The 72089-nt window shown below is 36.1% G+C and overlaps 2 protein-coding genes, 2 long non-coding RNA genes and 1 pseudogene across 5 annotated transcripts; 1 reads left to right on the top strand and 4 right to left on the bottom strand.

Annotated features, from left to right (window-relative positions):
• Positions 1–32637: 32637 nt before the first annotated feature.
• Positions 32638–35119, top strand: LOC143630536 (uncharacterized). Its single transcript, XM_077099522.1, has 3 exons — positions 32638–32707; positions 32974–33861; positions 33943–35119. Exons 1-3 carry the CDS (start codon positions 32692–32694, stop codon positions 35070–35072), a joined length of 2034 nt encoding a protein of 677 aa, XP_076955637.1. The 5' UTR covers positions 32638–32691; the 3' UTR covers positions 35073–35119.
• Positions 35120–36528: 1409 nt separating this feature from the next.
• LOC143630533 (putative isoprenylcysteine alpha-carbonyl methylesterase ICMEL2) lies at positions 36529–37649 on the bottom strand (annotated as a pseudogene). The gene is made up of 3 exons (XR_013153184.1): positions 37498–37649; positions 36778–36868; positions 36529–36690 (listed from the first exon to the last, which is right to left on the bottom strand). The product of XR_013153184.1 is annotated as a putative isoprenylcysteine alpha-carbonyl methylesterase ICMEL2 (transcript).
• A 537-nt stretch (positions 37650–38186) lies between these two features.
• LOC143630534 (uncharacterized) lies at positions 38187–38836 on the bottom strand. The gene is made up of 4 exons (XR_013153185.1): positions 38728–38836; positions 38514–38583; positions 38333–38413; positions 38187–38262 (listed from the first exon to the last, which is right to left on the bottom strand). It is a non-coding gene; the product is annotated as an uncharacterized LOC143630534 (long non-coding RNA).
• Positions 38837–40940: 2104 nt separating this feature from the next.
• Positions 40941–41668, bottom strand: LOC143630520 (uncharacterized). Its single transcript, XM_077099512.1, has 3 exons — positions 41498–41668; positions 41378–41449; positions 40941–41294 (listed from the first exon to the last, which is right to left on the bottom strand). Exons 1-3 carry the CDS (start codon positions 41666–41668, stop codon positions 40941–40943), a joined length of 597 nt encoding a protein of 198 aa, XP_076955627.1.
• Positions 41669–50185: 8517 nt separating this feature from the next.
• LOC143630532 (uncharacterized) lies at positions 50186–57912 on the bottom strand. The gene is made up of 3 exons (XR_013153183.1): positions 57873–57912; positions 50958–51252; positions 50186–50734 (listed from the first exon to the last, which is right to left on the bottom strand). It is a non-coding gene; the product is annotated as an uncharacterized LOC143630532 (long non-coding RNA).
• Between the last annotated feature and the right edge of the window lie 14177 nt (positions 57913–72089).

Raw genomic sequence — 72089 nt, 5'->3', positions numbered from 1 at the left:
CTTTATTACCTTCATACTATATAATTATTGTCCTTTCTATCTCAGTTATTATTAGGGTCTGATCCCTTTCTTTTCTATCACATATATTATTATGGTATGATCCCCCCCCCTTTTTTTGTCTATCTCAGATATTATTAGGGTCTGATCCCTTTCTTGTCTATCTCAGATATTATTAGGGTCTGATCCTTACTTTTTCATCTTCTCTCATTATGTCTTTACATACCCGTAACATACATATACATTCTTTACTCATTCATATATATTCATATGTTGTACATATATCTACCATACACATTCATCTATTACTTACATACCTCCCTTGACAACACATGCAATATCCGAAGATCGTTCACATACCGGCAAGCTTTCATTCATATTCAAGATATACATAATTAACATATAAATCATACATGGCATACACTTATCATTTAAGGTAAGTGTATTAACTATCACATCGAGTATGCACACAACCCCGAAAACATAACAAGGGAATGAGGCTAGAAACTCACCTGAATGCGGTTACGCTCACCGTTTATGGTTATTCCTTTCTTGAGCTGTGCACGACTAACTGAATAACAATTACACGTATCAATTTAACTATCACTACCCATATCGCGTTTGTAGATTAATTATTACCCTTAACGAACGGGGTCCGGGGGCAGCGCCCCTGGTAGCGAGGTTCTAGAGGCGACATCCCCTAGAAGGGTCCAAGGGGAAGAGCCCTTGGCTGGGGTCGAGCTTTCTTGACCAATCGAATTAGATGATCCAGAGGTTTTAGTAGTCGACTGGATATGGGCTTCAAATTCAAACTATTGCAAAATGTTATCATTATCTTGATCTTGAGTATGTTGGGCTTCCACAAATGGGCCTTATCCATGTTGAGTCTCAACAATGGGCTCAGTTGGTGTCGGTTGAACGGTTGACATAAGATCACTTGCCAGCACACCCGGTCTTGGATATTTCATTCGACACTTTCATGGGATAAGATCGGTGGCTGGCTCATCTTCAATAGCTTCATCATCTTTCACAGTAACCGATCGAGGAGGTTTCAATGTAGTTGACTGAAGCTTTTCTTTAAATGTCTTAAAAGCTTCAAGTTGTTCAGTAGTAGGTACAGATTGTTGCACTTGGTGTTTTGTCTCCAATGGTTGAGATGGAGAACTGTCAGACTCATCATCAGATACAGATTCAAAGGCAATTGAAGGCCTTTGAACAGGAACAACGTGTTCCTCAGCAACAATAGCAGTAGCAACAGCTTCAGTCTTAGTAAATTAACCAAATTTTACCAGAGGATGAAGTCCCTGATAAACCACAATAGCAGCAGCAACAGCTTCATTAACTGTCTTAACACATTTTTCATTAGAATTTTAAATTATTAACCAATTCGCTAATTCCTTCGCTATAAAGAATCAGGCCTAATTCGTTATCTGATTCGCTAATGGGTTCATTATCTTATCACAACTTGATTCGTTATCCTGTTCGTTATCTTATTATAACGAATTGGTGAATAACTAATGGCTTAATTCGTTGTCTCAATATAACGAATGGGTGAGTTACTTCGTTATCTTAACATAACAAACTGGTGAACTGATTCGTTATCTGGACATAACGAATGGGTGAACTAATTCGTTAACTTGACATAACGAATTGGTGAACTGATTCGTTATCTCAACACGGGTGAACTAATTCGTTATCTGGCATAACGAATGGCATCAATCTTATCCAACTTTGACTCAGAGGTCAAAGTCAAAATCGCCAAGAACACCCAACAGTCAACCTACCTCAGATCTGCGATTAAACCCCCGATTCTTAACGAAATAATACGATTTTGGTATCATTGAACTCGCAATCACATCGCCTACAAACCCCAATCACCCAAACATCTAAATATTACGTTCTAATGGGTGCGATTGATGCATCTATATTACGGGTCCTTTAGGTTAACAATTAACCTATCAAACGGTAACGGATTTCAATAGGATTTGTTGTTTTGGATTCATTTTTAACATACTAAAACAGATCTATGATTTCTAGACGTAATCCGGACAACAGGTTCTTGATATAAACGTACCTTAAACGAGTCGATCTATGGACACGATCTAGTATTGATGTAGGTTTAGCTCGTTACGACATTCCTGCACCAAAAAGCTTGGGTTTTCACCTTCGGATCTTGGCTCGGGTTATAGGATAGTGTTTGTGTGTGTTTTTGATGGTGTAGGCTATGGTGTAGAGATGGATAAAAATGGGAAGGATTAGGGTTTAAGGGGTATTTATACTTACTTAAGCCCATGAACCTAAGGCCCATTCCATCTCTTAATCTATCTTCTAAAATCCAAGCCCGCCATCTATTAGTTATTTATGTAAACCGATAAACAACACACTATAAAAGAAACGAAATTTATTTTATTAATTCTTATCGAAAGCAGGATGTTACATGTCGCGCACTAAACTTTCTCGCCTTTTTTCTGTCGATGTCGCAAATGGTAGTTCCATCACCATCGATTCGGTCATTCGCGATTGTATACTCACTCTTTTCAAGCACGAATTCTCGATCGACCTCATCCCGATGCAAACGGGAAGTTTCGACATCATAGTAGGTATGGATTGGTTAGCTTTACACCGTGCCGAAGTCGTTTGTTATAACAAATTTATTTGAATCCCGCTCGTCAATGGCAAAACCCTCAAAGTCTTTGGCAATACAATTCCCAAGAAACTCAACCACATGTCATGCTCTCAATATCGTAAGTACTTGCGCCAAAAGTATGTTCCTTTCCTAGCCCAAGAGGTGGTAAAAGACCTCGAAAAAAAGAAAATTCAAGACATTCCGGTTGTTTCTGAATTTCCCGTCATTTTTCCCCGAAGACGTCTCTGGTCTCCCGCCCATTCATCCTGTTGAATTTCGAATCGACCTTGTGCCCGGTGCGACTCCCTTAGCCAAGGCTCCTTATCGTTTAGCTCCATCGGAAATGCAAGAGTTATTGAACCAACTTCAAGAACTCTCCGATAAGGGCTTTATTCATCCAAGCTCTTCCCCTTGGGGCGCTCCCGTCCTCTACGTGAAAAAGAAAGATGGATCGTTTCGCATGTGTATCGATTACCTTGAACTCAATAAACTCACCATAAAAAATCGTAACCCTTTGCCTGGAATCGACGACCTCTTCGATCAACTCCAAGGCACAACTTGTTTTTCCAAAATCTACCTTCGATCGGGTTATCATCAATTTCGAGTTCATGAAGATGACATTCCAAAAACCTCTTTTCATACTCGATATGGACATAACGGGTTCTTGGTTATTCCTTTCGGATTAACCAATGCACCCGCGGTATTCATGGACCTCATGAACCGCATTTGCAAACCATTCTTGGATAAATTCGTAATTGTTATTATCGATGACATCCTCATCTTCTCCAACACTCAAGCCGAACATGAGCATCATTTGCGTTTCATTCTCGATCTCCTAAGAAAAGAACAAATTTATGCCAATTCTCAAAATGTGAATTTTGGTTAAAAGAAGTTAAATTTTTGGGGCACATCTTCAACGATAAAGGTATTCATGTTGATCCTGCCCAAATCGAGGCCGTAAAAGATTGGAAAACTCCATCCACACCAACGAAAATCCGATCTTTCCTTGTTTTGGCCTGGTACTATCGAAATTATCTTTGGATCTACATCTGATAAGTTGTGTAGAGAGTTTTCCAAGATCATGCGAATCGGTTTCATATGAGTTCGTTTGGGGAGATGAGTTTCTTCTTGGGTCTTCAAGTTGAACAAAAGGAGGATGGGATTCTGATTCATCAAGAGAAATGTTCGAGACATCATCCAGAAGTTCTGGTTCAAAGACTGTACTCCCTTTCTCACTCTGATCGCTACCCGTCCTGTGCTTGCTCCAGATCCATCAGACTCCCAGTAGAGCAACATCTTTATAGATCTATGATCTGTTTCCTGATGTATCTCACTGCCAGCAGACCGAACATCATGTTCCCTGTCTGTCAATGTGCCAGATATCAGTGTAATCCGAATGAGTCCCACTTAACTTTTGTCAAGCGTATCTTTCGGTATCTTAAAAGAAAGCCTAGCGTAGGTCTTTGGTATCCCAAAGACCCCCCTATGCTACTACACGCTTACACCGATAGTGATTATGGGGGATGTAATCTTAATAGAAAGTCAACTTCGGGTGGATGTCAGTTCCTAGGTAATAGGTTAATCTCCTGGCAATGCAAGAAACAAGTCACCGTGTCCACCTCCACTACTGAAGCAGAATACATTTCCGCATCCGCTTGTTGTTCCCAAATGATCTTGATCCAGCATCAGCTGCTGGATTACAGTTTGAATTTCTTTGCAACCCCCATTAACTTTGACAATGAGGCAGTTGTGTGTATTGTTAAAAACCCGGTCCAGCACTCTAAAACAAAGCACATTGACATCCGAATGCATTTCATTCGTGATTGTTATGACCGGAAACTTGTCACAATTGAACGGGTCGATTCAGATTACAACTTTGCAGACATGTTTACTAAAGCCTTTGATCGTGCTCAATTTTTGTATCTTGTCGGGTCATTGGGCATGATCTCTTTTACTCAAGATTAAAAGTTTTGTTTATTTTATGTTAAATTTTTTAATTTTAAATCCTTTTATTTAAAAATTTATTTTATTTTAATTTTTTTAAATTAATTTTATTATTTTTAGTTTATTATTTTTTTTATTTTAATCTTAATTTAAAATTTTATTCAAGATTTATTTTATTTTATCCTTTATTTAATTTTATTTTACTTTTATTATTTTTAATTTAACTTTGAAATTTTACTTTAAGACTACTTATTTTAATTTTGTTATTTTATATGTTTGTAATTAAAATTGTAAATATTTTTCAAATTTGTCACAATTTTAGAGGAAGAAAATGAATTAAGTATTATTCACCAAAAAGATTTTCATTTTAATTAAGAAAAACAAAATTGAGTCACTTGATTTACCAAAAACATTTTATATTTATTATTTTATATATCTTATCAAGAAAATATGAAAAAGGTTAAAAATATATTCGCTTGTTTAGAGGAGCTCCTTCTAAGAGGGATTCGGATAATATAAAAATTCTAAATTTTGAGAAATTGATCCGACCTTTGGAAAATAATAAGAAATTGTCTTTAGTGATCCTAGCACATGAAAAGAATATATTAAAAGCCAACAAGATTATTGTTTGATGTGTAGATAGGCTTGACAAATGAGTAAGTATCACAGTGATATGAACTTAAATACTCGCCTATGCTAGTGGTTACACTCTTATGATGTGGTTGCTAACTCTGAATAAGTCATATCGATGAAGGCAAAAATGTTATTAGTCAGTCATACATGAGCCCGTTAGTGATTGGTCACAATAAAAAATATTTCCCGGTTTAAATTCAAATATTGAGAATCAAAATTATTAAAGCAAAAAAACTGCAAAATGATCAAAAAGTATTTAAATCAACAAGAAAAATGTGGATATAAGTTATCAAACAATAGGGGTATATTAGAACTACGTAATGTGGGGCAAATAAGTAAGTCCTAAACACATTATATGAAGGCCTGTAAGTTCGGATGGCGTGTAAGTCCATGGTTCAACCTTTACATATGTTTGAAAGATAATTTGCAAAAGTCTAAATAAGCTCAAAATGTTTTGATCAATCATTAGGGGTCAGAGTCAATTCGGGGTGATACTAACAAACACAAACTATGCTCGAGGTATGATGGAGTCTGTAACATGTCGGGATTAACTGGGGACCACAAAAGCATTGTACCTAATTCATACCTTAACATATCATAGTGAAATCAAAATACTTGATAAATTTAAAGTGGGTCAACATATCTACAATCGACTTTGGGTTCTTGGCATAATAATATCCAAATAGAAGTGTGATCTAGGACGTTATCGACAATATGATTCCATTTTGTGATCTTTCTCACCAAAAATATTTGTTACTCAAATTATGTAAATTAATTAATATAATTAATATAATATTAATTCCTGCTTTGCTTCAAGTTTTAAAATTTTGTTTTAATTTTAAGTTTTTTTTATTTTAATTTAAAAACTAGTTAAATTTGTATTTTTTTTTTTTAAATTTTATTTTTATCTTATTATTAATTTTTATTTTTATTTTAGTTTTGTTTAAAACAGTATTTTACCTTTGACTTTGTTTTATTATTATTTTTTTTGTTTAAATCTTATCCTTGTTGTGTTTTATTTTTAATTTTTAAATTTTTTATATTATATTTTACTTTTGTTTTTAAATCTATAATTTTCTTTGTTATGTGTTTAGTTAAATGGGTAAATGTTTTCCAACAAGGCACTCCATGCAATGTTGTTAAGTAATTCGACAAAACCATATCTTGTATATATTTAAAGTGCTTAGATTCGGTGGGTAAATGTTTTGCGGGTTTAAATTTGTGAATATATACAGAGTTCGAGGGTTGATAGTGTAAAATCGTTTATAACTCGAGATGTTTTGACCCTTTCTCGAGATAGGTTGACCCTATATATAGGAAAACTCAAAATATATTTCATTATTTTCAAAATATTATCCACTCATTCTCTCTCTACCTTTTTCCCTTTTCTCTCAAATCCCCACCGCCACCACCGCCTACACTCATCGGATCTTCATAGGTCGTCATCAAAACACAGATCAGCCACATAATCACACTTAATCATCTTTTTAACATGGATAAATTCCCTGTGGTAAAGCTTTCATGCTTTGATTCATGTTATTTTGTTTCTGGGATGAAGAACAGTTCCCGTCGGAACTGTTTTGACCTGATTGGTCATATTTTTGTTATTCTTTGTCCAAATTGATGCTTGATTATGATTGTCAATATCACTAGGAGTATAAGTGTTGATTTAATTTAGTTTTTATGGTCGTTTGTATAGTTTTCATATTTTTTTGGGTTTTCAGTTGTATATTTGAGTTTGTTCATACTCTGCCCAGATCATCACCTGGCATATGTATGAACCCAAAACACTTGTTCAAGTGATGAGTTTGGATAACCTTGAGTTTGAAGGCTGCTATTCGAATGAAGTTGTATTCGAATACAATTGTATTCGAATGGAATTATTCAATATGAAAATTGTATATGGATGTTATATTCGAACAGGGTTTCTTTCGAATAAGATGAGCATTCAAATGAACATTTGCTTAAAAATTGCCTAAGGAAGCTGTATTCGAATGTGATATGTATGAATGGATTTGGGTTTTTCAAATGGGAACTTGATTAAGGGTTAAATATGTGAAAAACAAGTTAAGGTTAATGTATTCGAATGGCCATTCGAATCGAATGGACATTCGATTTGAATGTTCATTCAATTCAAATTTATATTCAAATAAACTCTTATCTGATCTCAAATTTCTTAAGTCTTCTATATTCGAATGATCAATGGAATAGAATGGAGATACTTAATTTGATAAAGATGGATAAGGACTGTAAGTCCTGAATCTGGATCACTACAATTAAGATATCAACCAAACACGTCAAATATGCGGAATCTAGTTAACGTGGTGATTCAAGAACAATATAAATGAAGAACAAGATGAACATGATGTAATATGGTTTCAATGCATACGATTTTATAATCAATAATCGTCTAATACATAAACCGATTCACACTCACTATTATGCTCTCTAGATGGTGGCTATGAAAAATGTTTTTTAATGTGAACCGCCAGCATAAACGCTATACATGTTATCTATATATAGGGATACCAAAACACTAGCCCAACCATAGCCCAAAGCCCACCGAGATCCATAAGTATCTCGGTTTACATACATAGCCCAATACGAAAACCCGATAAACATATAACTAAGTACAAACCACCAAATCTGGACCCAACAATCTCCCCCTTGGTTTGTAGCTTCATTCTTGTTTATTTCACTTCAGACTAGCCTAACCGAAATCCATAAGGATTTCGATATTACACCAATGTAATTCTTCAACTCGTCTTCGTTTACATCACTTTACATGTCGTGGCCTTTTGATATGCGTCAGTCTAACCAATTTATGACCCAACAATCTTGCCCTTAGACTGATGCTTTCAAGATCTTCAGAATCTTTACTTGAATATAATCAGCAACTTCAGTGATCAGCAACTTCAGCATCTGCATCCAATAATCTTTCTTCCCCCCCCTTTTTGACATCATCATCCAATTTGAATCTCAGATACTTCATATGCTTTCGTTGCAAGAAATCAATCTTGAAAGAACAATCAACTTTGATAGAAAGATCAACCAAAATATTTTTGAAAACAATTAAATAAAACAAAATAAGATAGACATATTTTTGTAATTTTTATTTTTCTTTTTTTTAATTTTCTTGAAAAGACTTGAAATGAGATCATACCAGCTAAACCAACTCTAACACAATAACCAATATCAGATTTCATGAGCTGAAAACTTCAAAACGATTTCTTAACACATTTGTTTCGACAAGAGTAATCAAGATGTAAAAAATAAAATAAATGAAATAAAACAAAACTAAAAACAACAGATAAAACAAATTTAATCACCCGGTCTTTTTGTAATTTAGCAAAAGTTTGGGATCAAATTTCAGTTTTGATAAAAACGCCGCCTTTTTATGAAAAGATCCGAACATGGAATCATATTGTTTAAGGTGTTGTCACAAAGATTCATGTTCAGTGTTATTATGACAAAAAGAAACATGTTGATAGCAGGTATCACATACTTAGCATGAATTTCATTGTGTCAGTGATATGATTAGGGTTCAGTTCGGCATAAAGCTTAGATGGACATCACTCATGGATCTGTGATGCCTCCTACCTCTTCTCAAAGCGTATTTGGCTTTCCCCAGATCACCCTAATTTGACTCCAACCCCCTAGTGCTTGATCAAAAGATTTTTATAGATACGCAAACAATAATTTAAGCTTTAAGGTTGAACGTTGGACTTACAAGCCATCCGGACTTACAGGCCTTTCATTCGAGACATGACCGGACTTACTTTTGTGCCCCCATCTCTGTAGTTCTAGTTTGACCCTTTAAACTTTTGAAATGCGAGAGTTTTTATTTTTTTCTTCACAATAATCCTTCTTTTTGTTTTTTTTCTTTAATTTATTATATATTTTTCTCTTTTTTTTATATATAACTTGAGCAAGAACTTAGAAACATAATATTTTTGGTGATCAAGACACTAACGGGCTCGTGTATGACTGGGTAATTGCTTTTCTGCCTATCATTCGGAGAGATGTACATGGAGACATGCACATTTCTTCAAAATGACTCTCCACAGTAAGTTAGCAAATTTAGTTTATATCACTTCAACTTTTACGCATCATGGAAAGCTACCATACAAATCAATGATTGTTATAGAGCCTTTTAAGCTTAATAACTTCACCCGTTAGGCACGCATAAACAATTTATCTATCATTTTCCAAAGGTTGGATCAATTTTCATTTGAAAATATTTAAAAGCTTCTAAAAAGCTGTTAACTGAATAATGATATCACTTCCCAGAAGACACAGAAGACACACATGTTAAGAACTCAGTCACCCCGGTCACTCTTTAGTTTTCAGGTAAATGGCTATCCCGTATGACCACTAGTGGTTAACAGGACCAAAACACATATGAAAATACGTGTCCCTCCAACTTGGAATTACCGACATAATTTTAAGTGAAAGAATTCAAAACACAAAAACACATCACAATCACCCCAGATGCTTTCAGTCTTCAGACGAATGGCTATCCTGTGAATCTACAAGTAGATCACCGGACCAAACATATACAAGTATATGTTCTTCAAACTTGAGAAACAGACATAATTTTAAGCGAGAGTGAAGTTTGAAGGATATAGACAAAACTTTTAATTTTTATTTATTAAACACACACACTCTTTTTGAATTTTTTAATTTTCTCCCCCTAAATTTGAGCAAAAAAATTAACCGAAATGAAAACTTTTATGTACAAATTTAACCTCAAAAAGACTTAATCGTCAAAACATAGAATTTAATAAACACTTTTATGACCATTCGAGGCAAAATCAAGGAAAGGAAGTTCAAGGATCATATCAGAGATTGACGGTTTGAAGGTGACAATCAATGAAGAAGTTGTTAGAAAAGCACTGCAAATTGAAGACAATGCAAATGATCCTTGCACCACCTTTACAAAGGAACAAATACCTGACTATTTGGATGAAATTGTATATAACATTGAATGGTCGACATGTGAAAGAAGCATTTGCCAAATTACTGGAAGCTTCTGTTCCATATTGTAGCTACATCAACCAGCCTACCCTTAACCATAACCACATCCTTCCCAACCTTGAACCTAACCTTACCCATACCAACCACACCACACTCAACCATATCAACCACACCTCCCTCAATCATTAGAAGCCCTATCATTGCTGCCACTCCCATCTCAAGTGGGAAATCGAAGAAGTCTCCGGTGTATCGAGATCCTCTCCTCGATAGGATTCAAGCATTGGAAGAGGCTAATGAGAACCGTGCCAAGCGGGAACTCATGTTGATCCAATTTCTCAAGGATCAACAATCCATTAACCAAGAAGTCACTCGACAACGTGACATTCTGGAAGATCAGGTAGCTACTTTAAAGGAACAACATGACTTGGATCAAGCTCAAATCACAAGTCAAAGAGATTGGATTAATCAGCTGTAACAAAGAATTAACAACCAGCAAGAGTTGATTAACAACAACTCTTTGAGGAATGCTGGCCAATTTCATGGGCTGGAGAAGCTTGAGTCAAGGGTTACAAAGTTGGAAACTGAGCTTCCTTCCTCGTCCACATTTGCAGGCATCTTCAGGAGGGAACTTGATTCCACTCTTGATAAAGTGTGGACCGAATTTGAAAATATCGGCTCAAGAGTCAGTGGATTGGAAGTTTCTATGAGGCAAGATGTGAGTAGGGTGATGGGTGAGAGTGTGAGACTAAGGGGAATGGTTGAAATGTTGGAGGGGTAGATACAAGAACAACGCGCCGAACAGGGGCGTGTGAACGAGTCGTTGGTTAACCGATACCTCGTTGTGATGGAGGTTATGCGGCTAATAGATGAGGATGTTGAGAACTTGAAGGTTCATTTGATGGAAACCTTTCAAGGGTTTCTACGTGTAGCTGAGCCAAGGGCCGAGCACAGAAGTCAATGACAAACCATTCTTGCTCGTTTGGCCACTGACACCGAAAGGGTCAGAGCTACAAGAAACGTTCATAGTTTCCTCTACAGGAGAGAAACAAGAAAGAATGTGGGTGGAGGATCTGGTGCTAAGGTTGCTGATGATGAGCCTGTTGTCGTTGTTGGAACCACCATGGGTACTGGAGATGTAGTTACTACTGCTACTTCATCTGGGCAGGTCAGTTCTACAAGTTCACCACTTGTTGCACCCACCACTAGTGCACAAGTGAGTGTTGTGTTTACCACTGCCTTGATTGTTCATGCTAATCCGCAACCTATAGCTCAAGGTGGTGGTGAAGATGGAGACGATGGTGAGTCTGATGATGAGAATGACGATGATGATGACTATAGCTCAAGGTGGTGGTGATGATGGAGACGATGGTGAGTCTGATGATGAGAATGACGATGACGATATTGATGATGATGATGATGATGATGATGATGATGATGATTATGATGGTGACGAGAAGAAGGATGACGAGGATGATGACCACAAGTCTGATAGTTTTGATGATCCTCGTGGTGGAAATGGTGATGGAGATGGTAGTGGTAGTGGAAATGGTAGTGGTAGTGGTGATGCTACCAGAAATAAGGCGGTTGATGATGAACCGCCAAAGGAGGCTGAGAAGACAAGGGAAACATATGCTGCGGTGGAGGCTGAAATCGCCTCTTTATTTAACATGCGTTCTTTTTCAAGTACCTATCCCTTAGTTGAGAAAGCCGTGGAAGACATTAAAGAAGACAGTGATGATGGAATCAACTACTCTCCTAACCCCGACACACCAGTTAGTGAGAAAGTTGAGCATGGCGTTGAAGAAACAGTTGTCACTCCTGCTGCCAATCCCGCTCGAAGAAGAAATATTAGAAAAGGTATAAAGTAATACAATGTGAGCAGGATGGATAGCTTGAGATGGAGATCGAAGCCATACCATGATTCAGATCCCATTCTATATGCAAATTGGCACAAAGATAGAAAAAGTTGGGCTATCCGTCGTGCCAATGGGGATCTGACATATCTCACCTATGGAGATATGCAAACGTTATCTGTACTCGACATGAACTACTTTCGAAAGGCCATAGCTCAAGACGATAGCAAAGACACCACCGAATCATGGTTCAAGAACAGGTTTTTGTGGAGAAAGTGGAAGGCTATTACCCGACGTTTGTTGTCAATCCGGGTAGATCAACCCCTTCACCAGCACAACCCAAGAAGTAGCCTTCAATCGCTTTTTCTTCGAATTTTCCTGCGTCTTTCTTCAACATAGTATAAGGACACCCCGAATGGCTCCAAATACTTTAAATTAGGCTTTCTCTTGTTCAGAAGCTCATGGCTTGTCTTTTGTAGCTTCTTCACAGTCAGAACACGATTAAGCGTGTAGCAAGCAGTATTCAAAACCTCGTTCTAGAATTGAACAGGAAGCTTAGAATCTGCTAGCATTGTTCATGCAGCTTCAATCAGTATTCGATTCTTTCTTTCTGCAACACCATTCTGTTGAGGAACATATGGGGCACTGTTTTCCGATTAATTCCTTTTGGAATACAAAAGAAATCTAATACATTGTTTTTGAACTCCATACCATTATCACTTCGAAGACGTTTCACCTTGAGATTATACAGTGATTCGATCTTAGTAATTAGATTATGAACAAGAATAGGTGTTTGATCTTTCGAACTCATAAATAACACCCAAGAGTATCTTGAATAGTCATCAGTGACAACTAGACAATACCAATCACCATCAATACTCGCCCGATTCACGATCCAAGCGAATCCATATGAAGTCGTTCCAAAGAAGTAACGATGGTATTAATTAACTTAGAAGAGTGTGACTTCTTTTTTTGTTTGTCCTTTTTACATGCAACACAGTGGTCAGTCAGTTTAAAGTGTTTCAAAGAAACCCCATCAACCAATTAATTAGCCATAAGATAGTTCATCTTTCTGACATGAATATGACCCATCCGCATGTGCCATAGAATCGAGTCTTTCTCAGTTTCCTTAGAGACAAAACACGTTTCAACAGAAGTAGTTACCTTAGAAGTCATATTTAAAACATAAATATCATTTGATCGAGGAGATCGCATAACAACCATGTCTTCTAGAATTACGTATCCAGGTTTAAGTGTTATGCACTCCTTATCATTAAATAAAGTGGTGTACTTCTTATCACAAATTTGTGACACACTCAAAAAATTGTGATCAACTTTGTCATAATAATTAACCTTCTCAAAGGTAATACACCCATTTGGCACATCTCATTCCTTAGTAACCATTCCACCCGAATTACCCGCAAAAGCGACATGCCCTCCTTGAATATTCTTGACATTTGATAAGATGTTAATGTTACCGGTAATATGACGAGAGCATCCACTATCCATTATCCAGTTTTCACCAGAAATAGTTCAAAAAGGCAGCCCATGCCTCAGTCTTGGGCACCTCTTTAGTTTCACTTGAATTTTTAATGTTGAGTGAATCCAAATGTGGTTTGCCGCTTGTGAATCAGTCACAGGTTGTTTCGACTTTCGTCTCAAGTATGCAGCTTGAACAACATTCGTATTCACATTCTTACAAATTGATTCCGTATGAACAAATTTGGGTTTTAAATTACTCAAATTTTCACTAACGTGAATCACTTTGCGAGGATTCACATCTGAAAACATGATGTGTGTTTCATCATCAAAAGAAATGGGTCTTCTCAAAATCTACTTAATCACAGGAACAGGTTTGATTTTTTCCTTGATAAATGGATGAAGATTTTGTGATTTTTTCAGTCCACAATTTCTGACTACATGACCTTGTTCACCACAAACAAAACACATTCTCATGTCAACACGTTCACGTTGTGGTTTAGCATAAACTTGTGCAACAGAAGGTTGATGAAAAACACCAGGAATGGGACCTTTGTCCAAATCATCAAATGTCACAGACTTCTTTTCATGTAAAAATCAAGATTTGAGCAATTTGAAAAACTTTGTAAAGTGTCAGTTCCATTTGATTTAACGAATTGAACTTTCTTAGAAGATTTTAAAATTTTTTTGGCTTTTATCAAAGGATCTATTGCATTTGATGTTTTGGGGTTCACACACTTATGTTCAAGATCTTGTAACTTGGAAGTTTCATTGTGAAAAACGCTTTCAATCAATTCGGGTTTGATGATATTAAGCGGGATGTCTTACTCAGTGAACATTGTGCTAATACCTTTTAACCTAAACACTCGACCAGTGCTTATCTTAGAAGGAGCAGGATTGACGAAACGCATCAAATCCTCATCAAAAATCTTTGGCCTTTCTAATTTCTTAGTCTTAACCTTAACAGATTTCTCCTTTTTCACTTGAGATGCTTTTGAACCATACACAGCCTCCTCAAATTCATAAGGTTCACATAAAATGTGATTCGAACTTGGAATGTTCTGGTTGTTGTGCACAACTTCAGGTTCAAATACCTCCTCAATGATTACTTTATCAACATTTTCAACAAAGACCTTGTTACTTTGAATATGAGGTTTTTGAGGTGAAGTTTGAACATTATCATCGTCATTTTTAACCAATTTAGGTTTTTCTTCAACAATTACTGGTTCATTAACAATTTCCTCTTTCCTGCAACTGGATTTGAAGTATAATCATTATGAAATGGTGGTGGAACTTCAACAAATCCCACTCCTTTCTTTGAATCCTTTTGTCTACCAGACACCTCAATGATTTCATTTAACAAAAACGAAGAATTTCGAAACTTGTCCAATTTGCTTTTCAAATCAAGAACCTCATTTTCAAGTTCAGTTATCTTAGTTCTATGTTTAAGAATCTCTTGAAATTGTTTATCATTGATTGTCATTTTGACAGACAATTCAGCTTTCAAATCATGGTTACTTATAGACATAGCTTCTATTTTTTCCCTATACCTCATTTGTGATTCTAGTGATTGTCTATATGTATCCTTGATTGAAGAAACTTCTTTTACCAATAAGTTATTATGTTCTTTCAATGACTCAAACTTAGGCTTAATAGTTTCATATACAGAATAATGCACATTTCAGATAGTTTAACAGAAGAACTAACCTCGTTAATCTTAGCCATGTATGCAAAGGAAGTTGGCTGCATTTGACACGAATCATCAGAATCCTATTCTGTCTCATTTTCAGAGGATAGTTCGTTCCCACTAGCATCTTTAAAACTTTCAGACAGCTCGAACATTGCCAGATTTGCTTGATTATCATTACACAGCAGTCTTTGAGTCCAGTCTGTTCCATCAGCCGTAAGAAGAGCTTGCGATCCCGAAGGTTTAGAAGAACTACCTCTAGAAGGTTTTTTAGAAGGATCATTACCCTTCTTTACAGAATTTCTGTCTTGATTTCGAGGTCCATTATACTCCTTCTTTGGCTTATCACATTCTTTGGTAAAGTGAACAAATTCTTGACAATTGTAACACTTGAACTTTAACTTATCAAAACCAACTAGCTTGTTCAGAGATGGTAGGTCTTTACCAGTTCGTTGCATAAACTTCTTCACCTTTCTAACAATCATGGCCATATTCCATTTTAAATTCATTAACTCCAAATCATCTGGATCGATTTTGGTTGTAGTCTTCATCAGTCAACTCACTTGTAGCAATCTTGCTACCCATCAAATTTTCATATGACGTCATGAATGCATAGAGAAATGCAAAATTCTGTTCAGCTTCTTTCATATTAACATTTGGTGGTGCAATGAAGTGCAATGAAGTTATTAGAAGTAGCAGATCCCCTAGGATTATCAGTAAATCAAGAAGCCATGAAACATACATTAGGATCACTATAAGTAGATGATCCCTCTTGTGCACTTTGAGTAAGAAATGCCATCATTGAAGTTACAGTACTACTCAAAGGCATACAACCTCCATAAAAAGTTGGATCTTGAGTTTCTTTTAAAGATTTCTGACATTTCAGATCATATTTTCGAGCTTCCATTTTTTGCATGAATTCCGAGGACGTTAGATCTTCATTCTTGAAATAGTTGTTTTCTTTAAAAACCATGAGAAACGTTTAATATGAACTAGGTAAAGCATTCTTCACCGTATCAATTTTTTCAAATTCAGTGGGTTCCATATTCAACTTGTGCATTTCAGCTATCAGAAGATTAAACCGAGTGAGCATCTCTTCAATAGTCTCACCTTTTAATAGGTTAAAGTTTTAAAATTGAAACTTAAACATCACCTTCTTGCTTTCTTCTGTGTTACCCATACTTCTCATCTTGATATGTTGAAGCGATGATGCACATATCTTAATACTCCCAACTTAATGAAATATGTTATCGGGTAAAGCCATAGTCAAAATAGAATATGCTTTAGTCTCAATCTCTAAAGCTTTCTTTTCCTCTTGCGAGTATTGAGATAATGCTTTTGGATTAAAACCCATAGTTTCAGTACCAAGCATTGGAACTGTATAGACTTCATCAATACATTGAGAACAATCAGGGTGCACAGAACTAAGATGTGCTCGAAAACGTGGTTCCCATTTAGAAAAATCACTAAATTTCATAAACCGAGGACAATTCGAGTGAGATCCTATTTCCGCATCAAGATGTAACATTTGCTGCATTAAAACGTTCAGAGAGGCCAGTGCATAATAACCAGCCATTTTGACTAAATAAAAGTTCAAATTTAAACATAAATTAAACTTAAGGGTTTAAAGTAAAACTTAAGTAACGAATGAGTGAGAATGAGTGATAACGAATAAGGAACGGTAAATTAACAAACAAACTGATGTATGTATGACGAATGAACAACGAATAAGTAACGAATGACTTAGACGAATGAGTAACAAATCAATGACGAATCATTGACTAATCAGTAGCGAATGAGAATGACGAATCAATGACGAATCAGAAAGACAAATCAGAATGATGAATCAATGACGAATCGATGACGAATCAGAAAGACAAATCAGAATGATGAATCAATGACGAAAGTGTAGCGAATGAGTGAGCACGAATGACAAGTTGTTTAATAACGAATTAGCTACAGTGAATAACGAATGAGTTTGTTATTTAGTTGTAACAAACTTTACACGTGTCATGAATCAGTTATATAATGATAACGAATGACAATACATGCATAACGAATTAAGACAATCTGCAAATCTTCAAACCTTCAAACCCAGATTTCTAGATTTTTGGAAATTTTCAAAATTTAAAAGTTTCAAAATCCAATCTAATATTACGTAATACTTGGTCAATTAAACACTAAATCAACCAAATCAAAGCTTATTTTACTCGAAATCATCTCGAAAACACACATATCGTATCTCGTAACTCTCAAATCAACCAATAAACACCAAAATCCACTCAACCAACACCCACTATCCCTGTTCTGTACAAACTCAAATCCAAACCAAAATCATCTCTACCTTACACAATAATCCAATTCCTTGAACACACAATTAAAACAAACCAGTCCGATCTCAAATTTACTCAAATTAATCTCCAATTAACATCTCAGCATGTTAATTGAGAAGAATTTAGTAAAATTAGACTTAACTCAAAAATTGACTATTAACCTAATGAATTTCTTATCAATTCATACCAATTTACCTTAAATCAAAATCAATCTAACCCTGGATTTCCTCTTATACCACTTGTTGAACACCGATTAGATCCAATCAACATATATCTGTAATATATTGATTAGAACGTAGATCTAGTTATATGATATGCTATTAATTAGGTAGTTGTATTATAATAATATTAACAAAGTATTAACGAGAGAGTAATTGGACAGGGGTTCGGTATATAGCTTAAACAATACTTAAATTATGAAGGCAACAACCTGCCATATATAGACAATGGATCCCATTCGTTACACAACCCGTAACGAATGGTCTCCATTCGTTAACTTTACATAAGTTAAACAAAAGGTATAGCGAATGACTCATTCGCTATACCCCCATTCGTTAACATTCCATAACGAATGGATTATATACATAACGAACTAAGGTCCATTTGTTAAACATCCTTATCTAATGGACTGTACAAGATAACGAATTGGCTCATTCGTTAAACATCCTTAAAGAATGAGCCTTACATAACGAATGGGAATATATTTCCATAAATACCCTTTAACATTATGATAATAATAAATTACAAACGATAAGTTACAAAGACTCGAGATGAAAAAATCGTGCACTAACACACTAAGATGCCTTTCGGTTTGAAGAATGCTGGAGCAACGTACCAGCGATTCATGGATCAACTTTTTGACCAACAAAGAGGAAGAAACGTGGAGATATACGTGGATGATTTGGTCATAAAAATCACGGACAAAGACAGGATGTTGAAGGATATTAGCGAGACTTTCCGGACATTGAGAGGGGCAAACATGAAGCTCAACCCAGGGAAGTGCTCGTTCGGAGTTGAAGAGGGAAAATTCTTGGGGGTATTAGTAACTAAGAAGGGAATGAAAGCGAATCCCGAGAAGGTAGAAGTTTTGTTACGAATGAGTCCCCCAAGAAACATTAAAGAGGTTTAGAGGCTAAACGGGACATTAAAGAGGTTCAGAGGCTAAACGGGAGACTGGTGGCCCTTAATCGTTTCTTGTCACGGATTGCCGAAAGAACCCTACCATTCATGGCAGTCCTACGAAGGAGTATAAAGAAAAACAAGTTTTTTGGGATACCGAAGCTGACAAGGCATTCCAAGAATTAAAGACCCACCTGTGCAAACTCCCCACCATTGTGGCCCCTCAACCGGGGGAGATATTGATACTCTACCTGTCCCAAACCGATTGCACTATAAGTTTAATGCTCATAGTCAAGAGGGGAGAAGCTCATATTCCCATATGCTTTGTCAGCCGAACGCTAAAGGGACCGGAGGAAAGGTACTCACCCATCGAAAAGCTGGTTTTATCTCTCATTTACACTGCCAAGAAATTGAGGCGGTACTTCCAAGCCCATATGATACGCGTTCTGACCGACAGACCTCTACAGCAAGTTCTCATGAAGCCAGAGGTCTCGAGGAGGTTGGCCAAGTGGGCAATAGAATTGAGTGACCACGCCATTGAATACAAGCCCCGAACAACGTTCAAATGGCAAGTATTAGCTGTCTTCATTACCGAAACTCTTCTTTCAGACGGAGATGAGCCTGTCGGTCGAAGAGAGCCTGAGAAAGAATCCCATAAAGAGGCACAACAGGATTTGGAGGAACCTCTGTGGGCCCTTTATACGTATGGAGCCTCCAATGAGGACGAAAGTGGGGCGGGGTTGATCCCTATTAGTCCCGAAGGTATCGAATTAACATATGCAATACAACTGGACTTCCCAGCACCAATAATGAGGCGGAATATGAGGCACTATTGGCGGGAATAAGAATGGCCCACAAAATAAAGGTTCGACGCATCAAGACTCAAGTCGATTCATTGTTAGTGGCCAACCAGATAAAGGGGGACCAAAATATCCGAAGATTCTGGAGTGCTTGAAGAAAGTAAAGGAATTAATGCGAGACTTTGAGGAAGCCGAGGTCCTGCATATCTCGCGAGGGCTCAATAAAAAAGTCGATGCTCTAAGCAAACTGTCATCCGTCGTTTTCGATCACTTGGCGAAGGATGTTAAGGTGAAAACCCTCCGTCGACCCTCCATAACGGAAGTTAGGGTAGCTAATGTTGAGGCACCGGGGGAAAACTGGATGACTCTGATTCTACGGTATCTACGAGAAGGGCTCGTACCGAAACACAAACAGGAAGCCCGCAGGCTCAGGATCCGAGTGCTTCAATATGAAATAATCAAATGGGTCTTGTACAGAAGGTCGTACTTGGGACCTTCCCTTAAATGCATAGACCCAACGGAGGATGAGTATGTTATTCGACAAATACACGAGGGTATCTGCGGGATGCATATGGGGGTAAAATAGGTAGCAGCCCGAGCCATGAGAGCTGGGTATTACTGGCTGGCCATGTTTCTAAGTGCATTAAGGGAAATACAAAAGTGCGATAGTTGTCAAATATACGCTCCCGTCACCCGTCAACCAAAGCTTAACCTTGTACATGTTAGCTCATTCTGGCCTTTTCAAATATAGGGTATAGATCTAGTGGGTCCTCTCCCCAAGGGGATAGGAAAAGCAAGGTTCTTGATCGTGGCCATCGACTATTTCACGAAATGGGTGGAAGAGAAACCCTTGACGTCCATCACGGGACAACAGGTGAAAAGGTTCGTGTGGAGAACATTGTGAGTCATTTTGGATTACCTCATTCTATAGTAAGTGACAACAAAAAACAGTTCGCGAGTGGCCTCTTTAAGGAATGGTGTCACCAACTGAAAATCAAACAGATATTCACATCTGTGGCCCACCCCCAAGCCAACAGACAAGTAGAAAGGGCCAACCGAAGCATCGTGGAAGGAATCAAGAACTGGCTCGGTCGACAAAAACATTTCTGGGTGGACGAGCTACCTCATATTCTATGGGCTCACCAAATAATGCCCAAGGTCAACCGTGGGGAAACCCCCTTCAGTTTAACCTATGGAACTGAAGCAATGATACCCGTGGAGATTGGTCTACCAACCAACCATACCTCAATGACGGAGCAAGAAAACGAAAAAGACCTCAGGCTGATATTAATTCTGGCTGAGGGAATAAGGGAGATGGCAACCCGAAGATAAATTGAGTACAAAAATAAGATAGAAAAGTATTATAACTCAAGGGTCATGGAGGTTATGTTCAAAGTGGGGGATTTGGTGTTGAGAGAAAACGAAGCAAGCAGGCAAGAAGACCAAGGAAAGTTGGGACCAGGTGATAGGGGCCTACCAAGTCATTTGGGCTGGAGAGAAATGATCATATAAATTGACATACCATTTAGGGGAGGAAGTTCCTCGAACATGGAACTCCATGCAATTGAGGAAATATTACGCCTAAACCCCTAGGGGAGAAAGAAGGAGAGCGCAGTAGTCACACTAAAATGACTTTTTGGTAACATCTTGAAAATGGCGTAACTCCAAGAAGGAACGAAAAGTCTCAAAATAACCTCCCCGTGAGGGTATCGAAACACGTCAACTGAACTTTATAATTCATTTTGTAATCTATATATGTGATGTATGAGATTTCATGGCAATACATTTTGCTTGAAAAATAGATATGTGCACATACACAAAGTAATAACACTTGATCCAATATGTAGATCTCTATCTCTCCGTGAAAATAAACAGATGGGCCCACTCGTAATCCTAATATACCACCATGATGTCACAAAGGACATAAAGAAGGCCTTGCTGATAGGCTAACTGGTTAACCAAAATAACGATGGGAGTCAAGAGACTTTAAACGGCTTATAAGCCATTACGATTAACACATCACATGAAACCATTTTTTAGTCCTACATAGCTTCAAATGGCATAACATCAATGCAAAAGTCTTATCCTCCAAGAGGCCAATACAAAAATCACCTAATAAAAAACACAAGACAGTTCACAAAAGAGAGTCATGATCAAACACATCATAAAACCCAATCACTATAGCATGGGAGAATGAGGGTCAACCACAGAGGATAATGCCTTGATCTATTCCACCGAAGCACCAGGAGTGGCGGACAATTGGGGTAGAATCGGGGGAATGTGAGCATTGTAGGCAATGAAGGCCTCCTCAGCTTCTGTGAGAACCGAGCCCCAGTGCGGAAGCATGAATATAGTCGGTACTATACGGTGTGGAGCTCGGATCTAGGGTTAGGATCGAATCTCACTCGTATTCACTCTTGAATGATATCTGGATGGATGAGGTGTATTGGGAGAGAGCCTGATTTGATTAACAATCAATAATAGGATGAACAATTGTAATCAAAACACAAACAAGATAGAAATGGTAGTATGATAATATTAGTCAAATGATTTTCATAAAGATGAAACACTCATACATATACATTCATACATACAATCGATTAAGAAATATCAGCCGCCACCAGGAGAGCTCATCCTGGAGGCGGAGACTCTCTCAAAGGGATAAAACCCTAAATCTCACACATACACAATACAGTCACTCATACTAGACAAATAATAAAAAACATCTATTTATACTAGTCTAGCATGACTTGGTCTTCAAGCCATCCACCCTTGGTTGAGACCAAATAATATATTTTCACCCACAGATTAATTCGATGCGTCGGTCTAAAATATAAGTCCCAACAATCTCCCCCTTAGACCGATGCCATCAAATTTCTTCCATGATCACCTCATAACTCGTTGTCTTTCATTGAAATTCTCCCCCTCATGTTAAGCTTCTCCCATTGTTCATTTCGAATTATCACTCTTATACCACTTTTGGAGATAGTTGTATGGGCATATGAACGAGGCTTTGAACTTCAAAGATCAACTTCAAGTAACAAGGTTATCACAAAAAGAAATAAACTCATTGTGATCATCAAATAATCTTCCATTCTTCAAATCTATTTCTTATCCTGTAAATTATCTTCAAACCATTCCCTGAATTAAGATAGCATTCAAGTTCAACCATAACCCGTTCTTGACTGTTCAAGTGACTATTTCATAGGAGGTTGAACTCTACTGATCATCCTTTCAACATTGTTGCTTGAGATGACTCTATCTTCTCATCCGTACTAGGAAATCTGAAAACTGAAAAACGATGAAACATCTTTGAAAAACCTTGGATTATTAATCTTGATCAACTTTTCTTTAACTCGAGTCTTTTACTTGATTTGAAGCATGCCATTTGCAATGAAATTCAAAGATTTTTACTCCCCTAATTTCGTTGCAATTGTCTTTAATGAATGTGTCTTCAAATCAGGTGTGGGTGAAACAATCATGATCATCCTTATCAAGATTGTAAAAATCTGAAAATAAACATATTCATATGTTGGTTAACACTAAAAGTGATTAAATCCTTAAGCTTGGTCGACACTTGTTCTTGTAAAGCATTTGATGAAGTCGTGAAATTGGATGAGGTTTGAATTCCATAAGCTTGTTAATGATTGGAGAAAAATTACCAAAATACCCCTGGTATATATCTTCCGTAGAGAACAGCTTGGTAAAACGGTCAACGGTACCAAAAATCTCAAAAGTTTCTTCAAAACTTTGAAATATTTCACAAACTCTGTTTCCTAGCACACAGTGTGCTTGGGATCACTTTCCTAGCACAAAGTGTGCTTGGGAGCATTTTCCTAGCACAGAGTGTACTCGGAAGCAAAACACTTGTGATTTTTCAATTTTCAACTAGCACAAAGTGTACTCAGAAGCACTTTCCTAGCACAAAGTGTACCCGAAAAGCAAAACACTTGTGATTTTTCAATTTTTCCACTAGCACAAAGTGTGCCCGGAAGCAAAAGTGTGCTCGGATTACTTAGTTCTCGGTAACAAAAGTGTGCTCGGATTACTTAGTGCTTTTTCATTTTCCACCAAATATGCTCGGAAGCAAAAGTATGCTCGGGAGCAAGGGTGTGCTCGACACAAACTTGAGTTTTCTCTTCACAAGCATAATTTTTCAAGACAAAACAAAGTATGCTCGAAAAAGAGTCTGCTCGAATAAATAACAAAGTGTGCTCGAGACTTAAAGAAGATAATTTTCTTGAGAAGGCAAAGGATATGCTCTGGGTTTCATAAAATATGCTCGAATTTGATGTGCTCGATATAAGATGTGCTCGAAATAACCTGTGCTTGAGCCAAACAAAGATGTGCTTAGGCAAAACACCTCCTGTGCTCGAAGCAACACTTAGTCATTTTCCATACCCGAGTTCAGTCTTATATGATCATAGTATGCTCGAGACACCAAAACTTCATTTCTGCATAATCAGTTACTGATTTGCCCTTGCAGAACCTGCTTGAATATTCACTTTGCATCTGCTGCAACAAACCATAATGATATTGCCTCTAGTACATGTTCATTTCTGACTTGTACATTCTCTATACCATTTTTTACCAGTGGCAATGTTTGTCTACCAAATCATGTACAGTTCGAGCAGCACAAATAACATATACAATAACGAGCACATATAAACCCTAATTTTCAGATCTGGAAACAAGTATCATAATCTGAAATTAATCATTGTAGCAATATTCATGCTATCTCGAAATCAAAGAAACCTATCTTCATATCATAATCAACCTTTTCAAATCTGAAAATCATCAAATGAACAGTGTTGCCCCAAAACAAGCCAAATAACACTGTTACATCAGATCTGGACCGTCTGACCAAATAAACATGAAATTGATGTTGGATCTCCAAACGAGTCATCAACCCGAACATCAATCCATACACTTTTCTCCAAATCATCAGATAATTTCAAAAACCCCCAAAAATAATTTCAACGAACTTCATCATTTAACGTCCATGGTGGATTCAAGAGCGAAATGAATCTGTTCAGCAGTTAGTCTGAACGATTTGGTAACCCCGCTCTTATACCAATTGTGAGAACCGAGCCCCGGTGCGGAAGCATGAATATAGTCGGTACTATACGGTGTGGAGCTCGGATCTAGGGTTAGGATCGAATCTCACTCGTATTCACTCTTGAATGATATCTGGACGGATGAGGTGTATTGGGAGAGAGCCTGATTTGATTAACAAACAATAATAGGATGAACAATTGTAATCAAAACACAAACAATATAGAAATGGTAGTATGATAATATTAGTCGAATGACTCTCATAAAGATGAAACACTCATACATACATTCATACATACAATCGATTAAGAAATATCAGCCGCCACCAGGAGAGCTCATCCAGGAGGAGAAGACTCTCTCAAAGGGATAAAACCCTAAATATCACACATACACAATACAGTCACTCATACTAGACAAATAATAAAAAACATCTATTTATACTAGTTTAGCATGACTTGGTCTTCAAGCCATCCACCCTTGGTTGAGACCAAATAATATATTTTTCACCCACAGATTAATTCGATGCGTCGGTCTAAAATATAAGTCCCAACAGCTTCGGTCACGGCAGTCTCAGAGAAAGAAGGAACTTCAAGAATCAGAGTCCCTTGCCCGCTATAGTCATACCCGTCTTTAAGCCCATGCTAAAACCCCGATGAGAAAATGGATCGATTCAGAACATCAAGAACCTGGCAAGCTTCACGACATGACCGGGCTCTCTCATAGACCAAGCAAAACCCCTCCTTCACCATCCACGCCCGATCTCCTTGGCACGATTCACCTCACTGTGCAACCTTTCGATAACCTGATCCTGCTGAGCCCGAGCTGCATCAGCCTCTTTCTTGAAAACCTCATACTTCACACGTTCTTGCTCTAAGAAAGCCTCTAGCTAGAAACACACCACAAACAAAAAATAGGAGAGAGACCACAATTCAGAAACAATCACAACAATTACAAGGAAGCAAAAGGAGAATAGGATATTTACCTCAGGGAGTTTCTCTTGAGCTGCTTGCAATGAAGCATACTTCTTTTCAAGGTTGGCAACACGGTCATGGGAAGCCGAAAGCTCAGCGGTCAGGGAGGCAACCTCATCCTTTGAGGTCTTCAAAGTAGTCTCTAGACTGGGCAACTCCAAGATTCTCTTTTCGCCAAGAACAACCTTCTGCCTCAGTTCTTGAATCTTCTGTTAATCTTTCTCAACTGAGTGTTTCAACACGGCAATATCATCTTGGTTTTGACAGAGGATACGATCCGCATCAATCACAGCCTAGCGTGTTGCTGCTCCCAAAGCCATGGCCCGATACAAATAGGTTCCAAACTCGCCCACAAGAGAATCAACAGACAAAGACTGGATATGATCGTAGCTGGTGGAAAAACCTCAGTCAGAAAGTCATGAGCTTGCTGGGGAGTATTGACCGAGGCCCCTACGACCAATTTCCACTTGGGAACAAAAATATCCTGTGATGAAGACCCTCCCGAGTCCGGGTTGAGTGAATCAGTTACCACCTTATCTGTCACTTGGTGTTGTTTTCCCTTGGGATCTACTTATACTTATTTGGAAGAACCGGCCTCTTGGTTTCCTCTAGTTGAAACAACTACCGGAAAAGCAAAGTCCAAGTCCAAATCTACAACTTCATGGGAAGATGTAGGAGGAGGCATTGAAGTGGAAGACTTATCCAGATAGGGGCGTTTGGAGCTACAGAGTCTGCCCTTCATAGAGGCATCAAATATGTCTGCAAAGGGATTCTTATGCTTGGGGGTATCTTCAACAGGGGACTGAACACTAGCACCGGGAACCGCTGGTCCAAGGAAGCTGAACTGACTGGGGGACTCACCTCCGAGCTAGTGGCAGGGGACACCGGAAGTTTTACAACTTCAGCAACCTTCGGTGAGCTCTTTTGGATAATCTCCATCAAGCTTAATTCTTTAAAAAGGACACATACAGAAACATTAGTAATAGAAGACACATAGCAGATATAAAAATAAAAAGACACGCTATAAACAACCTCGTCCACCCTTGAGCACAGCCGGGCGAGTTCACAAATCAGGCCATATCTGGCTCAACCCATCCATGTATAACAAAGGCTCGGGATAAGTCATAGCCTCCGTTTTATTATCAACCAGCAGCTTGTACAAACCATCTTGGCTCGTGGGTGGACACAGTGCGAAATCATAAATAGTAGAAGACGATATACGACGGCGATTGAGACCAGGAGCAAAGTTCGGGGAAACAAAGTGAAAATTGTCCTTCCACTCACACAGGTGGTACCCGGTACGCATTTTCGAGTAACAAGAGGGGTATTTCTCCACAGAACAACACTCGAAATTGAACAAGTCACCATCAGATTTCGGACGATAAAATCACCGGAACAGTGGCACAGTAGGGACACCCCCTAAAGCTCGGCAAGCCATCTCAAAGTGTGTTACCCGCAAAAAACCCAACGGATGTACTTGAGAAAACCCTAATCGATGATGTTTTAACAAGGCCGTTTGAAAGTCAGTAAGGGGATATCGGATGATGGCGCACTCCAGGTTTTAGTGTAGATAGTTATAAGATTAGGAAGACTTGCGGCCGTCTCACCGGGTTTAGGCAAGGTGGGAGACAAAGATAACGAAATGTGATATTTGGAACACAGAGTGAGCATTTTTTTCTTGAGTAAGGTTAGAGGTAATGGTACACAACCTTTCGCGGCTCATGGTAAAAAGAAGATAAGGAAAAGATCGGCACTAACCTAGCATGAAAAAAAATGATGGAACAACCGGAAGGAAGGCGGATGGTCGCCGGAGTTAGGGAGAGAAAAGAAAAGGTGGGAGAAGTAGGTGAGGATGAATAATGATGATGGGATGTGAAGAGAGATGTGATATAATGACAGCTTGGAGAAGCGTGTAAAATTATTTTACACCGCCAAAATTATGGCCACAGGAAATGGGCTTGAAAGTAGGCTTCAAGAAGCTATTGGGCCAAGACAACCCAACTAGCTAGGCCAGCAGGACCGTCAAGGAAGGCCGAGCTCAAAGGAATGAGATTAGTCAATTACCATTGTCATAAATAACAAAGATAATGGACTGGGGGACTTGAAGAGCTAACATGAGAATTGGGCTACGAGGTATGGACCAAGGCCCATTAGATCCAAGATAAATTATCAGCCCAAGAAGCCAAAGCCTAGTCCAAGTGAGAGAGAGCGGGAACAATATTATGTGAGGGGAAACTCATTGTTGATCTGAAAAAGGAGAGCCGCAAGCGCACGCATGCTTTACCTTTGAATGATAGAGACCGGCGAATAAAAGAATACCTCCTGCAGTTTCGGCGAAGAGGCAAAGGATCCACGGGTCAAGAGAATGGTGAAAGACCTGAAGTGTAAAGAGGGCTCTCCTAGGGTTTTATATAAAGAAAAAAAAAGTGTAAGGAATAATGTATGATGAAAGATACAGAGAATTCTGATTAATAAACATCTTTACTATATCATCCTTCTCTTCTAAAATCTTTACTTCAACTCTCATTTTACCACGATTCAATTTGGGTTCGAACAGTAACAAAAAAAACATGACTTAATCGAACTAAATAAATACTAACTGAACAAAATTATGGCCTAACAAAGACCTTCTTTTTGTAACTAACTAATGGCAATACTACTTTGGTAAAAAGCAACTGCAACTAGAAATGCTATTATTTTGTAAACATATAAACTAATAACCTTTTGTAAAGTTATGGCACTTAAATTATTCTGTTGTCTGTACAATGTCGTTGGTCATGCCAGAACCGCCACAAGCCCACAATGCGTGGGGTGGAAAACCAGTTTTAACTCAAAACACATTATATATAAATAGTTACAAAGCTGATGCATTTTTATATAATTTATTTATATAATTACAATTTTGGGAGTCCTGCGCTACAAAAGTTGTTTATCATGCTTTGCATGTTGTACCCTTTCCCAGCCATGTTTAACCTTCCTGTTGTTAGACACGTGTATTTTAACCTTCCAGATGTCTTTCTCTTCTTCACTTCTACTTCAAAACACCAGTTGAAAAATACGACAAATCGCCGGACCAGAGTGAGTAGACAAAAGCATACGTGTCTCCACTGTCGCTCTTAATTAGTTCCTCTCAGACGGTGGCGAACTGGTGATGGTGATTTTCTGATATCTGCACTGATCTATGTTTGAGGTTACTTATAAGTTCAATGTTAATCTCAAAGAATCTGGGCTCCAGTCCTAAGCCCGAATCGTAAACTCACAAACAGAGAGGGAAGGTATTTATGGCTCCATTGATCTATATATGTATGCTGCTATTTTAGAGTTGATTAGCTTTTGTGATTTTTCCATGGTTGTGTTTATGTCTTTAAACACCATTGTCTTGAATTTGCTGATTTGGGGCTGCCTAAGCCTAATGGTCAGTTGTCATATGTATATTGTTATTTCTAACTCGAATGCATTTTTTCCTGTGTTAATAGATGTCTTCAACGTTGAGTGCACCTGATAACAATGTCTTATTTTCCTACCTTATGATGTTTTTGTTGTGTAGGTTTCTTTTTAATGAAAACAAAGGTAAAAGATTCATGCAGCTTCATTATCATGGATAACTCTTTGGTATTTTTGCTTATAAGGAAATTTTAAAATTCATGTTATTGCCATTTGTATGCTTTATTTATTCATTTTAATATTTATTTTTTTTGTATGCAAACTCCTTAATCCTACAGGTAGCTTGTATGCCATTGAAAATATGGGTCACTTCTTAATAATTTACAAGGTCGACCCCCTGTTGTCACTATTATGGGTCACACTGATCATGGAAAAGTAAGCACTTCTACGAAAAAGCTCATGGTTATAGTTTCTTTTTTACAGATTATTAGATTATTAAGTTTGGAGACGTTTTATTTCCCTAAATGATTAGGTTAGTGAGTGTTTTTTTTCTTTGTTTTTAATTATTGTGTAGTCAAAGGGTATCAATATTCATGGCAGATACGACCCGTCACCATTGAAGTTTTCAAGAAAGAAATATGCGGTCTTTTCAATCATCCCGCATTAGTCCTGCAGGCATTTGAGTGCCATATGGAACCGAAGTTGAGAGAAATAAAAACTTTTTAAAATATGATCAACAATGTGTGGTAAGTACTTAGTAACCTTTTTATATATTTATTTGTTTTGCTGCACAATGAAAGGCATTTTTTTAAATTGGAGATCTTTTGTCATTTTGTGTTATTATACTTGGTGTTGCTTCATGTTTATTAATGTTTGATGAATTTTATGTTCTTACCCTAATTGAATAGGGTGCGTTTTAGGTGATATGCTGTTGCATTGTTTTATTGATGCCATTTTGGGTGCTTTGGGTGTTCTCGACATGGGGCATCGTCGGCCTTTTTCATCAAAGAAGCTGTAAGATGTATCATTACCTTTTATATTATTATATTGTAATTGGGTTACATGGGTCCATGCGTGAACCTATGGGGTTCAACCTAACACAACCCCTTTAGTTACACGTGTTCACGAGTAAATCCCAACAACACCCGTACCCCAAATGTAATAGGTGTCGGTTAAACTTTTTGTCTCTTGCATTTAATTGTTGATAAGAAAGTGGAACAATGATAATGGTAACGTTCGGGATTGTTGGTTTTGAGTGTTTTAGTATTGGGTGTGTTCCTACGGGTCAAAAGGACTACATTATTAATTTTAGGACAACTTTACTGCAGTTTCGGATCAATATTATGTTAAAGGCTAAGTGTACGGGCAAAAAACAGTTAACCATAGGTAAAAAGGTGAATCTCTTACAGTTAACCATAGGTAAAAAAGTGAACATAGATTCATTTATCATGTATTCACAATAAACAAATGGCATGCGCTGCAATGATTTAGTGTTATATATATATATATATATATATATATATATATATATTTGTTATATTTTATACATGTGTGTGAAAATATTTTTTTTATGCTTGATAGTTGATATGTATAAGGTTTAAGGATCAAAGTTGATTACAAAACTTACTCAGCATTACACTTTCTGGACTAAAGAAGACAGTGAGATGGATTTTATTTTCTCATATTTTTTTAGTTTGTATTAAGAATTTTACAATATGCACACTTGCAGCTGTATCTTAACTAACCATTTTCAATATTTAAGATTGTATTTGTGATGTCGCCAACGACTTTTGGTTGTCAATGGCGGCAACGTATGACCGCTTTTGAGTCAGCTTGGATGATAAAGGCTATGATGATATCTTCAATGATTGGGAACTTGAATGTGTTGTAGAAGTCAAATGGGCATCCGAACTGACTTATTTATCAAATATGGAAACATTTAAATTGACTACCCTCACCCCGCAACGCGGGGGTTAAGTACTAGCTATGTAATAAAAAGAAGGGAAGAATAAAATATAGATGCAAATGGGTTGAAAGAGTATAATTAACTTTACTTTCCTTTAAGCTCAATCCAAGAATGGAATATAATAAAAGCCTTTGTATGTATGTTGGCCCCTTACTCTACCATTATTATAGGGGTATGGGGTTCGAGACAAAGAAAGATCAAGGCAGCATATCAGCTTTTCCTTTATACTTTACTTGGATCTGTTTTTATGCTATTAGCCATTCTGGGCATACTCAAAAAAAAGGTTATTATACACCCCAACCCCGTCCCTTGGAAAGAAAAAGGTAGCACCGAAGAAAGGAAAGAGCGAGATGGTGGTTTTTGTTGTTCCCGCGAAGCGAGGATGATTCGACCAGCGAATGAAGTGGGTCAACTTTTTGGCAGAGGAAGGAAGGAATAAAAATGTGAGTTTGTAAAAATGAATGAAAATAAAACTCGAACCCGATTAGAATGTTTAAAAACTAAAATATTTAGGATGGGTATATTGTTGAGTAATCGAGAATACTTTTGAATCTTTCCACAATAATGGGTCAAGTATGAGATTGGTTATATACTTGTTTACCACCAATACCAATAGCCTATATCGGTTTACCCAATTATATACACATGAAGTTCTTTTTTTATTATTATTATTTATTTTAGTATATATTATGAAACTTGAAATTAGCCAGTACATCTGTGTGTACTTAGTTATTTGTCGAAACCTTTTTGATTTATATATTAAGTAGTTTGTATACCTTTTAATTACTTAGACACATTCTATGGTAATTATGATAAAATAAGGTGGTTCTCGGCGCAAAGTGTCGGGACAGTTGATAAACCCTAAAGCCTCAATGTTGAAGCTGGGTGTTGGTAAAACCTGGGCGCTGGTAAAGCTCGAGCGTTACGTCGGTGAGTCAACGTAAATTCAGTCAGTATCGTTTATGTTTGTTATGGTATCATCATTGGTAAAACCTTAGCGTTAAACCAAAAAAAATATATTTGTCAAATTAACATATAAAAAAAAATATTTAATACGACGTTTGTTTGGTCGGTAAACCCGGGCGGAGGTAAAACGCAAGCAATGTCATTTCCGGGCATTGAGACAGCAGTTGGACACGAATTCTTTTGGCTACGTTCGTTACGGTACTAGAGCTACAAAAGGGATAAATATAAAAATTGAGTGGACAAAAGGGGCGGTGTCGCTCGGGCGTTGGTAAAACCCGAGTGTTGTCGATCTCGGGCATCGAGACAGTTCGTTTATGTGAATTCGTTGGTTTATGTCGTGTCCGTTACGTTGTCAATATTAAAAACAATAAAAAAATAGTCATTCAGTCAGCTTCCGTTATGTTCGTCACGATACAGAATCGAAAAATACCAAAATTATATGAACAAGAAAGGTGCCGTCAAGTGGCCAATGGCAGCTTAGCGGCACCAAACTTATTATTTATATATATTAGATAATATGAATGATTAATTAGCTACCCAATAGATACCCAACGAGTATTTGGCCAGGTGCATACCTGACGGTATTTTAAATAAACCGATGGGTATATCCAAACCCCATGGGAATGCCAACTGGGTATATATGAACAAACTTTTATAATTAGGTATGAGATTGAGATTATCTAAACATGTCCTATTGCAATTTTTAATTTAAAAAGGAAAAGAATGATTGAGGTTTCTTATTGAATGGTTCATTCCTTTCGTGTAACCAAACATATTCTTTTCTATTCCTGTTAAAAAGATGCATCGGTTCTCATGCATTATTAATTAGTCTCTTTGCTTGGTTCTCATACATTATTAGTCTCTTTGTGAACCTTACTTATCTATCTGAGAAAGAAGTTTCATGGACACTTCTGTTGGTATGTTACTTATTCTTTCACTATACACACACACAATTGTTTTTCAGTGCTTATATGAGAAATAAGAAAATAGATCAAAGAACAATATAGAATAACTCAAAATCTCAAATAGCGGGAATAGCTAAGTATAGATTATTGTTGGTATAGGATGCAAACGTATATGAACAATTTGTGAATCTTTGGTTGTTGAAATCATGAACTAGTTACATGATATCATAAATCTTTTTTAAAGCAATACTTTAACATGTTTTTTTTAAATGATGTAGTTGCTAAGGACCAACTTCATCACTTTTCTCATGAGCATCTGCTCAGCCTTGCGCATCTGCAACAGCCAAATCACATAAATGCAAATGTTGATGATGACGATGAAGATGAAGATGAAGAGGAAGATGAAGATGAAGATGAAGGTAAAGATGAAGTTGTGGAGGAAGAGCATCATGGTGGCCAATGCCAGATGTGTAATGAGCAAATTTACTCATTTCATTTGTGTTATTACTATTGCGAGTGTTGTGACTACTCATTGCACAAGTTCTGTGCAGAACTACCCATGAACCAACGAAATCACCCATTACATCTTGGCCATGATCTTACCTTGTCAAAGGTATATCAATGTTCCCCTTTACTTTTTAGTTATCAAAGTACTGATTCTGAATGGAAGTGTTTCGTCTGCAATCGTATGTGGAAGAATACCTATAATTATCATTGTTCTACTTGCAAATTTAGCATAGACATAGTATGTGCTACTATGTCGGATCGTAAGATAGACCACCCTAGTCACCCTCACCGACTAGAACGAATGTCTGGTCATATAACATCCAGTTGTGTAGCTTGTGGTGATAAACATGAAGGTGTCTTCTTTCAGTGCACAACCTGTAGTACGTTTCGGGTTAACCTGGAATGTGCTTTGTTGCCTACCAAGTTACTAATACAAAATCAAACTGATGGGATTTATAGTCATTCTCATCCACTTACCCTTGCATACTCATTTCCTTATTCAGATAAAAAAGCTAACTTTCATCCCTTTTGTGAAGTCTGTTATAAGGAATTCCATGAACATTTATGGATTTACAGTTGTGGTAAATGTCGATATTACACACACGTTGATTGTGCAATTTCAAAGAGAGATTCATTTATGTCCATTTTTCTACCTAAATGTGAGTAATCTATTTCTCTTTTTATTTTGATAGTTTGGATGGGGATTATTTTAGTCTAATTTCTAGTGTATCATTCATCAGGGCTTGGCAAAACTCACAAGAATTATAAAAATGATGAATATCCGAATCTTCTCCACTGTCCATTTCATGATGAAGGTGACAACCTTTTGAAGCATCACATTTCTAATCAAAGTTTAATCAATAAACAACATGATGTTGATATTCTCAACCATTCTAGTCATCAACACCCACTCGTCCTTGTCGACGATCAAACTTCAGTTGGCAAAAATATGGTTTCTTTGCATGACCCCATGAAAAGAATTCAACTATTGTGTGATGGATGTGTGAAACCAATCATGACAACACCATTTTATGTGTGTTGCCAACATGCTAACGGACAGTGTTGTTTTGTTCTTCATGAGAGGTGCACCAAGCTACCCTCTCAAGTACAAGACTACCCAGACCATCCCGAGCATGCCCTTTTTCTCATACCCAAAATTCCAAATAAGTTATTTGGTGTGTTTAATTGTGTCATTTGTCAGTTACCATCCAACGGTTTCGCGTATGGATGCACAGTGTGTGAATATTATATTGATATCAATTGTGCATTCACACCCAAAGAAATCACACATGATGCTCATCCAGATCATCTCCTCTTAAAAGTAAAATTTTCAGAAAAGATATCGAAAACGTATTGCAATGCGTGTAAGTACACCATGAAAAGGAGTTGGGGATTTCATTGTCCATCTTGTAATTTCTACATTCATGGAGAGTGTGCTTTGTTATTGCCTAAAGTGATTAAGCACAAGTGTGATAAACATCCACTGATCCTAAGATACAAACCAGCGGAGAACCATATGGGTGAATACTTCTGTGAAATATGTGAGGATGAGCTCAATCCTTGGCAGTGGTTTTATCATTGCAGTACATGTGCCCAGTCTACACATGCTGCTTGTGCGCCCTTAATACATCAAGATGAGCAAGCTACATATGCTGAAAATGAGAGAACTGTCTACACGTTTCTCAATGTCAAATTTGGAGGAACACTTGAGATCAGAGATCACCCACATCGCTTGGCCTTTGTTCAAGGGCTTGAGAGAGATGGTGTGTGTTTTGAGTGTTATGAAGACTTGCAATACAAGATAATCTTTAAGTGCTTAGAGTGTGAGTTTGCAATTGATTATGAGTGTGCTTCTTCATTGGTCAGTTAATCTAGTTCTCTAGCTTATACTTTGGTGTGATTGTACTATTGTAAATTTGTTATATATGTCCAATAAATTCTTTCGACTAGTAATTTGGTTTCGACCATTCACATGATTATTCTTGTGATCTACGTTTAGGTTTTATTTATTTTTTGGCGGGTTTAAGTTTATATTTTCGATTCTAGTATTTTTCGTGCCACAAGTTTTACAAATATCATTGAAACCATGATATTAGAATTATCTTAATAGTTTTGAATTTAATTCTGATTTCGGTTTTGATCTAACAAATATGATCAAAATACATAAATTCTTAAACTATTACTAGTAAGAGAGCCCGCGCGTTACGGCGGGACGTAACGGGAATTGGTCGATAGTTGTTCGGTTTGTTATGGGACCTGCATTTGCCGTAGTTAAATTTATATTCGACACAATTTACGATACCAAAAATATTAAATTTATATATCATTAGCAAAAAATAAATTAAACACAATTATGTATTAAGCTTTTTTTGTAAATCAACAAGCGCAAGTGAGGTAGTTGACACGAGAAATGCATTTATACAAAATTGTGTTGATGAATCAAAATACCAAGGTGTTCATGTTTCGGGTCAATCCAACTATGACTCGTATAAAAGGTTGTCCATTTGACTCGTGACTCAAATTTTAGCTCGGTTAGTCTTTCCTCCAACCACTACATTTCTTCAATCTTGTAAAAAAAACATGTATGAACACTCAGAAATGTAAAAAAATAATCTTAAATCTAAATATGTTGCAATCATCAAACAAGAACCGATGTTTTCACATTTTAAAACTGATTTGGAAAGTTTGGCTTAATGACTTTTATGAGGTCAAACTACACAATGCAACAGCCAAAAACTAAAAATGTGCAGCCAATTTTCAGTTTTGCACTTTGACCAGATTAGGCTTGGGTTTAATATGTTGTTTATATTCGTTTATGTAGTCGGTGCTTGATCATTTATCATTTTAACAAAAGAAATGCAGTTAAATTTTTCTGTCTGCTTCTAGTCATCTTGTTTTTTTTACTAATTTTGTTCTTCTTTTCCTTACATAATTTGCCATGGCACATCAGGCAAAATAAAACTAACAGCAGCTACATATGCATATTGTGTACAAACTACCTAATCTTAAACAACTGACATTTATATGCAAAATAAAACAAACAGCGGCTATGTGTAGTAGGCGATGAATATGGGGCGACGAGGGCAATAAGGGGCGCGAGCAACCACCCCCCCCCCCCCGCCCGACAAAATGGGCGATAAGGGGGGGATGAGAACTTGTCGCCGGTTCTTGTTTATGTTTTATTATTATTATTATAACATCACATTTATCAAATAGCTTTAACTAAGTTACATCATACATATAATTCTCTATACTATATAACAATCATAGTAGTATAAAAAAAAAATAAGACACCAGTAGCAAAGTTTATAATTACAAACATGGAATCAAAAAGGGATAACAAGAGCAGCCAACTTAACCAACGATTCAGGACGAAGACGTTTCCTCGGTGGTGCCATTGCATCGTTAGCCAGTGCTTCCGCATCACCAACACGCAAATACGCAACCATATAATCAAACAACTATTCCTTCCCACCACTTAAAGGATACTGTTAAATGTTAATTCACTCCACATATTAACATGGTTCTCGAAAAATAAAGCATACTAATCAAATAGCTTAAATATTTTTACTTACTTGAATAAACAAGTCTGTATGCGTCTTTCCATTATATAGTATTAGTTCGGCTCGGGCCCTAACTCTCTTGAGTGTATCCACAAAAGTTATACTGCAAAATCAGAATATGTTAGCATACAAATAACACGGTAAATAAACCAAACGTTCAGCGAAGAGTTTGTGAACCGTTCAGAGGGAGGTTCGTTTATGTTCATTCGTTTAATGAATGAACGAACATGAACAAGAAAATCTGTTCGATTAGTTAAACAAACGAACATAAACAGAGCCCCGTTCGTTTAATTCTATTCTTAAACGTTCGGTAATGTGTTCATGAACTTTCATTCATGTCCGTTGTATATGTTGCTCATGAGAGCTTTTTGTACATCTATTTATGTTAAAACATTTTATATTCCTTAACTTATTACCCCTAACATAAAATAATAAACTATATTTTCATCTTGTTTTTGCATTGTTCTCATTTCTTTTCTCATTATTCACATTGATGAATACATCAACCTCAATCTCTAGGCTCTGCCGATTTATTTTGTGTTCGTGAACACGTTCATTTCCATAAAGAACGAACACAAACATGAAATCTCGTTAAGTAAGTGTTCGTGAACCGTCCATGAACACATTATTTCCTTAAACGAACATGAACAAAGCCTTATTCGTGTTCGTTCGATTCGTTTGCATCCCTACATACAAGCGCAACCCGTTTTAGCCCAAATAAAATCTACAAACCTTGATTCTGGCGGTATAGAAAAATCTTCACTTCCATGAAAAAGAACAATATGAGGCAAGAAAGTAACAGCATTGCTAACGCCCGGATCATCAATAAGAAGTTCAGGAGAAAACTGTTTTAACGATTCATTTCCTTCCATTATACTGTCATATTAACACTAATATGTTAGAAACAAATTTTACAACATATACTTTATTTTAAAACGCATACCTTAGAAATATAGACCGACAAAGTCCTCGACGGTCGAAATGGTCAACCAAGATGGTTAAGTTGTACCCACCGGATAAACCAAAATACACGTTTATTTGAGACGCACGTCAACAAACACGCTCGCCTTTTGATTTCTTGATCGCCTGATTTATAAGTGCACAAGAAGATATATGTGCACCAGCAGACCGGCCCATTAGGTATATCCTTCCTCAAAAAAGTCAAACTAAAAGTCAACATTATGTCAAAGTCAGCATGATGCCATGTAGGATAGACTGATAGTTGGTTTACCTATTTGGATCGCCTCCATATTTAGCTATATTATTGCATACATATGATATTCCTCAAGAAACATCTTCCGCATATCAACCATATCACTAATTGTACCCTGTGGAAAATTTCCGCATAAAAGATTTTATCATTTATGAAATTAGAAAAAAATAATGAGAATTGTGGTTTGATAAAGTTGGTCACCGACTCACCGGTAATCGAGGTATGCAACGATTATATCTCTTTCTGATAAATGAAATCCTAAAAGAGAACCCCATCCTTTATATCTATGAAATAAGCAATATTATTAGTGAAATTGCATATATAAGAATATAAAGATCATGTAGTTTTTCTTACCCTATGATCCATGCGCCACCGGTCACAAATATAATAACTGGCTTTGGACTATTTATGTTTTTGGGTAGGTATAAATCTAACCTGAAAAATTTGCAGTCATAAATTAATATGATAAATTGATAATAGAAAAATATGAGTTATGTACTTGTCTATGTGTCTCGAATAAACAAATTAGCATTACCTGTTTCTAGGCTTATCTCCGTAAACTATGCTCCTCCGAATTTGGCTAGAAGTAAAATATTGATATAGAACTGCTAAAAGAAAGACAAATTAAATCCTCCTTCCAAAAGGACCAAAAAATGATAAATAGAACCGACTTTAATACTGAAATCTAATGTTTAAGTGAAAATTTGTGTAAATATTTCACAAAGAAAAGTGTTTGGTTACAAACGCACCTTGGAGGAAGTCGGGCATTAATAACATGGCATAAAGACCGAGGGCAAGAAGCCTTGAGATCCACCGGCGGCCTACCCTGATTGAAAACAAATGATTAGGATAGAATTAACGCAACATGCTGTCGAAACAACACAATGCTTTATGAAACGGTGTCAGTTTGGCAATTATAATAGTCGGTAGTTAATTTTCTTAATTTGTTATTGTGAGTGGCAACTTAGTTGCTGTTGATGGTTCTTAGTTATTACTCAAAGTTGGTTGTTAGCACTAACACAAGTTCCTACACAATCACTATTGATCGCTAGTTACTGCCAATCACTCAATTCCGATCAATGGATCAGTTTCCTACCATTACGTCCACTAACCATGGATGCCACTCGCTCAACGAGGCAGCAAGACTTCATCAAGGGCGCCGCTGCTGTCCCTTGGAAATCTCGTGGTCAGTGCCAGAAATCAGATTAGTCTTTAAGTGAATCCCAATTAAGTAAGTGCTCTGAAGACACAAAAATTACTAACAATCTATATATTTCCTTGGCTATGCCAATGCGCCTTTCACACTTGCATGTAAATTGAGCAACTCTTTTGTGCAATGAAGAAAAGGAAATTACAAAAATTAAACATAACATGTTGCAGGAACTTAAAAATATCAAATAAGCATAAATTTTGTAGATCCAGAAAAATAATATCTACAAATTTCAAGAGATGATAATATCTACTACTTATACCAACAAATCTAATATGTGACAGTGACAAATCAACTCCATAACAAATCACATATATGGAATAATCACTCTAATCATTGGTAGCTCAATCAAGATTCCCATGATACCCTGTGACAATTGAGATCTCTAAATTATACTCTTCAAGTTCAATCTCTTTGGCATGCAAATAATCAAATGAAGGTAGTAACATATGATCAAGAGAACAGGATAATCAAATCATCTAAAACTAACAAACAAATATACTGAAATTCAGAAGCATAACCCTTCCGTATGCAGTAACTTAATTCTTTCAAAAGCCTTGTTTCGTCTCCGCAACACCACTTAGGGCTAGGAAAAAACGGAGCCTTGAATATATACGTGGATGATGATGAACACGATGCCAATAGACAGAAGGAAGAAGATGAAAGCGATATCAACTGGAGATGAACGGATTGCTGCGGGTAGAAATAAGTAGAGCTAGGGTTTGTGACGTGATTACAAATGAAAACAATAGGGAGCGTCTCAACTTTCATTTGCATCTTAAAATTAAACCACCCACTAAATGTCGTAGTAAATAGTGTTGGCCGGCTGGGGACTGAATGGAGGCAACATCAGCCGGAGCCATTAATTTAACGGTGTCTCCTGCTGGCAGTAGGGTTAAATTACCAAATTATCCATTCAATATGTTTTATATATATATATATATGTAATATAGTTATAGATATACATATCCAACCATTTCAGTTCGTTGGAACTACATTCAATGTTAATACCAACACATAAAACCAAATTGTTCGACTCAAATAGAAATCCATTCAATTTGGCAACAAATTAATAGGATTTAAAATTGCACATCAATTTTTTAAAAGTTTCTAAATAATTTGTGTGTAGCTATGATCTCATATCGATATGTCTCGTAATGTTAAATAAAAACTCGTGTTTCAAGATTACTAGGCGCAATTGCATATATCATGTGTGTAGACTTCATTAAATGTATATTTATCAAACCCCAAAACCAAAATTACATATATAAAATTACTAGTTTGAGACTCGTGTATTACACGGAAATTAATGAAAATTATAATATTTAAACATTAAGCAAATACAATCAATAACATAATTATCATATATTGTTAATACAATTACAACTTACATTAAAATTACAGGAATTACAAAAGAAATATTACCTAAATATTTTAACAATAAGAAAAAATTTCTTTGTATACAACATTTGTGGTTGTATCGGTCAGATTACTTTGTTTATCAAAAATCAAAATCTTTAGTCCACGCCTACTTGTAACTCTTGACAAGGCGACGTATAGTTATCCATGTGAGAACACAGGTTCTTTTAAGTACAAACCAACCCTAGATAATGATTGACATTGGCTTTTGTTTATCGTCATCGCGAAACATACTGCAAGGGTAAATTGTTGTCTTTGAAATTTGTATGTTATTTTGTTGTCTGATGGAGTAAGTGGCGATCTATGGATCAAAACTCTATGACCAATGTTTGTTCAAGAAATAATTTTGGCTTCAACTAAACAAGTACCTAAAGATATAATATGTAGTCGAGTACCGTTACATAAGCCTTCTTTCTGTTTAAGATTTCTAAGGAGCATAACAGGAACACCATCTTCTAGCATAAGCTTGTAGTTTGGTAGTCCATGTACTCTATGACCAATGTTTGTTGGAGAAATAATTTTGGCTTCAACTAAACAAGTACCTAAAGATATAATATGTAGTCGAGTACCGTTACATAAGCCTTCTTTCTGGTTAAGATTTCTAAAGAGCATAACAGTAACACCAAATTCTAGCACAAGCTTGTAGTTTGGTAGTCCATATACTCTTAGACCATTAAGCAGTTTAGGCTAGTATAAAGTTGTATCTACAGAGTCATTGATGTATTCTTAAATACATATGGTATCTGAACTTAAGTACTCGACTTCATCACATGGAAAAACTTGAGCAAACTATCATTAATCTCATCAACAATTTCGTTTGTTGATGCAAGTATTGCTCTATCCTGAAAGTAATGTTGGTTCTAGTAATTCTGTAGAATATCCGTATATACAAAGTCAAAAAGTTTTGATATAGGATCAACAGAATCTTTTATAAGCATATCGTCAGGAATATCTATTGTTGCAACACCATCATTAGGATCGCCAACATTACCTTCACCTATATCTAAAAGCCATTTCGCAAATAATATGGTTTCTTCAACATCTGTTGATGGCCTACCCATAGTTAACATTAAGCTTTTAGTTAATCTCAAACATTGCATTCACTCCAAATGTAAGAAGAACATAGAGGTGTTTACTATGTCTTGTCTAGTGCCCTTTTGAAATACAGGTAGGATTTTTCAAAAGTCTCCTCCAAATACAACAACTTTTCCTCCAAATAGCAAATTAGAAGATAAAACATCTTTTAAAGGCATGTCAAGAGCTTGAAAGCCATGTTTGTGAGCCATTGGAGCTTCATCCCAAATTATTAATTTGGTTTTTTTCTAATAATTGTGCCTCGTATGTGCCTGGATCCGTGTAGCAAGTAGAATCCTCATTCAGATTTAGTATAATATGAAACCTGGAATATGCTATGCGACCTCCGGTTAACAATAACAAATCAAATCCACTTGAAGCAACATTTAGGATGATTTCGCCTTTTGATCTTATGGTAGTTGATAACGTATTCAATAAATACGTTATTATACGATAAAAAACATTTTTTTCTCATGAGTAATTGAATTAAATAGAGTTTGGAACTCTACTTTTAGCAAGTTTGATCGTATGACAACTCTTTTTTGAATCAAACTATTAGATGCAATAGATATATACTCGGCATCGGGAAAAGGCGTGGTTTGATATTTTCTTAAGCTTGAGTTGTTGCGCAGCAAGATTTTTTCAATCTCAAATAAAGTGAGGTTTTTGATTTGATCTTCAGTTAGCGATAACTCTATGAAAATTGAATAAAAAATTAATTTGGTAATATTAATCACTATATATATAAATATAAAGATTGTAAATTCCAAAATGTTGATACATGGTGACTTTAAAAGACGTCGTTGGTTGTAAAGAATGCCATCAGAAAGCCATTTCCAAGTATTTATCCTGACATGCTCGAGTCTAGAAAGGCTGTCAGTTGACAACATTGTAGCGAACAACGTGCGAACTCCGTGACCCAACTATGAATGGATTGCCTCTTTAATTGCCTCAATGTATTCTTGATCGTATTCTAACAATCCAAGAGAGTAACACGCGTATCTAAATGAAGGTTGAAGATGACCGTTAACGGTACGGATTTCTTCGAACGATTTTGGACCTTTAACTCTGTTCAAAAGAATTCGTAAGAAGTACGCTTCCCCAGCAGCAGGAAACACGGCATGAATTCTTCCTATGGAAAACCCCGATTTTCTTGGTTCCCAACGACGGGGTTGAGCATGCCAAACAAATTCAGTAGGTAATTAAACATAAGTCAATTTGCGCGCGTTAGCATACTTTTGGTTGCACTTCATCCAAGCAGTAAACATGGAAGAGGAGACGCGTTCAACTTTGTCCAAGACATTATCAATATCATCGTCCGCACCATAAACTACATGTTGTTGCCTTGGAAGATGGAAAGGTAGTCAGGTAACAAAAGGCATTCTGTAATGGACATCATAGCCCGAAAATATGCCAGGCTGCCTCAGAAGCAGATAAATACCGACAATCATAAAATTGTCTAATCTCATCGACTTCCGGTTGTTCCACGTTTGCTTGTGTGTCATTTTTGGAAAATAAACATTAGCTCGATCAGGTCCTTTGTTGATGTATTTAAACAAATACTTTGATGATGCATGATTGCACCATTCAACATTAATGTGTTCATGATATCGTTTTAATAGGTATTTTTGTAGGGGGGGGACTGGGGGGCACACTTTTGTTATATAATTGAATGTCTCCTTTTTGAGCAAATTGACCAAAATCGCGTCTTCTATACAAGGTATAACCTTGTGAATCGACAGATGTTGCTCACGAAAGTTCTTTGGAAAACCTTTTGAACATTTGTTGTCAAACATGTACGAGCAGGTCGGATTATGGATACCACATGGACCGTGAATCATCAAATCACTTACAACGTTATATAATTCATGGTCTTCATTCTTATCAGGAATCTACAGAAATAAAAGGATAAGCGTGTTCTACATCGGGAAGCTTATGATCGGCATGCATAATTAAGCACATGTGGGCATGAGGCAAACCACGCTTTTGAAATTCAATTGTATAAACAACTGTATAAATAAGTTTTGTTTATAAATAAAAATATAAATGGGTTTAAGTTATATGTTTCTATCAAAACCTTAATAATCTTATATTATAAAATACGATGAAAGAAACATATGTAAAGTACTTATACCTTCTTGTACTTTGTCAAGGACCGCTTTATCCTTCAAGTCTTTTAAGAGTAAGTCAAGCTTGATTTTAAACAATATGCACAAGATGTCAGGCCTATCTTCTGAGGTGTCTTTAAGAAATCTTGTCACTTGAGGCCACTTTGGATTGCATGTGATTGTTATAAAAAAAATAGGGTATCCAAACCATTTGCAAAGTGTCATAGCATTCAGGTAGTTTTGAGTCATATGCCGAGCACCTCCTGTAAACGACGAAGGTAATATCACGGTACGTCCACTTTTGAAACACTTGATGTTCCCTTATCTATTAGATTCATGAGGTTCTCATATGTTGATGATCTTAGTTTTGTTTGTTGACTACGTATAAAAAAAAGCCTTTAGCTTTCGATCATTGCATACGCGTCAGCTAAAACTTGTAGTAATAACCTCCTGGAGTTTAAAAGAATTGAGAACTGATTGAGCCTATCTTGAATCCTAAAGGCAAACCATTTCCTCATTGTAGTAAAAGGTCGTTTGTTGTCACCACCCTCGTTAACACCTTTATGATATATCTCAAATCGGTAGCCATCTTCACCATTAGTAAATATGACTGGATATTGAAAAGAGACATATGAAGGATGAAGTTCACTTATAGGTATTATTTTCTCGCTCATAGTAGTTACAAGAACATCACGAGGCTGAAGGGAGTCGGAAATATCTCCTACAATTATAGCTTTAACTTCAGATGTTGTTGGTAGATTGTAAGCTCTTCCATCGTTTTGTAGGTTTGCAATAAGACGTAATTTCAAATCAATATGAGGGTTTTCTTTCAAAGAATCTCTTGTCATTCTATATGTCTTAACTAAAACATTTTGTGAATCTAACATTTCTTTCAAACTTTGAATAATTTGAAGATCCATTGCATTTGCAGCATCATTTGACATATTCTTAGAGTTACTGTAAAAAACATGAAATAAGTAAATATGAGTACATAACAAACGGATGTATTATCGCATGCATGACAAAGTGATGTGGTACTGAAAGAAAGATATTTTGTTGTATACTTTTAAATGTGATTACATACCCAAATATTTGTTGTTGGTTTGTAAGCTCGTTATCGGTGTCATATATGTACAGCTGTGAAACCTTTGGTTTGCATCCAGGTTCAGGTTGAAGGCTTCCAATCGAATGATAATTTTGACCACTCAACCTGAACACAAATGGACTTTTCCTCGATTAATGGTTGTATCAATTTTACATCGCACTGAAGTAAAAGAAAACATCGAGCTGTAACGTCTGATGTTTTTCAAAAAAATATTTTCTTGTTGCGTGAATGCCTCGAAATAGGTTTTCATATCCATGGTTGGATGATATATATTCTGGTAATTCGACCTTCCCATAACGGCAACATAGCGAGTAACTTCCTTTTGTTTTTTTGTTTTGTCCCATTTTCGCTTCATCTTTCCAAAGTTTTGCATGACATATAACACACACAACATTTTGATCACCATGATCCAAGTAATCTGATTATAATTTTATAAAGTTAATAAAATAATGTAATAAATTAAATATATAAGGAATAAAGTAAGTAATACTTGCTTAACAACCTTTAGACACACCCGAAAATATGTCAACGACAAGTACTTCAGGTTGTTGATTTGATTGTTGTGTCGTTAGAGAAGATTGACTACTACTTGAAGACTGAATATTAGATGTGGTTGATATGTTTTTACCCCTTTTCATATCCATTAATGCTTCCTCAATCTACGATTATCTTGTGAGACAGAAAACATCAATTGAATACCTAGAATTCGATTAAATAAAAAAAAGACTACTTAGTTTTACTTAGATTATAAGTGATGAATGAATTTTAAGGGAATAATTCTTACCCTTGTATATTTGTGCGACATATGCAGAAGACTGGCGTAGACTTGTTGCTTGAATGCTTGATGGTGGTGAGATACGGTTTCTTTTCTTCTTTTCTAAATTGAGCTTTTGAACCTTTCGCGCATGGTAAGCGTTGGAAATACCCAATACATTGCCTATATATTTGTATTTACATAAAAAATTAAATGGTATGTTGATAATCAATAGCGATTAGAATAAACTGTAATGTAAAAGATATGTTACTAACTGTTGGTAATGTCAACAAAAGGCCTTCGTGAGTTTATTGCAGCTAAAGAAATACAAAAGTCAAGTTTAAATTTATTAAACGTAAAACTGATTACCCAATTATGTTATTTTGAAGTGTAGATCATAATTTTTGTATTCGGATTTAAATTATTTTTATGTTGCATTCAAAGATATAAAGTAATCATAATAAAACATAGTATAAAATTAATACCATTGGTAATGTTATCAAAAGGTCTTGTTGAATTTCCGACTATAAAAGAAAAAAATTAAAATTAAATAAATTATAAGTAATTTGCAATAGTAGGTGTAACGCATCTTTTAATTATTTAACTTATTTTGGAAAATAAGATAACTCTTTTTGCATTTATGAAGTGTTTCTAGTTATTGTAAAGTTATAAATTCTAATCCACGTTATTGGAACATAAGCAATGCTAAGTAGTAAGACATTATAAAATCATAAACCATAACAATTATAAAAATACTATTATTAAAACATAAACCCTAAGATTTGCAAATTTCAAACAGTAAGTGCATAAAAAAGAAAAACCCAAACGTGGACACGTACTCAAAATTCAAAGCACACAAAAAAAAAAAAATAAATAAAAAATGTTCTAAAAAGTGTTTAAATGTGGTGATTTTTTTTATTTTTCCATTTTGGGAATCAAGAGCGGGCTTGACATTTTCTTTATCATCGACAGTTGTCACCGAATGACATTTGGTTGTAGACTGAGTTGGGGATGATCCACATCATACACATCAGTAAGATTCCTTTTTAAATTGGGAGTTGAATAGGTCGGTATTGTCTTCTCAATGTTGTATGCGATGCTTTTTCCGGTGCTTTTTTCCACTGCTTTAAGATTGGCATCAGTCACCGAGATAACATCCTATTAAAATAAATACAAAAAGAAATGTAGTAATAAATGTGTCTAACTCCTTATTGTTGTTGTATAACAAAGGAAAGTGAGTAACTTAAAATGAAAAGTGAGATACCTTTACACGAAATGTGCCAACGAAGGCACCAACAGTAACGGAGTCGGATTCTTGATGCTATTGAATGAATTAACGAATTTAAGACGGGCCATATTTTAAAATATCAACTGAACTTAACTTGGAAATAAGTTTTCATAAAAAAGTGTTGGTTGGCCATGGAAAGTTTATAATATCAACTGACAAGGTGTTGGTTCACCATTGTTTTAGGTTGTTAGCAAACCATGAATTGAATATCAATAACCTTTTCAAATTTATGGAAATAATCTTTCTTTGGGGTATAGCACGTCACGAATTTTACCTCGTTAGTTATGCGCTTGTTTACAAATCGATTCACATTTATCGTTCGTGTTAATATTATTCTCGCACATTGTTAATGATTATACGTGAATTATGTGCAACGTGTTTACTGATTTTATGGTGGAAGTTACGTCAACGCAAACACATACACAGAGTGGAGGTCTGACAGGACGTGCCTACGTCGTCTAACGTTACGACTACGGTTGTTTACGTAAGGTGGTTCGCATTTCCCCGAATTCTACGGCTTCTGTTAAATGAACAGGAGGACGAAACTATTTGATTTCATTTACATTATGTTTGAATATTTATTGCATGATGATCTTTGAATCGCGCTTTTTTTTATATATTTATATACGCAAAAACTTATGAAAACTCACCAACACGAGTTGTGGACAAAATATATTATATTAAACGTGCTGCAGGTTGATACGATGAAGTTTCAAGACAAGAAAACTTGTTATACCTTGGGATTATTTCAATGAATAATATTTGTGTCATTTAGATTGATGTGTGCTGTGTAGCTTGTATAAAATGTGATAGATGGGATGATTTAGCTTTTGCACAAGATCGTGTTTTAAATTTATAAAAGTGATTTCTACAAAAAATAAACACACACAAAATAGGCAAGTGTACATATTGTATATGTAGAATAGTATTGGTAAGAACCAAGTATCGATCCGTGGACACAAAGGTTTCTAATAACGAATCGTTGTTTTGCTTTAATCGGAGGTTTTAGTCATTTTAGGGTTAATTTTTAACTTTTTATAAAATATAAATACTTATATACTAGTAGGTGTGCCCGCGCGTTGCGGCGGGGACGCAATACGGTTGGTACGAGTTTGGTTTGCGATGCAGGGGTCATGCAACGAGGATTCAATCGGTAATTGTTTAGCGCGATGTGATGGGGGCGGGACATGCATTTGATGGAATTTGATTAGACTCATGGGTTGTGTAGATGAACAAATGATTAATATAGTTGAATAAAAAAAATTGTGATTAGAATTGGATCTAATGAGTAGTAGAAGAGCCTGTGCCTTACAGCGACTACAAAATAATCAAAATGCTATCAATGCATATGTTACACGTCATAATACTACATTATAAAGAGTATAGAAAAATACGAGACATAAATTACTTGATACGTTTTCACATTCCACATAAATTTATAAGTGACTGACACTCGAAATAAAAGCGTACATGTTGCCATGGTGTTAGATTCGTTTTGTTGTGTATTGCAAGTAAACTTTAGTTTTAAACATTTTATATTCATTATGTTATTTTTTAACAGGTTTGGTGTGAATGATGGCAAACGGTAGATGTCAGGGGCCTCAACCTATAATTGATACTTTTCAAGCATTTGAAAGTATATACTTTGAAATGATGGCATATTATGGGCAAATGAAGTATATATTTATAATACTAACATCATTCTTTCCAGACCTCAAGCTAGTTATAGTGGACCTTTATAGTTCTCTAAGTGCTAAAAAGCTAATTAAACAAATTATGTATCCTAATGTTGTGCCTGTATGTTTTCTTCTTCTTGCTTTTAAACCTTAAAAATGTTTTTGTACATAAATACTCATGAATATATAAAAGAAACAAACAATGGTTTTTGATACATTAGGTACAAATTATAAATTAGTATAACTAATCTCCAATATCCAACAATTAAGTATAGTGAGGACTATACTCATGCATAAATAAAGCTGCTTAGTAGTTTCATTGATTCTGTTGTGAGCACTTTGCGCTCTCAACAACAGGACAATCACGAAGACAGGTCCCTAAGGATTTCGGCAACCTGCAATATGAACTTTAAAGATAAGTGTGTATTTACAGATTTGGGGATTACAAAATCACACATGTTTACGGTTCTTAGAAAAGAGGAATCCGGACCATGCTCCAAAATTTGTGACACAAGAAAATTATAACAAAAAAAATATATTATATAAATAGAGAGAAATTGTGAAATTTCACGTTAAAAAAAGGAGGGGGGGGGGGCTTGTTGCATCAAATCAACTTAAAACCAAATAGTATTACCGAAACCGACCAATTATCAGGCAATTTTATGGGTTGGAAACACAAATTGTATCAGGAAATCCTCCATTCCTCTCCCCTCACTTAATAATAAAGACGGGCACACCCAACGAAGGGTTTTTTTAATTCCATGTATTCAATAAGATGCAAATCTTAAAAATGTCACAAATTCAAGAATATGAACCACCTATAAAAGGGTAAATAAGTAAACTATAACAAACTGGGCCGCAAATTAATAATATAAACAATTACAGGTAGTAGAAAAGAAACACACCTTTCCGTTGGAATTGATCGAATTAACGTCTTTTCCAACCCCTACTTATCCAAATAAAAATTGATCCACCTGCATTGGTCACAAATGCTAATATCTAGTTAATAATAGATACTCATCTTAACATGATTTTCTAAAAGCTGAGCTATTAATAATAATATAAGCATCTTATATTATTTATTTATTTTAACTTTTTTGCATTTTTATACTGTTTTTTTAATTGTGCGTTATGTTGACAAATGTTAATAGCAAATTAATAACACAGCCATTTTACACTTAATATTTTTAAAACTTTAAACATTCATTTCAACCATTTTTAACTCATCTTTTGATTGCCTATTTTTCTCTTTTATATTGACAAACTGAATTTTTACTTTTTTAAAATTTTAAATTTTTACGTGTTTAGAGAATCAACCCAACCCATACCAATTTGTACCCGGCCAGATCATATTCTTACCATCAATTAGGGGCGTTCATGGTCCGGTAACGGTTTTTAAATCAAACCATAAACCAAACCGTTAATAACAATTTATTTATCACCGAAAACCAAAACTAACCATTAAGAATTAAAACCGAATCGTTTCTAACAATTCGATTTCGCTTCGGTGTCACTGTTCGGGCTTGGATAAAAAAATAAATTTAAAAGAAATTATTATTTAACTATACCTCTATTTTTTGTCAATCTAACTATGTCTATAATTAAATTTAAAAGCACATATGAAACTAAACATCTCATAATTTTATAATGGAAAAACTTTATAACAGCCCATACTTGTAATCTTGTAAGGGTATTGGCAAAATTCCTCATTTCAAAGCATCAATAGCTAAAACTGAAGATGAATATCCCATTTTCCACATTTACAACTATGCAGGTGTAAACAAACCTAGGTATTCAATATAATTATTTTTATTTCTAACGAGTCAGAGAATAAAATAAAATTAAAATTACCTAAAAAGAAAACCGGCTACAAAACACAACATTAAAAAACTCAGATTATATTTGGAGTAACATAATTATGTTTTTTTATTTGTGAAACGGGTCAAAAAGTGTTATGGATCAAAAATGTACCATATGTTTATACCAAGGTCTTCCAGAGAGTCTGTCTCTATCTGTAAACGCTCGCTCCGCCATCATTAACCTGTCATTTATTTCTCTCGTTCTCCATGGCTGATTTTTTCGCAAGAACGTCCAAACTTTTTTTTCTTTATTTCCTGTAGTTCTATATTTTAAAAAATAACAACTTAAATGTCTATTTTAATAAATAACTTAAATGCAGTGGTGGATCTTGAACAAGTAATCTAGGTCGGCCGGAGAATTTTGAACAAATAATTTTAATGGGCCGGACTCGATACATATAAATTTTACTTTCGAAAAAACTTCACTACTGAGCGATAAGTTGAGTGAGCCGAGGCCCGACCTGGCCACAGAAACTCGAGTAATACCTTGATTTCATCCTTAATCTGTACGACTGCATTATTTATTTTTTCTATAGATTTGAACAAGGGAATGAGGTTTATGTTCTTGTCTGATAATTCAGTTACCAAAACCTCTGCACTTTTCTGTATTAAATATTAATAGTTAAAAATATTTAAATAAACTGACATAATTAATACATAAATTGCCACAAAATATTTATAAACATACATATCTGAAGCTCATTTACATATGAAGAATAATTAAAAGGCAATATTTCTTTATCTGCAAGCTGAAGGGCTACCAAACCCCAAATGCTTGCAGCTGTATCAGAAAATAAAATTGTAAATTTGGTATTTGGGTTGTTTTTATTTCTAACGGGTCAGAGGATAAAATAAGAATAAAATCCTAAAAAGAAAACTGGCTACAAAACATAATATTAAAAAATTCATATTGTATTTGGAGTAACATAATTATGTTTCTAACAGTTCGGTTCCGCTTCGGTTTCACAATTTAGGATTGGATAAAAAAAAATAAAATTAAAAGAACTTATTATTTCACTATACCTCTTATTTATGTCAATCTAACTATGTCTATAATTAAATTTAAAAGCACATATGAAATCAAACATCTAATAGCGCCAGGTGACTGAAACATCATGAATATTGTAAATGTTAGCAACCTGTACACAAAACTAAACAAATAAAAAAAACATAAAAAAAACAAGTATAGCCCATACAGTCATACATAACATTAGAAAATGGTGTAAACAACATAAACTTAAAGGTACATCATACATGACCAACTTGTGAGAGTTTCTGCTTTGTGTTTTCCATCAATGGCTGAATAAACCGAAATGCTAAAAAGTTATGGGCGGTATTAAATCATAATTAATACTATTACCTGATCCCATCAATACTCATTTCAGAAGCGAGAATAGTTCTTTGAAATATTGAAATGACCATTTTCATATAAAGAGTAAAACATTCCTACAAAACCCTTGACTATTTTGTGGTCCCTTGACTCAAACAAAAAGTAAAACATTCCTACAAAACCCAATTATGCTTCTTAGATAGTATGAGAAACATTATTGTAACCTAATATGGCAAAAATCCGATTACTCTAAAATAAACTTAAGAAATTTGAAATTCATTTATGGTTTATAGAATAGAATACACCGAGCAGTGAATTGATCACCAGAAATTTGTAAAGTTTATAACTTCGCCAATAGTTGGAGATCAACAATTGAAGTCTCACGATTCCGGTGATCGTTCGAGAGGAGTCAAAACTCAAAACAATACTGCTGAACTATAATTATACACATATACTTTCTACATCTGAAAGTGTTTAAACTTTTGATATCGCCTTTTCGATCTCGTTTTACATTTACTGAAATATGTAAAAAACGGTTAGATTTTATCCATTTTGATTACATTAATAAGCAACAAGCTATGATATATGGATACCTTTAAGGTGTTAGACCATATTTTTATAAAGTCCTGTTTTCATGAACAACTTAAATGGTACTCCCCGTGATGATGTCGATAATTTGACACCCTTAAAACCCATATACAAAAGTAAAGTCAACAATGGTGCTTAAAGAAAACTGATTCTTGGCATACAAATGAGTTTTCAGAGAACTATATAACCCTAAAAAACAAATAAAAATTATCAACAAAAATTATAGAAACACGCTGAGAAGTGATTATTTAGTAGAATTCATCATCGGAATATGATGTTATCACTTTCATGTTAGGAACAAAAGGCACACACGAACAAGAAATCAAAGCGATAAAGAACACGAGAATTTTACGTGGTTCGGTTGCGGTGTACAACCTACGTCCACGGGGTAATTAGGTTTGTATTATTTTGGTGATATATAATAACAAGTACAAGAGACTATTTATAGACCGCATATTAGGGCTACTCCCTTGCTAAACAAGCTAGAACCCAATTGGGCCCAATAGGGTTAGGGCCGGCTAAAAAAATAACCTCCCTAACTCCTTTAATATGCAGTTGTCTAAATGTGGGTCCGGGGATACCACATCGCCCAACAATCTCCCACTTGGTGTCTTCGGACCTAGAAATGCACCATCTCTTCTGTACTTCTGTAAATGAAAATCCCTCCTGATCTTCAAACCATCCTAATTACCCTTGTCTCCTCAACATTATTCCTGGAGACCAGCTGAAGCTATGCAAAGCTTCAGCTTATCCAGCACCACACACTTGGTAAACATATCAGCTGGATTTTTAGCACCTGGGATGTTCTTCAGACTGATTGTTCCTTCACTGATCAACCCCCTCACGAAGTGATATCTCATCCCTATATGCTTTGTCTTTCCGTGATACACTGGATTCTTTGCAAGTTTAACTGCACTCTCATTGTCACAGTACAATGAGTAGTCGGGTTGTTGTTTTCCTAATTCTTCAAGAAAAGTCTTCAACCAAACTAGTTCTTTGCTGGCCTCTGCAACAGCCATGTATTCTGCTTCTGTAGTTGACAGAGCCACACTTTTCTGAAGTCTAGACATCCAGCTAACTGCTGTCCCTCCCACTGTGAAAACATACCCGGTAGTGCTCTTGAACGTCCCTTTACAACCACCCAGATCAGCATCTGTGTAACCTCTGAGTATGGCATCCTTTTTTCTGAAACATAACCCCATCTTCTGAGTACCCTTCAAGTATCTAAGTATCCATTTGACAGCCTCCCAATGTTTTTCTCCTGGATCTGACATAAACCGACTAACAACCCCAACGGCATGAGCAACATCTGGTCGAGTGCAAACCATTGCATACATTAGACTCCCGACTGCTGATGCATATGGGACTTTGGTCATCTTCGATCTTTCTTCTTCAGTTTTAGGAGACTGATCTTTGGTGAGCTTCAAATGACTTCCCAATGGAGTATTCCTAGGCTTGGTTCTTTCATCATTCATCTTGAACCTTTCTAACACTTTCCCTATGTATTTTTCCTGGGATAGTGTTAGAGTACATGCCTTCTTGTTTCTAGTGATGTTCATTCCCAGTATCTGTTTTGCTGCACCCAAGTCTTTCATTTCAAACTCTTGGGACATCTGTTTCTTCAACTTGCTTATTTCCTTCATATCAGATCCTGCAATCAACATATCATCAACATACAACAGTAATATGATATAAGAGTTGTTGAATTTCTTCAGATAACAACAATGATCCATCTGGCATCTTTTAAACCCCGACCTCTCCATGAAATTATCAAACTTCATGTACCACTGTCTAGGCGCCTGTTTCAGACCATACAAGCTCTTCTTTAGTTTGCAGACCCAATTTTCTTTCCCCACAACCCGAAACCCTTCAGGTTGCATCATATAAATGTCTTCTTCAAGATCACCGTGTAGAAATGCCGTTTTCACATCTAGTTGCTCTAGATGTAAATCTTCTGCTGCTACAAGACTTAAAACAAGTCTGATGGTAGTCCTTTTCACCACGGGAGAGAAGATTTCATCATAATCAACTCCTCTCTTTTGTTGAAAACCCTTGACCACTAAACGGGCTTTATATCGTTTAGACCCATCATGTTCTTCTTTGACCCTGAAGACCCATTTATTTTGCAACGCTCTCTTATCCTGCGGAAGCTTGACTAAGTCCCATGTCTTGTTCTTTTCTAGAGAGCTCATTTCATCCTTCATAGCATTCTCCCACTGGCGAGAATCCTTCATCTTGACTGCTTCAGAGTAGCTTTCGGTTCACCGTTTTCTGTCAAAAGAATATAGTTAACTGAAGGATTGGAATGACCGGGACTATACCTTTCTGGCTGTTTAGTAACTCTGGTGGATCTCCTGACCCAATTTTCTGTCTGGTCAGGCTGTTGTGGGATCTCCTCGTCTTCAGACTCTGAACTCCCACTGTCAGAAGTTTCTTCTGACTCATTATTTCCACCAGCTTCAAACTCAGGAACTGTGTCGACTTCAGTTTCTGTAGCGGGTTCCTGAACCGGTTCGGGGATCGGTTCAGATCTCTGGTTTTCAATTTTGAATTCAACCTGTTGCTTCTGAACCCTAGAGTTTGGATTTATCACATCTTTGTACAACTCAGCCTCATTAAATGTAGCATGTTTGCTGCGGACTACTTTTCTGCTTTTCGAGTCCCAAAGCTTGTAGCCCATCTTGTCTGACCCGTAACCAATGAAAACATACTTCTTGGCTTTTGAATCTATCTTGTCAGCATTCGGATCTAGGTCATATGCACTGCACCCAAAAACCTTTAAGTGCTCATAATTAACCGCTTTCCCCTTCCATTCTTCTTGAGGTGTTTTGTAACCCAACGGAACTGATAGACCTCGGTTGATAAGATAGGCAGCAGTTTTAACAGCGTCTGCCCAGAACATTTTAGGGAGCCCTGCATTTATCCTCATACTTCTGGCTCTTTCATTTAACGTTCTATTCATCCTTTCTGCGACTCCATTTTGCTGAGGAGTACCTGGAACTGTATTTATCATCTGAATGCCATGCTCAGCACAAAAGCTAGTGAACTCTGAGCTAATGTACTCCCCTCCATTGTCTGACTTCAAGCACTTTACCTTCAGATCAGATTCAAGTTCAACAGCAGTTTTCCATTTCTTAAAAACATCAAATACTTCAAATTTATTTTTAAGAAAGTAAACCCATACCTTGCGTGTGGCGTCGTCTATGAAAGTCACATAGAATCTCGAGCCTCCCAAGGATTCAACACGTGTTGGTCCGAAAACATCTGAATGGATAAGCTCTAATTTCTGAGCTTTAGGTGCTTTCCCTGTCTTCACAAAAGATACCCTCTTCTTTTTTCCAAAAACACATGGTTCACAGAATTCAGATTCAACCCTTTTAAGATCTGGAAGCTTTCCTCTGGCGACAAGCATCTTCATGCCCTTCTCACTCATGTGGCCGATTCGTTGATGCCACAACTTTGATAGACTCGGTCCACTCGTTACTGCATTAGCACTACCTGCAGAAACCTCAACCATATACAAGGTACCCCGTTTCTTTCCCTTGGCAATTACCATGCTACCCTTGACGACCTTCCATTGTCCTCCCCCGAATGTTACATCATAACCCTGGTCGTCTAATTGCCCAATGGAAATTAACATTTTTTTCAATTTTGGAATTACCCTGACATCTTTCAATGTCCAAATTGTTCCAAAACTTGTTTTCAAGTCAATATCTCCCAACCCAGTAATTTCCAAGATTTGGTTATTAGCAAGACTTACAGTACCAAAATTGCCCCGTCTGAAATTCTTCATCTTTCTCGAGCTTGAGATAGCATGAAACGACGCACCTGAGTCCATAATCCAGGAATCGACTATATCCTCAATACAGCAGATCAATGCATCATCAGAATCTGATGCTGTTGAGGAGGCAACATTCACTTCTTTCTTGTCTCTGGGTGGTTCTGTACATTGACTTCTGAAATGACCATTCTCATTACAGTTCCAACACTTTATGTCGTTTCTTGTTTTTGAACTCCCCTTTTTGTCTCTTGATTTTGATCTTCCCCTGTTACTTACCCTCTTATCTTTCTTTCTACCTCTTCCCTCAGTACTTAGCAAAGTACTGGATGATTCACCTGCATTCTTTCTCCTGATATCCTCTCCTAGGATCAAGTCACGAATACCCTCGAACGTGAGTTTGGTGGTTCCGGCTGAACCACTAACGGCAGTGACTGTTCCTGACCAACTTTCAGGTAACGAGGACAATAATAGCAAAGCTTGCACTTCATCATCAAATTTAATATCTACAGATAATAACCGGGATATGATAGAATTGAACTCATTTATATGAGAGGTAACAGACGCACCTTCCCGCATACGCGTATTCACCAATTGTCTAATTAAGAATACCTTATTAGACGCGGAAGGTTTCTCGTACATGTTTGACAACGCGGTCATCAAACCCTTAGCAGTGGTCTCATTCACTATATTGAAAGCAACGTTCTTAGCCAACGTGCATCTGATGACTGCTAGGGCTTTCCTGTCTAGATCGGCCCATTCTTCATCCTTCATATTCTCGGGTTTTTGACCTCTCAAACATGGAAGCAAATCTTTCTGGCATAACAAGTCCTCGACTTGCATCTTCCACCATCCAAAATCCTGCCCATCAAACTTCTCGATTCTGATCTTACCGTCCTCAGTCATTATCTTTATCGAGTTTCTAACGGAAGCAACCTGCAATACTGATCAGAACTGTTTGACCTCTTCTGGTCAAAAGACAGATTGTACTGTAGCGCGCACTGTTCACCCGCCGGAAACACTGTAGCGGCGGCGGTACTGTAGCGGCGGCTAGGGTTTCTGATTAGGGTTTGGTGGCAACTGGCGGCTGGGGTTTATAGTGTGATCCTTGCTCTGATACCAGTTGTTAGGAACAAAAGGCACACACGAACAAGAAATCAAAGCGATAAAGAACACGAGAATTTTACGTGGTTCGGTTGCGGTGTACAACCTACGTCCACGGGGTAATTAGGTTTGTATTATTTTGGTGATATATAATAACAAGTACAAGAGACTATTTATAGACCGCATATTAGGGCTACTCCCTTGCTAAACAAGCTAGAACCCAATTGGGCCCAATAGGGTTAGGGCCGGCTAAAAAAATAACCTCCCTAACTCCTTTAATATGCAGTTGTCTAAATGTGGGTCCGGGGATACCACATCGCCCAACATTTCAAATGACCAATTTTAAATGTTAACCTAATATGTCATGAATAGTTAACCTAGCAGGATCCAGTTTCTTCATCTAAGACAAATCACAACCAATATGCAATTAAAGAACTGAACTGAGTATCCATTGAACTGAAATTAAACAAGACAAAGCTGGATTGTGTTTCGAGGAGTCTGCAGTGGTCATAAAAGTACGGTGTCTCAATCATAATCATTGAAACAATCACCTAAAATAATTGATTAGATTAAATAGAGAACCAAGTTGAATAGTAATCACCTTAAATCCATTGATTAGGTTGAAACGTATCGTAGATTAGACAACTTGAATCATGTCGGCAACGGCATGGCTACACACAGAAGTCAGGAACTCTAACATACGATGATGGTATAAATAACCCCAGGTAGCAATTCAATTGGCATTGGTTTGATGATTGGGGGTTTAACTGAAACCGATAATTGATAATTGATTCAAAGCATTCAATTGAGGGGATTGAAGGGAATGGTTGGAATGTTCAGAGAACGGTTATGAACAGAGATTGATAGGATAGTTGCCGGAGCGGTAATTTTACGGCACCTCAAGAGAGAGAAAGGCAGGAGATGTAAGGAGATGATATATAACGTCATACCATCTCAATAATGCTAATTTAAGTTAGACAGGTAGTTTCGTAAAGTAGAAATATCATCATTGACTTCAATTTCTCGAATACTAATTCTAACAACTTCGAGTGGTTGTAGTTCATCACACAACCTCCCCTTGGTTGATTTATGTAGGTTATAATTACACATTCCGTTAACATATGGTTTCTTTAACTAATTTGATATCCTAAGCAAAGCCATTTTCGGATTACCAAGGTTAAGAAAAATACACCATAACTTATATCTCATCATTTCTAAGTACAATATAAGGATCCATGTTTCGATAATGTATCAAAGTATTTCTATCTTTCAAGAACATGAATCGATCATGAACGATTGCCAATGAGATTGACAACCACCAACTTTGAATTAGTGATTTAAGATGGTGAAACATTTCTCATCAAAAGATAATTGTAATATAACCATGTACTTTACTAGACTACATCACATGTCTTGATTAATTATCAAGTAAAACAAAGCTTCTTCATAGATTTTAGATGGTAAAATGAGTTTAGCTCATAATGAGCATAACGATGAACATTAAAATGATTGATAATAACAAATACATGATTAAACTTGAAACAATCTAACCAAATGTAGATGAATCTTTCTTCTTAATGATGATAATGATGGTTGATGATGATTAGTGGTGATGACCTCCAAACCTTCAAACTCTTCACTAGATCTTCAAAGTGAGTGTTAGTGTGTGTTTTTATAAGTGAAAACCGGAGAGAATTCTTTTCAAGGCACACCAAATGAATGCAACATGAGCCACTATTTATAGGCAATCTGGAGTGAGAAGCACGGCCCCGTGCTTTCGTAGGCACGCCCTCGTGCTTTTTAGCGACATGTGCTAATTATTTTTGTCGTTTCTGGAAGGTAGGCACGGCCCCGTGCTTCCTGAGGCACGCCCCCGTGATTTTTAGTGACATGTGCTAATTGTTTTTGTCGTTTCTGAAAGGTAATCACGGCCCCGTGCTTCCTAAGGCACGCCCCGGTGCTTTTTAGTGACATGTGCTAATTGTTTTTGTCGTTTCTGAAAGGTAAACACGGCCCCGTGCTTCCAAAAGCACGACCCCGTGTCCAGCTGTTCACTATTTTGTCTTTTCTGAAAATTGACCAGAAGCATGGCCCCGTGTTTCCAAAAGCACAGCCCCATGTTTTGCTGTTTTCTTTTGTTTTTCTTTAGCTTTTCATTCGTTTCTTCGTTTGAGGCTTGGATTCACCTTAAAATACATTTTAACATGATAAGTAGTTATTTTAACTATATTATACGATAGAAGTTGCAGTTTTTAGAGATTATTTGATGTTAAAAAGATGTATATTTTTATATACATCATAGATGTAATGTTGTTGGTCACATTATCAAAGTATTTGGGTACTTGTGAAATTATGTAATAAAAATATATTGTCACTATTAATTGTGTTACGAGCATATGAGTGATCTGTATGTTGCACCCGGGCGTATTCCGCTTAAAGCCGGGTGTTACAAAATTCACGTGAAATTCGTCTGGTCAGATGAATTTCAAAAAAACACAATTTTTGACATTTTTGGAAAACTCACGGGGGAGATGAAAACATGATCAAACATCAAGTGGGAGATGGTTTTTGCGGAGACAGTATCATCTACTTGCGGATGGGTCAGATGTCACACTTCAACCTACGACGGAATGTCGAGGCGTAACTGATTGCACAGTAGCTCACAACACATTAATAATGATATGGTTACAATAAATAATTATTTAATTTCAAAATAACCAAAGTACATCACAAATTTAAATAAACATTATCCAAATAAACCATAACTTAAAACAAATAAATTTCAAGATAAATGTTCGTTGTTATCCTGAGATATCATCTACTTGCTTCAACTTAGTTCATCTAATATATGTACCTGGAACATGCTATATATATATATATATATATATATATATATATTGTCAATACAACGGTTGATGGGCAGTAACAAGTTTTCTTAATATCTATAATTGTAAATAACAATTCAATGCGGATGCGGTAACTACAAAAATTAATTGAATAATAACAAATAAAATACGTTCATCATGACACTAAGTCAAGCTACTAGGATGATTGTATGATAATACCAATGAGGGTGAGGATGAGGTTCACCATAACAATAAATAAACACCTTGACAAATAAGCATATAACAATTAACGAGCAATTACACATAAGCGCATTAATATGAATTGTGGTTGAGGGATCCGTTAAAACTAACTATTATAATTGCGGTACGCACGCTACCCCCAAAACAAAACAGAAAAAGGGGTGTGAATTACTCACCTTAAAATATAGATCCTTACGAGAAAAAGATTTAAACGAGCTGGTTAGTTCCACGAAGATTTCCGACTATTTTGCCTATAAATAAATTTACAAACAATATAAATAATCTAACGAATATAAACAAGTAACGAAAAGACAACGGATTTGGGATCGACAAGGTTTTAAATAAATAAAATGATGATGATGATGATGATGATGATGATAATAATATTGTTAGTTTAGTTATTAGTATAAATATTATTATTACTATTATTATTATTATTAACAAGTTTTTAAGGCATTTAAAAGCAAAAATAAATAAATAACATACAAAATCGGGCCTAGGGGACTCAAAATCGCGCCCCAGGCCGGTTCACGACCTTAACACATATGTGTTGGCCATCAGGCCATCCTTTCAACTTGTTTACGTGATGAAAACATAAATTGATATACATATTGTAAAAACCCAAATTTGATAAAATACTAATTTGATTCCAATCCCAATTGAGGATCAATTGCCCTATCTCAATAGAAATTGACTTAGGGCTTTTAATCATTGTTCAATTTCGATCAAGAATCATAAATCAATTATTTGAAAATGATTTGAATTGAAAGTGAACAATAGGTTAGGGTTTCATCCAAGAACACAAACTCAATCTTGATTTTAGACAACTTCTAAGGTAAAATTGACTTAGGGGAAAGGTTAGTGTCGCTGATAGGATTGTGTGGTTTGGTTTAATTGCGTTATGAACGTGTATATATAGCGTAACAAGGAAGAGTTACCCGTGGGTTGATAAGATCGAATATTTGAATCAGTTACCAGAAAACTTTGTTCTCTCCAAAACATGGGCCTCTATATTTAAATAAAACAAAGATGAACAGGTCATATTTGTGTTGTTTCATCTAAATTTAGCCGAACACGAATACAAATATATAACTGAACAAATATTGGTTTAAGTGAATCAATTACTATAGAGGAAGGAATTGAGATGTTACCTGATAATAAGCATCAAAGGAACAGGCCGCACATTCTTGGTATCTATATCAAAGCAGAAAAGGAACAGGCCGGACAATCGGTAATCGATATCTATAGAGGATGTGGTGGTGGTGGCGGCCGTGGATAGGGGCGATAGTAGTGGTGGTAGTGGTGGCCGTGGAGAGGGGCGATTTCGTTGCCGGCAGTGGTGGTGTCGGCGGTCGTGGAGAGGAGCGATAGTAGTGATGGAGTTGGGAGAGTTTTGGGATTTAGGGTTTAACTGAGTGGGTAATGGCGCATGTGGGATTCGTATTTTGAAGATGAGTTAAAAATATAAGAATGGCTGAGAGTGTGGCAAGTGGCATGAAGTAATAGTAATTTATTAGAGTAAAATAAGAAGTAAGATGTTATTAATATATCAACATTGTAAGTTTAGTAACTACGAAAAATTAAAAATATATTGTTAACCAATATATCTTAGAATCCATTCCATTACTCAATTTATTTTATAATATTTTTTTTCAGGACTTTGTTATCGTTAATATACATTTAAAGTTTAACTTTCCTTTACCTTTTACTTCATAAGCTTAAAGATGCGTTTATATTTTTTGGAAAAATGGTTTAAGTTAATAAATTTGTGAAATTAAAATCCAAATATGTCATAAATCACTTCCAAATGTATTCAAATATGAAACATATTGTTTAATTTAACATATTAACATTATCAATCTAAGTTGACAATGTATAATTTATATACAGTTATTTGTGTCATAACAGGCGGTCTCTAACAAGAGTTCACATATACTTGAAAGACTCAGTTTTTATACATGGTCAACTTTATATAGTTTTATCTAGAGTAAAAAGTAGAGATGAACTTATGAAGATTATGTTTTGAAGTTTAAAATTTTATTTATAAACATTTTATTATGTAACTTCATATTTTTTGTGAGTTTACATCTTATTTTCTTTCCGTGTGCATCAGTGACGAAACTAGAACTTTTCAACCGGAGGGTCAGGTATATTTTTCGATTACATCCGGACTACAATCACACGGTTTTCACCTGCTACTATTCACGCCCTCTATTTTAAAAAAAGAAAATATAGCATGCTTATATATATTCTTTAAAAGAATAAAAATAGCAAAGGATACTAAATTTCAAACCAAAAAATTAGATTAGATATATACAAAATTAAAAACCTTAATAAATCAGAAAATATATAATATTATATTTTAGATTTAGATTAAATATTAGTACTATTTTATTTATTCTCACCGTAAAAATTAAATATTATTATTCTATTTTAGTTTAGAATTAGAATTGGGCTTTTAAAAAGCCCATTTGACCATACTCCTTGTCTCCTCGTTCTCTCTTTACTTGCAATAAGCAGCGCCACTGCTCTCCACTATTTTGCCGGAATCTTTTTCCGTACAGGTTTCCACTCTCATTTGTTCAATTTAACTACTATAACAATGTCATTAAATGTGACATTCGTGACAAAACGAGGTATACTATATTCATTACATAGCGAGTAAACGATAAATCGGTTAATTCGTAGTGCTTAAACGAGTAACCGACCGATACTAATTATGACCCGTATATATACTGAGGGGTCATATACGAGTTATATATATATATATATATATATATATATATATATATATATATATTATAGTGGCTAACATATTGATATTAGGCCCCAGTATGTTTAAAACCATTTAAACGAAAAAGGTTTCGTTTATTGATACGCTATGAGTTTAAACGCAATCGTTAACATCAAAACGAGTATTGTAGCATCCGTTAAGCCGAAAAAGATTTATAAAACACTTATATGACATGTTCTAGGCAATTCGTGAAAATATTTTGGATTTTTACAATGAGTCAGTACGTTTTTCTTATTTTACAAAAATGGGCTGAAAAACACTCGTTTTCGCGCTATTTTTCGCACTCGAACTAGTTTTCTTGCGAAAAACCAAACCCGAACTAAATTTTGGACCGAAATTTGCGTATGGCACGAACACCGAGGAACCATTGGGCCAAATAGGAGGCCCAATGGGCCCTTAATGTTTCCGGTCGCAACTTGGGGGGGGACCCCTTTTGATTAGCTTGTTAAATAAGCTAAGGTAAGAGATATTTTTCCATTCCAAAGTCCAACCAACTCAATATTCAGCTGATCATGCTCATCTCTTGACCAAAACCCTAGAGGTAAACTCTTAATTCATGAAGATTTCAAGCTTGTTTAGTAAGATTTAAACATAGAAAATTAGTTCTTGATTAGTATTAAACATGTTTAACCATTCAAAAACCATAAAAATCAAGTAAAATCATGTTTTGATGTTAAACATGTTTAAAAACCAGGAACATATACTTTTTTGGTCAAAAATGCGGATTAGAATATGAATACAACGTTTTTACGGTTTGAAAGTTCGGTTTGAACCCAAAACCGAAACCCTAATTATCAAGGCTGTCACATGGATGATTTATGCTAGGTTTTATGTTATATGATATGTAGATACACTTAGTTTGCAACCCGAGACCCGGAAAGTCGTTTAAACTAGCAAAACTCATCGAAAACCGACAAGGTAAACCCGTAACACTCGTTTAGGGGCTGTTTAGTATTATATTTTGACGTGCTTGTTTTTAGCTTGTGAAAATTTGCAGGGACATTAGGGATCATTTAAATGAGTCCCTGTTAAAAGTTTTTAATTTTTCAATAAACGGAGAATATTTGGCAAATTTATTACCGTTTATTGGCGTTTATTCGAGAAAAATAGGTAAACTTCATGAAAAATTATGAAATTTGGTTTGGAACCCATAAATGCTATATTAATATCACTGGTAAAGTTTTAGAGCATTTGGAGATGTTTAAGTATTTTTTGTGCAATTGTGTTTTAACCGAGTTTTAATAGCCGAAAAACGCGCAAAAAGGCATTTTGACCAAAGAGTTAGATTCTAGAGATTTTTCAGGGGATATTTACTGATACTGAGACCACTTGGAAAAATTATCGGATTTTTTGTATATCGTTTGGTATAAACGGGCTATTTATTACTTAATTATAACACATTAAATGAATTTTTATAAATGGATAACTAATCATAAAATTTCTGAAAATATTTTTATAAAATTATCCATAATTTAATTTATTTTTACAAAAATTTCCAAAATTTATATATAAGTACATAATTAGTTATGAATAATCCAAGATTTAAACTATATTTGTTTTAACGAAACCGGCAGTTTTGTGTTTAACGGACTGACTGGTATGTCAAAATGTCAAAAATGGTCAAATATCGTATTTTTGAATGAAATTGTTAAAAACAAACTTTTTACGAGAATTCCGGACAATTCGGGTGGATTGTACACGTTTTGTATAATCAAACCCGTGTGAAAACGGAAACGAACCCTGCGGTCAATCCAGATACCGAAACCTGAAGATGCTTTCATAAATCAAATCATTTTAACAATCAACATGTTTACTTAAGTTTGTGTGATCTTACCTATTCCCTAAACGCGTAAACGATCAACTTGGTTACGCTCGGGAAACGGTGAAACTGAGCCAAATCCAGTTTTAAACATTTCATAGTATACAACGTCATAATCTAAGACTATGGTCATGTTTTGGGCCTAACAGCTATAACCAGACTAGTTATACAGCCCGATTTGGTTTAAACACTGTACTAGTATTAACAGTACGATACCGATTAGAGGATACGAGTTATAATCGAGGCATAACACTTATTGACGTATATTACCTGCTCGAACTACAATAAGGTGAGTTTCATGACCCCACTTTCTAAACTGTTTTACGAACTTTTGGGTTGGAAACCGTGTTTACATATACGTTTATACTTGAAAACGTGTGATGATGTGGATTATCTAAGTACTAACACTTGAAAGTCCCCACAAACACAAGTGATTAACTTCGTGCCGGTGACGTGTGGATAGTACTATCGGTTTGACAAACCCAACTGACAGAGCCGGTGGGGTATGCCGGAACATGTTCACCCAGTTGCACATTGTCATTTATACTTATTACATTCCGCTATGTGGTGTTAGACATGGTACATACTTGGGGCAAAGTGGTTGTTAAATGTCAACGGGAGTGCATGGGCAGGGGTGGCCATGTGTTTTAGCTCGTTTCGGTTTCACTTGTGGCTTAGTATAATACATCATAGACATACTTATATTCATACGTACTGTGAACTTTACGAACTCGCATACTGATTTTGTTCGTACTCGTGAAACTTGAAACTCACCAACTAGACGTAGTTGACCCGTTTTAACATGCTTTTCAGGTAAGCCGAAGTTGGAATGATTTGCTTACGTGCTTGGTGTTAGAAGGAAAGTTGAATAGCTGTGAATAGATGCAAATACGTACTAATGAATAAGGAACCGAGAACTGGTTATGTGTTTTTCATCTAGTTTGTAAACATAGTACCTACCAATGTAATATGATGTAAATTAGTTGTTGAATTTCTTTATAAACAATGTGGTTGATACCAGTGTTATCTGTTACATTCCCGTATTACGCTTCCGCAACTATCTAGTCGGGGTGTGACAGAAGTTGGTATAAGAGCCATTGGTTATAAAGAATTAGGATGTCCCTTAGGATACCCTAAGATAACCTTAGGCTCGATTAGCTCTGGGAATAAACTAATATTAAATAATATATACTGATGATTCTCGGGATGAGCTCGAATGGACAAGTGGGTTATTATGGTCCGGAACGTAATAACGGACTTGTTTGTACGAGGGAATTCCAGAAGAAATCGATAAATAATCCGATAGGTAAAAACAACAACATATGTGTGTAAAATATATTATTATATAAATATATATATAAAGGATTATTTGTGCTAATGTGTACGAATACATGTATGTACTAAATCGTAATTAATATTATACATTATTATAATTAATATTATTAAGAATCGTTATTATTATTACTAACCCTTGTGTAGAAATATGTCAAGAACTACAATATCGTCTGTCTAACAAAATACCGGTATTGCATGATGACTAAGAGTACCCAGAAGAGGACCCCGAAGAGAAATCAGAGGAGGAAACGAGTGAACGCTTAGGGGATGTTGTGGTCCTGCTCGAGGTACCTATTGACCAGCTTGATTTATCGGGCTATCGTTGTGACACTAATTCCCGGAGGGAATCCCATAGAAATGACTTATGTTTGATCCCCTGATTTACAACTCGTTCTAATCAATAACTTAGATCTGATCCAGATCTATATGTTGATATTGATTATACGGATCTAACTCTTTTATACCTTAGTTTGAATGTTATGTAATATATATATATATATATTATCAATACAAGATTAATGTGAAGCTTGAGAGAGAGAGAATACTTTAAATATTTCTGAATAATGTTAATTCTCTCAAAACTTCAACCCTTTACAAGTGAACAGTGGTTCACTATATATAGAAGACGATCTGGTTCGCTAACATCCCCTAGCGAACCAGCATCCCCTTCGTTAAATAACTTAACTTAACGAACCACTCCCTGATTCGTTAACATCCCCTAACGAATCAGGAGGGAATACATTATAAAGTCCTAGTTCGCTAACATTCCTAGCGAACTAGACTTAACCTTAACGAACTAGTCTTAGTTCGCTATCATTCCTAGCGAACTAGACCGAACATAACGAATTAGATAAATAAAACATTAAATATAACATTAAAATAATCAAATATACATTAACGATAATTACAAAGACTCGAGACGCAAAACCGTGCACTAACAGACACCCCCTCGTCTTGAGCTCTTTGTCTTTAACTTATTTGAAGCGCTTGGACTGCCAGTCTCTGCAACTAGGAATCCCCTGTTCATGGCATACACGAACGACACGTTGGAATTGCATAGCCAGGTCGTAATCTTCTTGGCGTTCAAACAAAATCTGCTTCCTGTGTAGCACGTCATTGTCTGTCTCTGATAAATTAACCAACCACATCGGGTCGATTATCTTGATGAGCTCAGTCTGTAGTCCTCGACCACGAACAATAACGGCCTCGCCAGTACGATTGTCATAGTACCAACGGTTGAAAGACAGATGAATATCTTGCGGCATTGTCTTCACAGGAACTCTTCTCATTGTCTTAGGTGGCTTCACTTTCAAAACAAGTTTCTTCCAGCCGGTCCTTGGATCAATCTCATCAGTACGTTTACGTCTTGGGACCTGGGGCTTGAAGAACTTGAAGCCATGATTGACCTCGAACAGTAAGTGTTGATGAAACCACTCAGCCGTTCGGTTTCCCCCACGATTGATAAATGGACGTCTCGCGAGGGTGCGTACATCCCAACGCGGTAGTGTCAGAACATCCATTATCCTCTCGTAATATTGCACACCTTTTTCCCATTTAACAATACATACCTTAAGGTCTGAATCATAGAGCCAAGAGACAATGTCACCATGTACCTTAGAAACAGTCTTGAAGGTAGTCATCTGATTTGCCTCAATCCAAGCAGCAGCATTATCCTTTCTTTCTTTATCTACATACCGAAAAACACTGATGATCTTACCCACTTTCTAACGTTTGAACCATCTTTCAATATCATCATCAGTCACTTCTTTGAGTGAAGGAACCGTTCGCTGCACAATCTTCTCCAAATCATCCTCAGTTTCTTTAATTACGTCTTCATGAAATACCGGAGCACCTTGATCAACATTTGCGTGTTGATACAAGTCCGGGTACTCTTCAGCTGTAATATCCTCCATCTCAATCTCCTCGTTCTCATAAATAAAGTCTGTATTCATAAATACTGGATCATCTTCCATTTCGTTTTCATTGATCACCTCGACATCGGGCTCAGTCTCTAATGGAGTCAGCTGATCATCATTTAGCCCAAGTAGAATCGAGATCTGCTCCCTTGTCAAAGATCTAACCACAAACTCACCGATCTGTATCTCATCTTTGTTCACCATACTTCTAACTATCCCCAATTCATCAATAAATATTACCGTGTTAGCCTCAATCATCTCTATCGGCTTGGCCGCTGTTGGATCTTGAAATGAAATTATCTGTTTGTTTGAATCATTAGCGCCACTCACACCAGCACCAGAGAATGAACCGTGTGATTGTTTAGGCTCACCTCCTGCATCAGACTTGTCAGGATCATCATCATTATTTTTGAGTTTCTTGAGGGCATCTTCTTTGCAAGTTAATTGTAAAATTAACTCATCTTGTTCTTTTAATTTCAACCCTGAGACTCAACAATCGCACGCAACGACTTGGTCTCCTTCTGACAGAACGAAATGTAACTCATCATTTTTCTTTGATTCTCCATGAGTCATTCTTGGTTGAGTCGGTCAGCTGCCATTTGATTTTCATATAAGTGTAACAGATTAAGCAGCATTTCCGTTTGACGTCCAGGTGACAAATTGTATACTGATGGATGAACTGGTTGAATAGGTCCCTGAGGTCTAGTGATTCTCATGAAAGAGACATCACTAGGCAGAGGCGGAGGAAATGTAGTTGTTGGCAGAGGAGGAGGTCCCATTGTAGTGGTGGAAGAAACGGTTGACAGCACAGCAGGATGCCTCGGCATCTCGGTCAACGCCGTTTGAGGAATCAAGCCGAGCCTCACATGTGACACCATAGTCGTTGTTAATGTGAACATCGGGGTGCTAGTAGTTAGCGGCACCGCCGAGCTTTGAGTAGTTGATTGACGAGGTGGTGGTGATCCAATAATTACACCAGCCCCAGAGGATACACGGGGCTTCTTAGGTGGCTCATCAGTAGCTACAGCCTTACCTTTTCGTTTTCGTTCTTGCTGAGCTTTCATGGTGGCAGCTAGAGCAGCATCAACTGCATCTTGTTGTTCTTTCAGAGCTCGCTCACCAGCTCCATCATCACCATCACCATTGTTATCATCATCATCCCCACCATCATTGTTCCCACCTTCTCCCCCTTCACGCTCAGAATCCGAATCATCATGGATCCAGCGCTCATTAGGAGGACATACATAATCTGGATTGATTATATGACCAATCATCCTTTTGTCTTGTGGCTTATCCTTTCGATAGATCAAATCCGATGCACCGTTTCAGCTTTCATATGTTCCATATCAAGACCATCGTTCACCAACGATCGATCAATCACCAAATCCGGTATCAAATCTTGAATAATTAATTGTAGAAAGCGTGGATACATTAAAAACTTCTTTGTTTAGGTAGAGTTTGCTTAACTTGCTCTTTCAAATGATCAAAGATGAGTTCTGAATAGTTGAATGGCTTGTTCAGGATTAAAGCAACAAATGCCGATTTTAGGCTCAGTCTACATTCATCGAAACCACCGCGACGTCCACTCAAGCAATGAAGCAAGACATGCAGCAAATACTTGTAAGGTGGACATAAACCGTTCTTGTTCAACATGGACCGACGAATATCACCCCCATAACTTAATCTTGTGAATAGACCCCGAACCAACGTCCTGTCAAATTCACCTGGGTAATCATCACTATCGTCAAATTGTAGTACCCGACGAATGACCTCAACATCGATCGTGATCGGAAGCTGATTAATTGTAGCTTGAACCCAATTACTTTCCTCAACATATACTGCCGTGTTCCAGAACTGCCTGATAATACTAAGATACACCTTAGGTTTAGCAGTGATTGCATAGTGTATCTTCGAACGGCGTAAGAAATTTAACATCGCTCCGAACGTCCTTAAATCAGCCACATCATGATCGAAATAAGCACAGATCTTGTGCTTCTTATCGAACGGTAATAAGACCATTTCAGCTTGTTGTTGTGGTTGTACTTGTGGTTGTTCTTGACGAGGTTGTTCCTGTGGTTGTTCTTGTTCAGCCATTGTTACTATATAAATTAAAAACCGCATATAAGAATAGATAACACACAATATATATTCAAAAGATAAATGTATTTAATCTAGTTACACGTATTAGACGATTTAAATCTTTTAATTAAATTAAATGAATATTCAATTTAGTTAATTAATTTAAATATATATATATATATATATATTTTTATGTCATTCGTTAAGAATCACACTGATTCGTTATACAAAGATAACGAATCAGGCGATTCGCTATCAAGTAAATAACTTAACGAACTGGACTTAGCGAATCACTAAATAAGTTAACGAATTAAACTCTAGTTCGTTATATTTTAAACGAATCCAACTCTGATTCGTGTGATGTCTTATTCGCTAAGCTAGTTCGTATGAAATCTTAACGAATTGGATACGAAACAGTTTCAATTCGCTATGACTAACGAATGGTCAAAATTATGACTTTTTCTTTGACTTCCAAAGTCAAGGTCAAAATTATCAAGAACAATAATAAACTATCGTAACCCAGATTCAATTCGGCCATAATAATCGTTGAACTATCACGATAATCAGCTCGTTGAGCTCGGAAACACCGTCGTTAATGTAGGTGAATGAGATTGAGACTCATTACCTATATGTACTCAGGATCAACGAACCAACAGAAATCATCAAGAACACACAACCATAATTAACCCAGCAAACAATAATCAAAAGATGATTAGAGTCCACCAAGGGTATCGGAAAGGGATTCCGATCAAAATTATATCAAAATCAGACAATCAAGAATATAAATTATACACAAAACTGTTTCAGAAGTTCAAAACCCTTAAACCTCTAAAATTACATAATTAAACAGTTAAATCAATGTCATTTTGGACGAAAATGATATCGCCAAAGACATGTATACCTTAGAAACTCAAATTAATCTTTGAAATGTTCAAACACAAAGATCGAAACTATCAGAGAATTTGAATAGTTTCTGAAATATGAAGAAAGAAGACGAACAGTGGAATCCTATTCGTTATCTTGTCTTATATAGCGAAACACGAAACCCTAGGTACAGCTTGCATGAATCAGACAATTTGTTTAACTTAAAGTTAGCGAATTAGCCCATTCGCTAACTCAATTCGTTACCTTACCTTATTTTAGCGAATCACAATGTGATTCGTTAAATTAAAGATAGCGAATCAAGACACGATTCGTGTCATGATTCGTTAAATATGTATAACGAAGGGATGATTCGTTACAGAGTGCGGAAGCGAATTAGGTTAGCGAACCAGAAGCTAGTTCGCTAAAGAATCATCTAGTTCGTTAACCATACATAACGAATGGATTTTAACGAATTAAACCCTTTTTATTTAATTTTAAATTAAATAAATAAATGAATAAATTAATGAAATAAATCAATAAGTTAAAATTATCGAGAAACCCTTATTTCCCGACAACCTAATATGTTAAAATTGTTTCAGATTACCGAAACTTAACTTAAATTTTATTTAAATATTTTGTATAAAGAAAACGAAAATATTTTTGGTATTTTGTTAAAATTTAAGAATTAAAGAATGTATTTACAGAAAAATATCCGAACTATTTAAAAAATAGACAATCTTTTTGTATTTTTCAACGATTTTACCAAAAGCAGTACATATTTTTGTAATTTTGTCGATTTTGAGCAGAGAATCATATTGACCAAATTGCCCTTCCATCACAGTTTTATATTTCAGCGATATTATGACTGGCGATAAGTCGGTCATTGGTATTGTTTTCCACATAAATCTAATAACACACATTCAAG

Source organism: Bidens hawaiensis, unplaced genomic scaffold (genome assembly GCF_021521415.1).
Source record: "Bidens hawaiensis isolate Kalapana, Puna unplaced genomic scaffold, B.hawaiensis_p1.1 tig00005681_1, whole genome shotgun sequence".
Classification (NCBI taxonomy): Eukaryota; Viridiplantae; Streptophyta; class Magnoliopsida; order Asterales; family Asteraceae; genus Bidens; species Bidens hawaiensis.
This window is presented reverse-complemented; position numbering and strand designations above follow the sequence as displayed.

Bases quoted from the DNA above. Each gene is read 5' to 3' on its own strand.
- LOC143630536 (XM_077099522.1), top strand. The intron at 33,862-33,942 runs GTGAGTAATCTA...ATCATTCATCAG, and splicing joins GTCCATTTTTCTACCTAAAT to GGCTTGGCAAAACTCACAAG.
- LOC143630520 (XM_077099512.1), bottom strand. From the start codon at position 41,668: ATGGGTAGGCCATCAACAGATGTTGAAGAAACCATATTATTTGCGAAA. The intron at 41,450-41,497 runs GTATATACGGAT...CATTACTTTCAG, and splicing joins TATCAAAACTTTTTGACTTT to GATAGAGCAATACTTGCATC. The intron at 41,295-41,377 runs GTGATGAAGTCG...ACTTTATACTAG, and splicing joins GTTTGCTCAAGTTTTTCCAT to CCTAAACTGCTTAATGGTCT.